Below are 72,089 nucleotides of genomic sequence, written 5' to 3' on the forward strand. Positions count from 1 at the left end.
CCCTAACCAACCCAAATCCACATCAACCACCCAAACAAAACCCAGATCTACAGTTCTAACCAAAAGACCACCCAAAAATTAAAAAAAAAAAAAACAAAAAAAAAATACAACCACAACACTACTGCCAAAAACCACCATTACAACCAACAAATTACCATTGAATTTTTTTTAAAAAAAAATCCAAAATTCGACTAAAAATTTTTTTGTAAAAAAAGAAAAAAAAATTAAAATCAGGATAACATACCTTAACACCAACTTGGATATGAAGTTCTCCTCGAATTTGGTTTCATACGGCTAAATTCGGCCATGAAACCTCTAGATCTAGGGATTTCATGGTCGAATTTAACCATATAAACCATTAATATGAACCAAAAAGACCATGAGCAAAGGAAAAAGAGGAGAGGCGTGAGAAAGAGAACTATCGGCACCGGCCTTCATTAAAGCTTTCTCGTGGCAGATTTCAGAAGAAAGAGGAGATCCATGAGAAAGAAAAGTGAGGAAAGAAGAGAGAAGAAGAAGAGAAAAGAGGGAAGAGAGAGGAGATCCGTGAGGAAAGAAGAGAAAAGAGGGAAGAGAGAGGAGATGGAAGAGGAGATGAGCGGAGCAGATCAAAAGAGAAGATGAGAGGAGAGAGAAGCAGAAGAGAGGTTGAGAAAGGAGAGAGAGTGTAATCAGTAAAATAAAAGGGGGAAGGGGCGCCGTTTTAATTAGGGTTTTGGGTGTTTTCTTTTTCTTTTTCTTTTGTTTTTTTTAACTTAAAGTTCGTCGGAAAGGATGTAAATTCCGTCGGTAGCTTCCGACGGAATTTAAATCCGTCAAAAATTTCCGACGGAAATTATATCGTCGGAAAATATAACATTTCCGACGAAAAATCCGTCGGAACTGAATAATTTTCCGACGGATATAATTTCCGTCAGAAATTTCCGACGGATTTAAATTTCGTCGGAAAATTCGTACTTTCCGACGGATTTTAGTGTCCATCGGAACCGTTCCGTCGGAAATGACCTGTTTTCTAGTAGTGCAAGATAGTATTACATGTCTCAGGACTGGAGGCATATATCCGAATCCAGTGACAGAGAAGAAAATCGGCAACTCTCTCAGCAGTTTTGTCCACAAGATGAGTACACGTGTCTTAGGACTGAGGGCACGTGACTACATAGGTGTGTCGTCGTCTCATCGCTCTTTATACAAGGGGTGGACGACACCCTAACTATCCGGTAAGCTAGTAAGCGCACTAACTACCGTATTTGCTACCAATCAAGAAGTGTCTGTTCCTGAATGGTTCGGGGTGCCTGTCAACTTATGAGCTAATGCCTAAAGTAAAGTAATTCTCTACCTTTTAGTTCCGAGAGGTAGATCTCGCAAAGCTTGGGGAAGAAGTGAAATTTTACGCAACACCTACACCATACAATTTTACGTTGTATGATACGCCTTGCATTTTTACACTGCATGATGACGCCTTCCTTTTTGTTGGGACGTGAAAAAAGAAGAAAAGTCGGACATTTATAACGTCAATACAGTAAAATGACAAACCTGTATATGGGAGCTTTTACGTAAAGCACCTTTACGGAACATCTTAAGACACTTTTGCGAAAACGTTCAAAACGTATGCTTAGGGAAGGCACAAAGCACAGTGTGCATGCAAATGATGCAAAAATTTATCAAAGAAGAAAACAAACTACAAAATTCAAAGCAATTTAAAAAGATTTTGATAATTTGTGCGCCATTACGTCTAATAACGAGCAAAAGTCATTGGAAAATAATCAAACGGATCAAAATCTGGATTTCGGTCATTTTGGTCATTAATGTTGCGCGCATCGTTCTACGTTGCGCTGGTATGTCACGCGCAATTGTTTCAGTTGCGCGCGACATTTAAGTCTGCAAAAAGAAATCGCTGAGCGCGATTTTCATTTCACTTTCTTCTTCTTCTTCCTTTGCCATTTTCGTCCCTTTCTCTCTCTAAAAAGCTCGATTCTTTGCGATTTTCAAGGCCAAAGGAAGTAGATCTCTCCTTTAATTCACATTTGCCACAATCCAATATAATGTAAGTTTTTTATTTAAAATCGTTCGTTTTTGGCGGAATTTGGGCGTTTTCGAATCATTAAACCCCAATCATTGAAATTGTTTGTTATGCTATGTTTAAGGAGTGTTTTTCAACAAATTTCATGAAAAATGACTAAGTATTGAACCTTGTATGAGCATTTCTTCGTTTGAGTACGTTTTTTGCACTTTCCTTCGAATTTGGTTTGTTTCTTGTTATTTTGCTTGCTCATTTTTTCTATACTTATTTATTATGAAGTAATTATAGTATTAGAACTAGTTATATCTTCATAAACAATGTTTTGAAAATTTTGAATCCGAAAATTGGCGCAAAGTGCCTACTTAGCTTATTTTTGCCATGTTCGAACTTCAAGATTGTCTGGTAGACGATAATTGCATTATTGTTATTATTTGCCTTGGTATAGTTGATTCTTTGAGATTTTGAAATATAATCCCTTGAATGCTTAATTGAAACTGGTATAGGATGGCTTTTTATCGGTGTTAGAAGCCCCCATTTACTGAGTTTAATTGCAGATATCGTAGCCCCCTAGCATGAGTGGCATTCGATTTTTGTGTTTTTCCCTTTTGGTAGGCGTTATGCTGCCGAAATGGGTCCAAAACATGTATATTAGCTTATTTTAGAATAAACTAATAAAGAAACTTCGTCCATTCATAGCATGGCCTCGCCTCCATTTGTTAATCATGCCGCGTGGCTTTATCATGCCGTGATCATCAAATGGTCGCGGTAAGTTTATTTCTTTTTCTTTTATCAAAGTTATTACATACTTTTGTGTATTAATCTTTGTTTGGATTTTGCAAGATGTACTGCAGCTATCTGGGAGTCGCCGAGCATCCTGACTTCCTTTGTATTTATACTCTCTCTTTTTTTGGGAAACATATGTACATATTTTTTCTTGTATATATTTTTTTGTGCATATGACACATATTTTATATGTCATTATTTTTCTTTTGTTTCCATGTTTTTTTTTGGAAAAATGGAATTTAAAAATCCAACCTTAGGCCGATATGACAATAAAAATCCAACATTCCATTAATCTCACAAAAATCCAACCTTTGCCCCCTACCTTCTTTGACAGATCCCTTACCTGTTGATGACCGTTTTTGTAAGTTACATGCCATGTGTCAGCTATTAATTGGTTAATTATTTTTTTAATTATTTAAAAAAAATTAAAAGAAAAAAAAACAGATAACCCCCATCCCCACCGTACCCTGCCACCACTAACACCTTAGAGTGGTCGGTTTTTGAAGGGGATGGGATAGGGTGGTCGGATTTTGAAGGGGAGGGGGTTAGGGTGGTCGGTTTTTGAAGGGGAGAGGGTTAGGTGGTCGGTTTTTTAAGGGGAGGGGATTAGGGTGGTCGGATTTTGAAGGGGAGGGAGTTAGGGTGGTCGGTTTTTGAAGGGGAGGGGGTTAGGTGGTCGGTTTTTGAAGGGGAGAGGATTAGGGTGGTCGGATTTTGAAGGGGAGGGGGTTAGGGTGGTCGAATTTTGAAGGGGAGGGGGTTAGGGTGGTCGGTTTTTGAAGGGGAGGGGATAGGTGGTCGGTTTTTGAAGGGGAGGGGGTTGGTTGGTCGGTTTTTGAAGGGGAGGGGGTTGGTTGGTCGGTTTTTGAAGGGGAGGGGGTTGGGTGGTCGTGGTTGGGTGGTTTTGGGTCGGTGACCGGAAAAGATGGAGGGGAAGGAAAGAGAAAGGAAGGAGGAAGAAGGAAGGAGAAAGAAAAAAAAAGGGAAAAAAAAAATTAACCAGTTTAACAAGTTCAAGGTCAAATGGATCTGTCAAAGAAGGTGGGGGGCAAAGGTTGGATTTTTGTGAGATTAATGGAAGGTTGGATTTTTATTGTCAGACCGGCCAAAGGTTGGATTTTTAGATTCCATTTTTCCTTTTTTTTTTTAAGTAAAGCAAAAAAAAATTTCCCGAGGGAGGGAAAGGGTTCACGACTTACCCCCTCGAAAAAATAACAAAAAGGAACAAAGAAAAGTGGACATGAAAGGAAAGAGAAAAAAAGAAGGGAAAAAGAAAAAAGAAAGAAGGAGAAAAGGAAAATAAGAAGAAAGTAAGAAAAATAAAATAAAATAAAGCAAAAAAAAGGACACAAGAGTTAACAAAATTTAAGCGTATGATTATTCATAAGATTTCGTCAATATTCCATTATTATGGAGTTCAAAATACGGGAATAAATCAAAACGACACATCGCGACAGACCAGGCGCGCACAACTGGATGGCTTGCGCGCGGCTGTCGCGTGCATGTGAATTGGTTGCGCGCCACCTACGGGTGAACTTTCCTTAGAGCGAAAATTGCCAAAAATTTGCCCCTCTTGGGTCTATTTAAGTGTGGTTTTGTGTAGGCTTTTGATCATCTCGCATTCATTCACTTAGTAGTGTTATAAAGAATTAAAAAGAACTAATCTCTCTAAATTCTTCCCCTCTCCCCTTTTTTTTTTACATTGAGCAATGGCAAAAACCTTTGAACAACGGTTGAAGCAATGGGTCACTTCCCTTTCAACTGAGGATAAACTATCCTTCAAAATATACCACATTGACCCTCTATTGATTTATATACAACTAGTTATAAACTTTGATTTTCTCCATACTGCTGTCAATCATTGGGACTCAAACCACCATATTTTTCTTTTTAAAGGGGATGAAATTGTCCCATTGCCCGGCGAGTTTGAGGCTCTACTAGGCTTCCCTACAAATACTCTCCCTATGACATATGCCTCTAAATTGTCAGATCCCAAACCTGTTTTTCAACGATTTTTTGGTTTGAGTGACAATGATATGTTTAACATTGGAAAAGAAGAAGGCGTGGATTTAGTTCAATTTATTGAACACTTCGTCACCCCTCGTGACAACTTGACTAAACAACGCTTTAAAATTCGTGCTTTATGTTATTGTCTTTTTGTCAATTGTTTACTTAAGACAGGTAAAGAATACGGAGATTATATTCCATGGTGTCCATAGTAGAGCGATAAAGGGATATCATTCACCCGGTACTTTAGCTTTGGCGGAAACCATTCTATGCTTGAATCGCCTTAGAGGAGACTCTAACAAGAATGGTTTCACGGGAAGTCCACTCCAATTACATTTTTTTACGTCGTAAAGCAGCGCATGTTGGGAAGTTGCGCTGGCTTGTCCAGCACAATCTTCTCCGATGCGCGAGGATGGCGCGCGCAACTAATTTTGATGCGCGCGCCACCTGCTCGTGTAATTTCGCAAATTAAATTTCCTCATTTTTTTTTTTCTGATTTGGCTCATGGAGCGTTTGTGAATCATTGAACAGCCATAAAATTTTGAGGCTCATGGAGTGAGAACATTCCCTAGACGTCGAATTCTCTACAAACACAAGAATGAAGAAGAATGAACATCGTTTTTCTGTCATGGGGTTCCCAACATACGCTTTGTGATTCCTTGGTGGAACATAAGTAGTATGGTTGGGAATAGTTTTAATTGTCCCTATATTAGGCTTTTAGGCCTATCTAGTACTACATACATTTTTCCTTGTAGGGTGATGAGATAATACGTAATGAAACAAGTTATCCCCCCTCAGGATTGTGATGTCCCTAAAGATGTAATTTTTAAACCTGAAAGGATCCCTCGTTGGATGGAATATTGGTCAAGTCTCCCTAGGTGGGTAGTACAAAGTTCTATTGCGAGAATTGTGTTATCCTCTTTCTACAAGGCTTTGATGAATGCGGTGGACAAAGGTGACTTAAAAAAGGCTCGATCACAACATCAAGCCGCCTCGGCTCGCAATCCACCCAAACCTTTGATGCATTCAGCCACCACTACTCCTCCTAGTGGCCAAAACAAAGGAGTGAGAAGAAAATTAGACTTTTCATCTCCTAATTAAGGCTCGTTCGAAGGAACCAAAGAGAAAGGCTCCTCCTAAACATGCGCAACAAGGGGTGAAGATTAAAGAACCTTCACAAAATACTCGCAAGAAGGCTCCAATTGTTAAAGGAAAAGGAAAACAGGTTGCAAAGGCCCCAATCCCTAAATTGAAGAACAATGTTTGGCTTAAAAAGAAGATTGAAGGGGAAAGCTCTAAGGTCGCTGAAACTACTGCGATGGAAACTACTCCTCCGTCGACTGCGACAATTGAGTATATAGTAAAACCTTAGAGTGTTACACAATATGTCATTAGTTTAATTTGAATAAAGTGTAATCAGTACTATGTTTTTTTTTCAATTTATTATCTAGTTCAACGATGCCTCTTGTTTTTTTTAATTTCGAATGGAATAAAACGAGCTTTATTAAATATATTTTTTTATATGTGACCGAATCATAAAGATTGCCTACGTATTTGTATTACGAAATCAGGTCTTTGCGTAGTTCTTTGCAATGTTTGTATTATGTTTTTTTCTTCAACCTCTTATGTAGAAATTAAATGAAAAAATTAATCAAACTTTATTTAATAATTTAAATAAAAGCTTAATTTTTATTTTCCGAGTATATGTTATTTTCAAGAAACGCCCTCTTTTTTATCGCAAATAAAAATCGCAATTTTATTCTCGTGAAAAAAAAATTCTGGGTTCGTAGTTCGTCATCAGGTGGCGCGCGCAACATCTAAGGTTGCGCAAGCCTATTGCGAGCAACTGATTCATTTGCGCGCGACACCTGTGCTACGAGTGTTAAAAAAAAATCGCATTATTACCCCCCCAAGTGTGAATAAATTTTTCGTGGTGTTCGAAAAATATCTAAACACTTGAATGGCATATGTTTTGTTTTTTTTTTTTAAATTATCCCCCAAAGTGTTATGAACTTTACTGTGTTATTCGGTAAAGTGTGTAACACTTAGAATCTTTTAATTCAATGCTAAAAAAATGATTTATTTAATGAATGAACGAGTTATTCAGATTTCATATGTAATATTTTTTAAGTCGATCAATGTTTATTAGTTGGCGAATTTCATCACCTCCAATATCCATTAATCTGACAGCTCCTCTAGCTGCTGATAGAATTTCAATTACGCGGTAGGGCCCTATCCAATTAGGTTTGAATTTCCCTCTTGGATCGGTTGGTGGGCCTCTAACCTCTTTTAGTACAAAGTCGCCTTCTTTGATATTTCTAGGTCGTACCCTTTTGTTAAAATGTCGCGCAATGCGTCGTTGGTAGACTTGTACCTGATGCAAAGCTCTTAATCGTCGTTCATCGAGGAATAACAACTCTTCATACCTCGCTCTTACCCATTCAGCTTTTGGTAGCTTACTTTCGAGTACGATGCGTAGGGATGGTATTTATAGTTCGACTGGTTGAACTCCGTTTATTCCAAAAACTAAGGAGTATGGAGTTACTCCTATTGATGTTTGTATGGACGTTCTATAACCCCATAGAGCGAAGTGTAGTTTATTCGGCAAGTCTTTATAATTTTCTTTCATTTTCTTAATGATGACAGTTATATTTTTATTTGTCGATTCTACAGCTCCATTCATTTGAGGTCTATATGGGGATGAATGATGTTGTTTTACTTTATAACGAGTTAAGAGGGTCTCAACTTCAGCTTTGAATTGAGATCCCTAATCACTAATTAGTTCGTGTGGAACTCCATATTTACAAAATATGTTTCTTTCAAGAAACTTTGCGACATGTTTAAAAGTGATGTTAACGTAATAAGTGACCTCAATTCACTTGGTAAGTAATTGATTGCTACTAATACGTACTCGTGCCCTCCTACTCCTGTTGGAGATATTTTTCCAATTATGTCAATTCCCCAAGTCGAAAAAGGCCAAGGGGAAGTGAGATTATATAGGTCGGATGGTGGAAGGTGTTGTAAGTTAGCGAACATTTGGCACTTTGTACATTTTTTAACATATTATATGCAATCATGTTCCATAGTGGATCAATAGTACCATTATCGTGAACTTATTTTAGCAAGCAATTTAGCATTCATGTGAGGTCCACAAACGCCCTTGTGAGTATTCTCCATAAGGCGTGTGGATTTAGGGTGATCTATACACAATAGGCTTAGACCATTAGGCCCTTTTTTGCATAATTGACCATTTAATAGACCATATTGGGCCTCAAGTGTTCTTAGGGCTCGTTGGTCTTTCGATGAAATATTTTCAGGATATGTGCCATGGATAATATATTGGAGGATATGATCATACCAAGGATTGTCTCCTTCAATGTCATTTATTTCCTCTATTGCGTTGCAATATGCTGGTTCCTCTCTTCTGTCAACGTATAATGGCACCATATTTAAATGATCTGGAATGTTGATCATTGAGGCTAATTTTGCTAGCGCATCGGCAAATTGATTATCATCCCGTGGGAGGTATTTAAAATCAATATGTTCAAAATGCTCGATGAGTTGCTCTAGGTGTGCTTGTATAATATCATTGTGGAGTTCTTTAGTTTCCATTTTTTCATGTATATGATTTATAATCAAACTAGAATCTCCATATACCTCTAATTTTTGCACACCTATGCTAGCTGCTACTTCTAATCCAATAATGCACGCTTCACATTCCGCGGCATTATTAGTAACCTCAAAGTCTAGTTTAACAGAGATTGGAGTATGTGCTCACTCTAGACTTATGTGTAACACTCCCACGCCACATCCTTTTTTATTGGATGCACCATCGAAGTAAATTACCCATTTGTCATCTTACGACGTTATGAGAATCTCTTTATTCGGAAGATGAGTTTTTTCTGCACGACTTATTTGAATAGGATGTTGGGCTAGAAAGTCGGAAATTACTTTTCCTTTTATTGATTTTTCAGGAATATATTTTAATTATAATTCGGCTAACATCACCAACCACTTGGATATTCTTCCTTGTATAGGTGGTTGTTCAAACAAATACTTTATCGGATTTTGTTGAGAAATCACATGAGTAGTGTGTGGTAACATATAATGTCGTAATTTTTTAGTTATCCACACTATGCTAAACTTGTTTTTTCCAAGGTGTTATCTTTTGTTTCGAATTGAATAAATTTTTTGCTTATGTGGTATATTGCATGCTCGACTTTCTCTACTTCTTGTGCTAGCATGGCACCTGTGGTTGTATCTGTAATTGTGATGTATAGCCTAAGAGGTAGTTTGGGTACTGGTGGTGCTAAAATTAGTGGACTTTTGAGATAATACTTGATTTTCTCAAAGGCCCTTTGGCATTGATCGTCCCATTCATGTTTTTCTTCTTTTTTCAATTTTTTGAATATTGGCTCACAAGTCATAGTCAATTTCTTGATAAACCGACTAATGTATTGTAGTTTACCAAGAAACCCCGTAATTTCTTTTTCTATTTGAGGGGGAGGCATATCAACGATTGTCTTTATTTTAGAGGGATCGATCTCAATACCACGTGTTCTTACTACGTATCCGAGTAACTTACCAGAAGTTACTCGGAAGGCGCATTTTTGTGGATTCAATCGCATTTTATATTCTTTTATGCGAGTGAAAAATTTTCGTAAAGCTTTTATGTGTCTCATTCTATCTTTGGACTTTATTTATGCATCATATCATGCAAGAGATTCGTAGCCGTTCTTTGGTACGTAGCTCTTGCATTTTTTAGACCAAATGGCATGACTGTGTAGCAATATGTACCCCAAGGGGTGATAAAGCATGTCTTTTCTTCATCTTCTTTTGCCATTAGGATTTGATTGTAACCTGCGTATCCATCCATAAAGGATAACATCGCAAGTTCAGCCGTGTTATCTACCAATATATCAATATGAGGTAGAGGAAAATCGTCTTTAGGGTTAGCCTTGTTAAGGTCCCTAAAGTCGACACATATGCGAACTCGTCCATCCTTTTTAGGGACTAGGATGATGTTCGCTACCCATTCTGGATAATTACATACGCGAATGAAACCTGCGTCTAATTGCTTTTGTACTTTTTCTTTTATTTTCAAAGCGACATGAGGTTTCATTCGTCGAAGTAATTGTTTTACTGGTTTAGAGGTAGGGTTCAAGGGAATAGTATGTTCCGCAATTTCCCTATCTATTCCAGGCATGTCCTTGTATGACCAAGAAAACACGTCTTCGAATTCTTTGAGCGTCGATATAAGAATCGATCGCTCTTACGGATTTAAAGTTAAGCCCAATTTGACTTCTCTTTTGTTTTCATTAGTCCCTATATTGACTATTTCAGTTTCTTCAATTATAGGGTTCTTTTGTTCTCGTTCATTCATTTGTTCAACCAATTTATTAATATTATCGTCTTCATTAGATTGATTATTATAGCATTCAAAAGATTTGAGAGAAGACATATACTCGGAAATAGAGCTCATATTATTGAATTCAAAAGAGAGTACATCAATAGAAGAATCCTTAGAACTAAAAAATAAAGACTTAGTAATAGCCACAAGGCTCAAATTTTCAGCTTCCTTAAAGTCTAAGCTAAACTCATCATCTGATTCTTCGAACATCTTCCCTTCTCATGTGATGATCTCCAGCTTGTAACCTTTATGGTTAGTCCACTTGAAAGATTTCCTCCATCCATGCTCGAAGGCTTCATTAGAAGGGGTGATCAACGAGGTTGGGTCAAAAGCTTCATCCTAGATGGCATTTTGATTAGTCATGGTAGCGACATGGTTTTGCGCTAGTCTAAATAGAAAGTTGAATGCTTGCCTATCATAGCACTCTAGGGTTGAGTGTTTTGATTCAACGACTTCAAGATCGTTATTCAAGAAGTAGCAATCATGAAATATTTCAAGTCCAGGCTTCTTGATTCCTCCTAGAACTAGTGGTTTTGGAAAGTCATAGCAAGGGTAATCTTCTCCCTCCCTATTGAGATGGGAGCAAAGTGATTATCCCCTTGTTATTATTGTCTCTACATGTTTTGTTTTTATCATCGTTAGACTCTAGTTCTTCCTTGGTTGGTTTGTATCCCAATCCAAAAGAGAGACTTTTCTTTGGGATAGGAAGTAAAAGATATTTCTTCATTCCTATTCCCAAAGCATCCCAAGAAAGTAACTACACTTAAACAAGATGTTGTTTACTATCCGGGTGGAGTATGGATCAAGCTCGAATGATTCTTCAAGGCTCTCTTCCATTTTGATTGTGCAGATTGGCTCGGCAGAAAATCCCCACATGTCCTCTTCATCATTATCATGGTTTATTTCTAGAAGTGATTGGTAATTTATAGCTATTTTGAGAGGAGAAGCATGTATATCCATAGGAAGCCCTTGATAGTTCAACCTAATCATTTGATGAAGTGAGGATGGTATTGCACCAAGCTCATGTATCCAAGGACGTCCAAGTAGAAGGTTGAATGTGGGTTTAATATCCATGACATAGAATTCAACCATCTTTTGAATTGGGCCAGTGGTGACTGGTAGCTTAACAGTTCCACACACCGATCTCCTTGAGTTGTCATAGGCCCTAATGCTTTGTGTTGTTGGATGATAATCTTTTTCTGGATTAAGGCCTAGATATTTAGTTGTTCGTAGTGGGCACACATTTACAGCCAACCCATTGTCTACTAAAGTGAGAGGGATATTGTACCCTTTGCACCCACAGTTAAGTATAATGCATTATTGTGGGTAGTGTCTTTTGAAGGCAAATCATCATTAGTGAAAATGATTTACTTGTCGGATTTCTCGCTAGTAAGCAAGCTAACGAGATCCTGGGGGGTTGTGTTTGTACTTATAGACAAAGTCGTTAGAGCGTTCATAAGAGAACTCCTATGTTCTTTAGAAGTACTTAGGAGTTCCCAAATGCTAACATTCGCCTTGGATTGGCAAAGTTGTTTGACCAATGGATCTTTCGCCTCAAGTGGAGGTGGTATTGGGTTTTTTACTTGACCTTGAGTTTGATTTTGTGTGGTCGAAGATCCATTTGGTGGTGCTTGGTAAACTCGCCCATAACGAGTTAGATGATCTATTTTGTTTGGATTAGTTGTAGGACTCGTAAACCAACTTTCTTCTAGAGGCTTTGAATGTGCCTCCATTTCAAGATGCTCCATGAGTTGTGCTTGATGCCATTGTTAATCCAAGCAGAGATTTGACAAGTCTTGTGACTTCCCCAAGAAATGATCCCAATCAAGCGTTCCATTTGTCTCACTTTGGAGACAAGATGGAGGTGGAACAGCGGCATACTTAAAGACATATAAGTCTTGAAAGTCGTCTTCCCATGACACACACACTTCATTAGTTGCCCCTATGAGTGTTGGGGTTAGAGGTTTCCCTATAGGTGTGATATAGTCCAAAGGATTGAACGTATCATTTCCCATATGGTCCTCATTAATGTGAAATACCCCTAGTGGGGATACATTGTTGTTAGGTTTAGGCGTGGGAATTCTCTCATCGTCTACTAGATCTTGTACTTTTTGTTTTAATACATAGCAACGTTCGGTATCGTGCCCAACGCTCCTAAGATAAGCACAATAAGCACTACCATCCCATTGAGCGTACCTTTTTTCTGGTGGAGGGGGTGGTGTTGGCCGTGTTGGTGTAAGTAGACCTTTTTCGCTCAATTTTTCTAATAATTCTTTATAGCTCACAGGAAATGGTGTAAATTTTCTTTCTTTTGTCCATCTTCTTCGTGGATCATTACTGTTATTATATTGCGTGGAAGTCGCAAATACATCAATAGAGGATGAAGTATTACCATTCCCCTTTTTGTAGTTATTCCTAGGTTGATGATGATAAGGTTTGTTTGTTTTTTCCTTAGCAAGATCATCTTCAATCCTAGTAGCCACATAATACACCTTTTGAAAAGTGTCTAAACCAAGGTAACGTAGATACTTGTTGTACTTTTCATGACAATTGCCAATAAACTTTTATAATAACTCGAGTTCAGGTCGCCTTTAGGCACGATTAGCCGCCTTTTCTCGCCATCTACCATAGAAAGCAAGGAAACCTTCATCGTCGCCTTGCTTAAGCATTTTAAGTTCACGTAGAGTCAATTTGAACTCTAGTTACTCTTATATTGGGTAATGAAAGCCAAAACTACATCTTCCTGTAATCCCCCGTATTTTTAAATATATTATAAATGGAATTATATTTTATTTATAATATTTATTTGTATTTTTCCGCAATTTAATTTCAAAAGTTTCAAATTATTTTGGGTGGAAAATTATTTTTATTACAATATGATTTTTATGAACCATCATTCTATAATTCATGTCCAAACAATCAAAGCCAATCTCACTTTACATATTTGATTGACCCATTAATTTTATGAGGCCCAATCTTACAACTTGCCCTACACCACTCTCTCTCCTATAAATACCCCATACATCCCCTAATTTTTCCCCACATAAAAAGATTAGTAAATTCTTTTCTCTTTATTTTATTTCTTTATTTTTCCTTTATTTTTCTTTTCTTTTTCCTTTTTCTTTCTTTTCTTTTTCTTTCTTTTTCTTTCTTTCTTTCCTCCTTCACTTGAGAAAGAACTCACTGCCGCCCACCAAGTGCCTGCTGCCCGCCACCACCGCCGGTCACCATTCACCGCCCACCACCGCCGGCGACCCACCAAGCGGCCCACCGTGGCTGCCCCTCTTTCCTCCTCCTTTTATTTATGTTCTACTATCTTGTTTATTATTAAATTATTTTGGTTTTTGATTTTGTAGTATAACGATTATATTTTTAGTATCAAAATCATGTTTTTGATGTTTTAAACTAATAATTTCATATTTTAATTATGTTATAAATTTTCAGATTTTATGAATTATAAACCAAGGGTTTTAATTTATTGAAATTGGAATTTTAGGGTTCTTATGATCAATTAATTTGGGGCTTTTGTTCCTATTGTATTTCTATTGATTAATTAAGCATAAAAACATGTTTTTAATGAAGTTTTAAGAACTTTTAATCAAATTTATATTGCTGGAAATTTGTTTAAGTGTTAATTTGTGATTATTGGTTGTTTTCTAGGAGGTGATTATTCCTTAGGAGACTTTTAAGTGATTAAAAGTGGCACAGAGGATTGTTTATACGAGGTACGTACATGTCACTTCATTGTAAGTAGTATCATGTTTAGGTACCAAAGAAAAGAACTTAGTTTCATGATTAGAGAACACTTGGATGGAAATTGTTTGGTTATACATTTGATTTATGCATGTGCTTATATTTATGAGACATGTTTTGGTGAATTGATTATGTTTATATGGAATTATGGATGCAAGCATGTTGAATTATATTGGATTAATTGTTTGTATGGAATGTTGATACAAGCATATTTTTATTGGATCGGTTTGTTAACCACATTTGGATTATTAAAGGATTGAAATTGAATGGTTTAAGTGGAATGAATTTATTAATTATTCCACAAGCTTGTTATTTATTTTATTACTCAATCATGAATTGTTAGTATGTTGAGTAAAGGTGGATTAAGCCGAAATGGCTAGGTGAGTTGACTATGTTCAACAATTTGGATAATTTGGAAGTTTAATGAAATTAAAAGTCAATTTGTGATGTGATCACCCTTGTCCTAAATAAGATTAAAAGTAAATTGATGTATGATTTTATGTATGGTCTATTTGATTGAGTCTGCTGTTAATTAAAATTGTAATCACGTAAAGTGAAACAAGGATGAGCAATAAAACTCTAGAAAGCGTTCACTTCTAGAGTATTGACAATTATGGGTTGGGGTACACGGTGGTAGCCCGTGGCTTTTCGAGGCTTGTTTGATCAACATGTCCTCTTTTCTTTTGGTATTTATATTTTATTTTATAATGAAAGTTAGATGGGATCCTAGACTAACTTTGTGAGAATGGAGTCGCGCCTATTCTTGCATCGCGCTAAACTTTTATTTTAAATGGTCATTTGGGACCAAAATGATTTGGTGGATTGGACAACCTCGTCTATTGCTTACTCCAAATTAAATTAATTAAATTAAATATAAAGAGTCGAGTGTTTGGAAATGGTCAGAAGTATGTTGAGTCAACTGAATTGTTTAAGTGTGGTGTCTTGATTAATTAATTTGTGTATATGTTTATTTATTTTAATTAATTGAGCATGCTAGGTTTTGTGCGTTGTAGCTTGTATGTACTCAGCTTTGCTGATTGCGTGCTTTTGTGTGTTTTCTTTTGGTCATGGCCTTCGCCTTTCAATGACCCTGTGATGATCCAATTACTATACTTGTATTATTGGGGAGCACTATTGCACAGGTTAGCTTGATGATGTGAAGTTTGGGGATTTGACATACGCATTGTCAAGGGATTGGTGTGATTGAGAGTATTCGTTCTTTGTGTTGAACTTATTTATGTTTTACTATTTTAATTATGTTTCGGGACTTTGATTATTGGTTTGGTTTTAAATAAGGGCCTTTATGGTTCCAATTTGTATGCTTTGACTTATTGGTTTTCTAAATTATATTATTTTAATATTTAAGTTGGATTTCCGCTGCAATACTTTGATAAAGCCTTAACGTTTTAACACGGTTTTTATTTGTTTTGAATTTTGGATCTAGCCCATAGTACCACTCTCTCGCGTTTGGGTCTAGAGATAAAAGGAAAGTCAAAGCATAAAGCTTAGGATCAACTCCCTTTAATGCCACGGTGCCAGTAAAACACATTAAGTGATTTTGTGGATTATTGGTCACCTTAAATATTAGCAAGTTTGTAGCTACGAACTTTTTCGATAAAGCAAATCCTGGGGGAGGAGCAAATTTTTCTGCGTCGAAGTACTTGTTCCCATGGTGGAACGAAGAACAAGCTTCTCTAACGACTTTTCTTTGACGGATAATTGTTCCATCTTTTGTTGCAAGGCTAGAGTCTCGTCATTTTTCTTTTCATCCTTTTCAAGTTTCTTAATTCTTCTTTCCTCGACCTCTTGAGCCTTTTCTTCTCTCAAGCGAGCAATTTCTTCTTGGAGTTGCTCGATATATGGTTGACATTGTTGTTGGACTAGGACTAGGACTAGTTGTTGAGGGAAGGTGGTTTGAAAGGGATGGATTGTTTGATGGTAAACGTAGAATACGAGTTCCCAGAAGTCTTCGTTCCCAAGCTTGAAAACCGGCCCTAAAAGAAGTACAAAAGGATAAGTAAATCGATACGCTTGTTTTTAGAACAAAAAAGGAGAAATAACGCAAATTATATTCGAATGGATAACATCACCTTTAAACAATTCTTCAATGAAGATATTGTTTGAACGAGCCAATTTGTTTTCGCAAAAATCAAAATGGCTCGTAACAGTTGGTGCGAGCAAGTGACTAAGCTGCGCGCGACTGGCGCGCGCATCTGAATCACTTGCGCTGGTTGTGGTCGCGCAACTCATTGAGTTGCGCGCATCACCTACTCGTAAAGTTTTTTTTTATTCGAGCATTTTTTTTTATATTTGCCATCATTATTTTTTCGATTTTTTTATGTTACCCTTCGAATATGACTCAAAATTATGAAGAGACAACTTCGTAATTGGGAACCTAAACCAAACTAAAAGAAAAGAGAGAAAGTTATCCTAACACGTCGCATATAGTCACGTAATCACATAAGCATACCATAAGCCAAGATACACATAATACCATTTTAAGGTCAAAGGCTTGGGTGTCCAAGGGTACCATATCCTAAGAAACAATGTACAAATCAATCACTCAACGTGTTGACTCATGAAATTGCTCTCTCAACATTTTGTTGACAATATGGGTGGGATGATTGTTATTGATTTCGGGATAGAAGTCAGTCAATGAGCCAATCCCCAAAGGTTAAAAGGTGCTATGATTATACATGATGCAATGTTGCTTGTTTGGTTTTTACTTTTGTGCAAAAGGAAGATATTATGCGTTCAAGTCTTGCTCTCTAACTAGAGATTATTCAAGTTAATTCCTGTTACAATCCATAGGCAACCTGGTGTTGGAAACCTTGGACCATAACTAAGAACTAATCATGTAACCTCTAAGTCCCAGCGGAATCGCCACTGTAAGGAGGGTGATCCCATCATAAAGGGGTCCTTCCTTAGATGTCCATGGCCATTTAAAAGCCTAAGATTGTAAACTTGTTAAGGTGTATTAGGATTTGAATTCCTGACTGTTTGGGAGGACCTTGAATTAGAATTGATTCTATCATCATGCTTTTTTTGTAAGAAACAAGTAGGAGTCGCCAATAAGTTTTGAGAAAACCCATAAACCTCGTTCATGCCTTTCTCCCATGTGGAGTTCATGGGATATTTAGCACAAATCATAAGTTTACCCATTCCCAAATTGGTCTACATAAACCAGAAATGAGTTCGGGAGAGAGGGTACTAAAATAGCGTTCCCTTTAAAGGGGAATCGCTATTCTAGCCCTAGTGCGGCCTCTACTAGCTCTTCCTTTTTTACAATTTCATCCCCAAACAATATTTGCAACGCGATACCTAAAACTAATTTAGTTGATTTTATTTACAAGCATTAATCACGTAGAAATTACATTGCAAAGTCGTTATTCTTTATTTGATTCCAATTCGTGAAAGGAGCAAAAATAAACAAGATTCACCTTGGCTTAGGTGATCAATCAATCAATTAATTATTCAATTCTAATCTTATTTGACACAAGATACTATGTGGAATCGATTAATTAAATGTCCTTTTAAAGTGGTCAAACAACACTATTTTATTGATTAAAGTTCTTTTAAACAAGAAAAGTAAATGTGGTTTATCTAAGTGCTTGGGAATTTACCACTTATCTTTCCTAGATCTTCGTTTAGAACACTTATGGACTCCTTTTTATCTAGGAACCTCCACGTAGTAACAAAAATTAAGAGGGATGAGTATTTATGACAAGAGGGTTTGGACGCACAAGTTCACAAGAGTTTCTGCCAGGATTTTAGGTTAATTTTTGTGTGTTTAAGCCTCGTATTAAGCCCCTATTTATAGGGAATGGGAGCAATTAGGGCTTTAAACATTCTGCCGCAGCAGGCGTCGCGCGCATCTAGATATGGTAAGATTCGATTCTATTTTTATAAAATTCTGAATCTTCCACGAGCGCATCTCTAGAAGTTGCGCTGGGTGTTGCACGCAACTAAATTAGTTGTGCGAGCCAAACAAGCGCGACTCATTGAGATGCGCGCGGATTTTTCTGCGGCAGCTTTAATTTTAACCTAGGCGCCTCTAAATCCGTCATTATTGGGTCTTAAGCACGGGACTAAGCCTAATTATGATCGGGTTTAGTTAATTGGACCTTGTTTTGTATTTGTTTTAGGTTAGGCTAGTCTTTCTGTGTTTATTGCGGTTTATCCAGTCATCCATAAGAATTCTTCACTTCAATCCAACATAAAGATGGTTTTATTTATCGTCATTGCACTTCTTGTCGGGACAGGAGGCCAAAAAGTAGATGTCTACAGTAGGAGACTTTGAAGTGGGTGATTTCTATTACTTGTGGAGATATTAAGATCGTATTCAAGGTACGTTCGTGTACTTAGCATATTTTTAATGATATAGTGGCATGCTAGATGTGATTAATTAATTACAAGTAGTATCTTGCTAGATTATGATTGGAAATTGTGATTGGTTGATATTGGTTATTGAAATATGAAGCATGATTTATTTGTGATGGATTAATTATTGGAAAAAATAGTTTGACATGTTGAATATGAACCACACTTTTATTTATGGCATGATAGAAAGCATGTTTAATTAAACTAATAAATATTTAATTTGGATCAGAATATTAAAAGGGAATTTTATTATGTTTCATATAATTTTTATTAATTCTATAATCATGGGAAATGAGCTATGTAAGTGTCTATCTAGATGAGGAATAAATTGTATGTTGGTGCCTTAGTGCACTTAAGGTGTTTTTAACACCGAGCCGAGGTAGATTTAAAACGGGTTCAACATTAAATATTATGTGGTCACTATTTATTCAAGAATTAAATTGGAGTGTTTAATTATTTGAATAATGATAATGTTTGATGTTATTATGATTTGAGAGTCATCACCAAGTTTAATAATATGTAAAGAATGTAAAGTGAAAGAGATTACGCACCAAAACTCTTGGACGTATATAGCTTGAGTATGAACATATGGGGGAGTTATGTGACTTTATATCTGACCATAACTTCTACTGGGAGTACAGGACGTTGTATTTTCCTTTTTATTATGCGCAGGAATTCTACCGCTTACGAGTGGTTCTTTTATACTGGCATGGTTAGCTCCCGTGTTAGTACCCCTTTATTGGGGCAGGTTAGGGGGGAACCTCATTCGATGCATAATCAAAACTAAATAAATTATTTAGTTATTTAATTAAGAAGTTTTGTTGTAAGTTGTGTGTTAATAGGTAAAAGCATGTTAGTGTGTTTAATTACGCTTATGTACTCAGCTTTGCTGATTGTGTGTTTATGTGTTTGTTGGCCTTGTCTTTACCTTGGCCCTATAATGACCCATTTTTAATGGAGAGTAGTGGAAACGAGTAGAGAGAAGCTTTTAAGGTGTTGAAGCATATTCATGATGAGCATGAGTGAAGAGCGAATCATGCTAGTTTCCATAAGTTTATGTTGTGTTATTGTTTTAATTATATTATGATATTATTGTTGCGAGACTAACGTAAAGGTTTTTAAATTGATTTGGTTTTCTTTAAGGGACTACAATGGTTCCAAGTTGTAGGTTTGACTTTAGTTTACTTTGGTTTGACTTTACTTTCGTGAGATAAGTTTTAAGTTGAGTCGTTTTAAATATTTTAAAGGAGAGTCTTCCGCCTATGTGTCTTTGATAGTTGCCTTAGCCGTTTTCACGGTGGCAATAATATCATAGATTTTCCTATTTAAAGTATTAAACAGGGCAAAACAAGTATTTTAAAAGAAAGAAATTACTAGGGTGTTACAACGTTATTGATATTGTTAACCTGACCTGGCTTGTCATAAAGTTTACGACGCCAATTATTCCTCTCATTGGACCTCTTTGCTTCATCTGGCAGTTTCGAGCTTGACACCATTTCTGATAGCGATATCATCTTCCAGTCGCATTTAGGCTAGGGCGAGAGTCCTGACTTCCTCGAAGGTTATGCAAGGATACTTGGTCAGCTCTTTTTATAGCTCCAAATCTAGCAATAGTCCTCTCTTAAAGGCTTCCATGGCTGTTCAGACATCATAACCTTTAATACCGATCATTTCCTTATTGAACTTGCTGAACTATGAATTTGTGGACTCGCCATTCGTCTGGACAACGCATTACAGGTCGCTCGTTTTCTTTTCAACTTTGTAACCGTTATTGAACCTGTTACACAAAGTTTGAAAGTTAGTCATGGTACCTTGTTTGATATTACACACCCTTTCAAGGGCATGCCCAGTAAGAGTATCTCAAAAAGATATTCAAAGGACTGACTCGAGCAAGTCGCGGGGGATAGAATACTGTCAGATCCTTTGTTTTTAATGATTCACATGCTCCAACGGGTAGGTGCTCCATTATAAAGCGACGTTAAAGGAGGGATATTAAGCCTTATGGCCTGGGAATGTCGGCCATTGCTATATCTTCCACGAGAGAGCGATGCAACAAAACCATCGGGCTCCTCCATCATGGTTGGAATTGGCACACCGGGAAACCTTTTTAACAGGCAAAGCAGCTTAGCATTATGGGCTTCGATCATGTTCAGCCTTTGAGTTGTTGGATTTTCCTCTTCATTATCCACCTTATCGTCGTCCTCGCCACCTGATTTCTCTTCAAAGTCCAGGCTTATCATGAAGGAGATGTTGTGCGTATTGCGGCGTCGACTTGGCGTGTTGCCGCAGACAGAATCCAAATCCTTCGTAAGGGAATCGATGTTCTTCTGACTTTCCTCAGAGAATGATGTGTTCTTTGCCTTCTGCTATGCGAGCTCTTCTTAAGTTAAACCTCCTGCATTAGCTGCTCGAAGGTGATGTATTCTCCTTAAGAACCCATGGATGTTAGATGATTGATTTTTTTAGGATTTTTCGAATGAACATCTAATTGTCGGCCCACGGTGGGCGCTAAATTGTTTATGCCAAAATCCTCCTAGGGGCGACCTTAGGCTGGGACGTTCGATGGCTAGAGTATAGTGGCTAAAAAGTGTATAAAAATAAAGTAAAACAAATATAGAATAAGATATTTTGATAACGCAGAAAACCCAAATGTGGGAAAAACTGCGAGTGGGAGCAAGACCACCGATTCACTATGAATACTTTTGAGTATAATGAGAATAGAAGCTTAGAAATGAGAGTAAGATGCGTAAGTAGATTATAGCTATTGCGTACAATTATTCTTCAATTTATAACACTAACTAGATGGGCTAAACCCTAGCTAAAGATGTCGTTGGAAGCTCTCGTCAACCTCCCTAAAAAATAGGGAAGTGGTTACTTGACTGAGTCTTACTCTTATCTCTTGGTTTCAGAATTATCTGGATATTGATTAAAATTATACAACAAAATATCTTCCTCTAAGATAGGAACAAATAATCTGCACATCTCTAGCAATCTCTTGATTCTCGCTAAATCAGTTATAGATAGTCAATCACTGCTTTGAATCGTACAACATGCATGGCGATCGTCATGTTGTAGTAGACATTTAACCATAACAGTATCTAATTATGACACTCAGCTTACAACCATACACAATTAACTTACATAACAAATAAGGTTTTCCAAACATAACATATTAAGGGGCTGTTAAACACCACCCTCAATTTGCAAATCCCGATGCTCTTAATAACAAGATTGCCACTAGAGATACATATATAATTTGGTTCTCAAGAAGAGAAACTGGTGTGCGCTCCTAACATTGTACCTGCATGCATTGCGGGGAGAAAATACAAGTTTATCTTCATTATAAACAAAATCTGTTTATATAAGTGTATAAACGTCATTTCATGCATAAGTAGGGACAATTATGTCATTTCAATTGCATTTTTTTTAACAGTAATCTTGAAAGCTTACGACGTTATTGACAAAGACAAAACTAAAGCAACAATGAAGAACATCAATGGAGAAAATTCAATGAACAAAATTAAAGCTCAATGAAGGAAATGGTCACCGCTACTCTTAATTTCACCCCTTTTTCATAAAGTTTTCATTTTAATTCACCGTCATCATTGATGGAAGGGGGGTGTTGAATTTTTTTGTGGAGGCTAGTGTCGAAAATATCTAAAACTGTGATTATTATGGTGTCGTCGATGGAAGGATGAAGAAGGAGATAACTTTAATGAAGGCTAAAGTATTTGACGAAGGACGTAACACTAGGGATGACAATATTAAATGGATATCCGCTAACTTGCTCCACTCGATTTAAATAAATAGAAGAAAATCCGAATTAAACGGATGAGAAGCGGGTGATGGATGAATCGGGTGATGGATCGGATCGGATGTGGATAATACTTTTTTCATCCGCTAACCATCCACCCACCCGTCTAACATATATTAAAATTTTAATCTAAGAATTTTAATAATAAAATATGTAATGTGCAAGAAAAAACTTGTTTTTTTTGTTGCAAATTATTTTTTCAAACAATACATTGTTATTGTTTCTTTTTTTATTGATAAAATAAAAAAATTTATTGTATAAATAACCGAGTATTAGAGTTTATATGAGTTTTTTTTCACTTTAATACTCATCCATAATTATCCGCTCCATCTGTTTCATCCGCGAATGATGGACGGACAAATATGGATGATGGTTGAAGAGGATGAAGAATGGATGTGGATGAAGCGATTAGATTAATAAATGGATGCAGGTGAAGCTCCACCTAATTCGAATCCGATCCATAACAATGATATACAAAATATGATTATCTTCATGATTAATGTAAAATATGTTATATACGCCCGGGTATACCATATACCCAACTAACCCAAGGTTAGTGTTCTTTATTTGATGATTAAATAAAAAAAAATCAATCATCAAAATAAGAACAAAATACTCATGGGTGTATGGTACACCAGAGTATATATAACATCTCTTTGATCAATAGGGCCCGCTCCAATACATGTCCCTCCGTGTTTTTTTAAGTGTTACAGTTTGAGCAGCACATAGTTTTAGGCAATTTAATTGACTTAAATAAAATAAGAGGTAAGTGGAGTATTTGGAGTATTAAAAAATTGTAAAAGAAAGATAATAGGGTTAATAGTTTATATAATAAAAAAATAATAGTGGGTTTGGGTGGAAACCATGAGAAAAGAGAAATATAATATTTTAATGTAGCTTTTTGCCAAAAAAGGAAGTGTAATACTTAAAAAAAACGTATTCGAAAACAGAAAGTATAACACTTAAAAAAACACGGAGGGAGTACTCTTTTACATTTCTTTCAAAATAAGCGTCGAACTCCCTTCCAATGCCTATATGTTGGTGCATTGTTGTGCCTGGCTAACAAGTTCATAGAGAAAGCTATGTCGGGTCTTGGGGTTGTTAGCTAAGTATATTAAGGCTCCAATTGCACTTAAGTATGATACTTCTGGACCCAAAAGATTTTCATTTTCTTCTCGGGGTCTGAATGGATCATTTTTCATATTCAGAGAACGAACAACCATTAAAAAGTTGGTTGGAGTTGCTTTGTCCATGAAGAACCTTTTCAAAACTCTTTCTGTATAGTTTGATTGATGGACAAAAATACCGTGACTCAAGTGCTCAATTTGCAGTCCAAGGCAAAATTTAGTTTTCCCAAGGTCTTCCATCTCAAATTCTTTCGTCAACAAATTCTTTCGTCAAGTATTTTGCAGTTTTCTCGAGTTCACTTGAGGTTCCAATGATATTCAAATCATCAACATAAACTGCAATGATAGCGAATCCTAATTGTGATTGCTTTATGAAAGCACAGGGACTAACTTGGTTGTTCTTGAATCCTTCTCTCATAAGGTATTCACTGAGACGGTTATACCATATCCTTCCAGATTGTTTCAATCCATAAAGTGACCTTTTTAGTTTTATGGAAAGCAATTGTCTAGGCTTGTGGTTTTCTGGTAGCTTTAGTCCTTCGAGGACTTTTAAGTAAATGTCTGTATCGAGTGATCCATACAAATACGCAGTCACTACATCCATTAATCGCATTTGCAGTTCTTTTGTGACTGTCAAACTTACCAGAAATCTTAATATAGTTGCATCAACTACTGGAGAATATGTTTCTTCATAATCAATCCCTGGAATTTGAGAAAATCCTTGGGCTACAAGTCTTGCCTTGTATCTAACTATCTCGTTTTTCTCATTACATTTCCTCACAAATACCCATTTGTATCCAACGGGTTTTACACCGGCTGGTGTAAGGGTTATTTTTCCAAACACTTCTCGTTTTTCAAGTGACTTTAACTCAGCTAGCATTACCTCCTTCCACTTTGACCAATCACTCCTGTGTCAACATTCTTCTACTGTTCTTGGTTCAACATCATTTTCATCAGATACAATGTAGATTGCGATGGAATTTGCAAATATTTCAACCATGATAACATCTTTCCTATTCCACTTAGTCTTTGTAGAGACATAATTCATTGAAATTCCATTGTTATCGATGTTTTGAACGTCTTGTTCATTCTCCGTAGGGTTCTCTTCTTGTTCGTGCCCTTTTGGATTATCATCATTTTCTTTACTTTCATCCACAATTGGTCTTTCTTGACCTTCTGACGGGGGAACATCATTAGTCTCATTTTCTATTCCATCCAATCTTTTCAATTTTCTTGGTTTAGAATCTTTTGAACCCAGTGGTCTCCCACGCTTTCTGCGTGCTTGAGATTCACTTTCTATGGCCTTATTACCAGTTGGAATCTCAATAGGTGCAGGGGCATTTTCTGCTGGTATATGTGATTTCGTCACCTTCTTTGTGTCTACAAATGCATCAGGCAATTGATTTGCAACACTTTGTAAATGAATAATTTTCTTGACTTCTTGTTCACACATGTTTGTTCGTGGGTCTAACATCAACAGTTGTGTTGCATTCCAAATAAGTTCAATTTCTTTCTTACGTGGGTACACTTTCTCTCCCCCTAAGGCTGGGAATACTGTTTCATTAACGTGACAGTCGGCAAATCTAGCCGTAAATAAGTCGCCAGTCAATGGTTCAAGGTATTTAATTATAGAGGGGGATTCAAACCCGACATAAATTCCCAGCCTTCTTTGTGGACCCATTTTTGTTCGTTGGGGTGGAGCAATGGGAACATATACAACACAACCAAAGATTTTTAGATGTGAGATACTTGGTTCTCGACCACAAACAAGTTGTAGTGGTGAGAATTTATGATAAGTTGTAGGTCTCAATCTAATTAGCGCTGCTGCATGTATTATAGCATGTCCCCAAGCAGATGATGGAAATTTTGATCTCATTAATTATGGTCTTGCAATCAATTGTAATCTTTAATTAGTGATTCAGCTAGACAATTTTGTGTATGAACATGAGCTACTGGGTGTCCAACATCAATTCCAATTGACATATAATAATCATTAAATGTTTGGGATGTGAATTCCCCGGCATTGTTAAGCCTTATTTTATGTATTGTATGATCTGGGAACTGTGCTCTTAATTTGATAATTTGGGCAAGTAATTTTGCAAATGCAACATTTCTACTTGAAAGCAGACTGACATGTGACCATCTGTAGAAGCATCAATTAAAACCATGAAATATCGAAATGGTCTGCATGCCGGATTAATTGGCCAACATATGTCTCCCTGAATTCTTTCCAAGAATTCTAGAGATTCAATAGCAATTTTGTTCATAGATGGCCTCATTATCAATTTGCCAAGTGAACATGCAGAGCATGTTAATTCATCTAATCGAGGGATTTTGGCATTTCTTATTGAATGTCCAACTGAATGTGCTATTATTCTTTGTATCATCCCAGTTGCTGGATGCCCCAAACGATCATGCCATAAAATAATCAAATTTTTGTCATCTAACTTCTGGTTAGATACCATATTGATTTCCACGGGTCGTATGTTTATACGATATAACCCCGAAGAATATGCTGGCAATTTCTCATATATATGTTTCTTGCCATGTTTTTCTGCCGTGAGGCATATATACTCCCTTTGATCTGTTGTCATTGTTTCTAGATGATAGCCATTTTGACGTACATCTTTAAAGCTTATGAGATTTCTTCGAGATTTACTCGATTATAAAGCATTATTGATTATTAATTTTGTTCCATTTGGAAGCATTATACAAGCCTTTCCAGATCCTTCAATTAATTTAGCTGACCCGGAAATAGTATTTACATTTGCTTGAAACAACTTTAGTCGTGAAAAATATTTTCTATCCTTCAAGATAGTGTGTGTTGTTCCATTGTCCAAAAGGCATTGATATTCAGAACTAACTTCATGCAGATCCAAATCTTCATAAAATAAGTTTGAGATTAGTTTAGAATAATATCATACAAACTTTTATTGATGATAGAGATTAAAAGTACATGACTAGAAATTTAAAATACAGGACATAAATAAAATACATTAAAACATTACATAAGTTACACTAGTAGATGGGAAACCTAAGCATTGTTGTTTTCTCCAAGAATGAAATCATTTCCAATTTCAGCATTATCCATGAAATAATCAGACACATCAAGGCTGGGACAAGGAGCATTTTCCTCGTTAACATAATTTTCTTCTGCATTTTTCTCTTTGCCTTTTATAGAAGCCTGGTAAAGGTCTACCAAATGTTTGACCATACGACAAGTACGTCCCTAATGTCTTGTCATGCCACATTTGTAACATGTGTCTTTTCCTTTCGAAGGTGTTTGTTTATGGATTCCAGATGACTGTCCCTTCTATTTTTCAAAATATTTGAAATTACTATTTCTTTGAAAATTGTTTCTACCACGACCACGGCCAAGTCCGCGATAATTTCCACGACCTCTTCTACGGCCATTGTAATTTCCACGTCTACCTCTTCGTGAAGCATTTGACTTGGGTGGATAAGAATTTGTTGCATTTGCCTCATGATGAGTGGCCAAAGACCTAGTTGGTCTAAGGTTATGATTTTTCAACAAAAGTTCACTATTTTGTTCCGCAACAAGCAATACACTCATTAATTCATTAAACTTTTTGAAACCTCTTTCACGATACTGTTCTTGCAACATTATGTTGCTTGCATGAAAGGTAGTGAGTGTTTTTTCAATCATTTGTCCATCCGTGACTGGATGATCACAGTATCTCAATATAGATACTATCTCATGTATAGTTGTATTATAATCAATTACAGATTTGAAATCCTAGAACCGTAAATTCGTCCAGTCAAATAATGCCTTAGGAAGGAACACCCTTTTGTGGTGTCCAAATCTTTCATTAAGGTAATCCCATAATTCTTTAGGATCTTCTACCATCATGTACTCAGTTTTAAGGCCTTCATGTAAATGATGCCTTAGCAACACTATGGCTTTTGCCTTATCTTCTTCAGTGATAGGTTTTACAACCGTCATTGCAGAAGTGGTAGCATCAACTGTTTGACCAGAGGGGCTTTTATTTTCTTTAACAGTGTGCTCCAAGCCTTGAGCTTTCAAATTCATCATTTCATCCTCCTTCCATTCCAGAAATTTCATAAGGTCTCCCATTTTGGCTACAATAAATTAAGTGATAATTAGTTTATATTAATTTTTATGTACAACACATATGTTTAGTCCCTCCATAACTATAGTTAGGTTAATAAAATAAGTAATAATTAAATTTAACAATTATAAACCATAAGTAATATAGTCTTTTTCTCCCCCTTGGTTTAGTATTGTGAGTATTTAAGCAAAAATTAATCGTGTTAGTTGTAAAAAAAAAAAAAAAAGCAAAACGACAACAATAACAATAGTAACAACAATTTTAATGATAACGGTGATATAATACAATGATGATTAATAACAACAAACCAACATAATAAAACAAAAACAAGCTTTTAATATACTAAAACGACAAAATAAATGAGTTTTACTTGTGCATAATGACAAAAATTAATATTGCTACTAATAAAATTACAAGCGCCGTAATTAGAAGGAAATATTGTTTTATCTTCATTAAATCTTCCTCAAAAGTGAAGTTGTGGGTGTTTTGGTTGTCGTCGTCGGGGAACATATCGGAGAAGAAGGGGGTGATAAAATTTTTACGTAATTTTTGGATAAAAAGTAGGAAGGGATAAGGGATTTGTGGTGAAATCGGGGGAAAAATCTACCTTTTATAGAGGTAAGTTTATCCGTTACTATTCTGTACAACTGTAAAAATATCATATAATAATCTAATATACTGACAAAAATTATGGTCCAAATATATATATTTAATTGTAAAAGGTTATCACACTGGGAATGCAAGCCATAGTGGTCCGACAGCCTTAAAATCTATAAAAGATCATGGGTTTGAAAACGGAAGGAAACACAAAAAGTATACGAAAGTAAGAAAAATAATAAGTACAAAAAGCTGCATCTTTTTGTTAATCTAGTTAATAATATGCATGCAAAGTTACTACTCCCTCCGTTTTTAAATACTTGCTCCACTTTCTTTTTGCGGCCGTTTTTAAATACTTGCTCCATTTCCTTTTTTGGAAAACTTTTACAATATTTAATTCATTTCTTACACTAAGTGGACCCAACATAATACTCTCTCTCCTCCTTTTCTTCCACTACTTTTACTTTTTAAAGTTTTTTATTCTCTCAACTACCCACTACCTCCATATTTTATTATTTTCTCCAATTTCTCCTAAAACTCCGCGCATGGAGAAATGGAACAAGTATTTAAAACGGAGGGAGTACTAAGCAATTGTAATAACTAAGATCAAATTTTACGTAAAACATGGGCATGTAATATCAACATGCATGAATCAAACAAAGAAACATCAACATGAATAAAACAAGAAACATCAACGTGACAAACAAAAGAGGATAGTAATGAATTCATAAGTAAGAGATTTTTTTTTTTCACCATTGTTTTTGAGGTATATATAATACAGTAAATATTTGAGTTTCTGGTATAGAGGATCCCAAATATGGGCAACTATAGAGCATACTCCTCAAAACATTTTAGAAGTAGATAGTATTACTTGTTATAAATTTTTAAAAGTAGGTATAAATATACCTGACTAGAAAATGGTGCTAATAACGTGTTAAATATTTACCGATAAAAAGTCTTTTAATCAGTGAAAAGGAAAGCAAATAAGGAGTAAAATGGGATCAGTATAAAATTGTAGTGTAATAATATTAGAGCACTCACAACCATGAGCAAAATATTTACTCATGGGCATATTTTGTGAGCAAAAAATATGCTCATCACCCACAATAGTGAGCAAATCCAAAAATGCAAGAAAAAGCCCATGGGCATAAATGAAAATGCCCAAAGTATGGGCATTTTAATTGATGAACAGTGCTGGAAGTGGGGCCCACATGTTGCAAATAAGCTTAAAAAAATTTGGCTGCCAGACCATCAAAACAACGCGTTTTGGGCTAGCAGCCTTAATGGTGCTGGCCAAAACGCGCCGTTTTGACGTAAAAAATAAATAAATAAATAAAACCGGCTACTGTTCGCGTCAGTAAGCCAACCAATAGGCGCGCGACACGTGGCGTACTGCAGGAGCTTGGCCAATGAAAAAATTAGCCGTTTTACAACGGTAATATTGTTTGTAATGCATTTTCTGAAAAATATTTTTGGTAAAAAAAAAAAAAAAATTACCAACGGTCATAAAATTAAATTCTCTAAAAATAGACATGCATTTTGATATATTTTGATATATTTTGGAAATCACTTAAAATCCTCCACTTTTTTATTTTCTTAAGCATTTTAAATTTGTTGAAGAGCATTTTTGTTGCAATACACCCATATTGAGGTAATTTTTTTTTATTTTTCTTATTATTTAAATTCAGTTATGTAATAAAATTAGTATATATGTGATTTTTTGAAAAAAAAAAATATTGTATGCCATGTTGTTTAATTGCATTATGTAATTGAAGAAAGTTGTTGATATGTTCTCCATACATTACTAAATTTGTAGTAAAAAAAGTGTTGCATTTATTGGTTACTTTTTTTTTTCTAATATTAAGTTATGTATTAAAATTAGTATATGTGTGTTTTTTTGAAAAAAAAAATATTATATGCCATGTTTACTTAATTGAAAAACCCAATTGAAGAAAGTTGTTGATATTTTCTCCATACATTACTAAATTTGTAGTAAAAAAAGTGTTGCATTTATTTGATATATTTGCTTTTTTTTCTAATATATAAATTTAGTTATGTATTAAAATTATTATATGTGTGTTTTTTTTGAAAAAAAAATATTGAAAACCATGTTGTTTAATTGCATTATGTAATTGAAGAAAGTTGTTGATATTTTCTCCATACATTACTAAATTTGTAGTTGAAGATGAGCGCCACAACTACACTCGAGCCGAAGTTCTGAGAGCCTTCTACGAAGAAGAGCAACAAGAATCAACACCAGCATCAACATCTACAACGCCACCGTTTGAATTCAACGTAGGCCGACCTACCAACTTTGACTTCAATGCATTTCTACAGCGAAAAGCTACCCTCCGTGACAGAGAAATTCATCTATCTCTGAAACGTGATTTAGTCGAACATATTTGGCAACGATACGGGCCACGTAATTAGGGAGAAATTAGACGACTTAAATAAAGCCAAGTACTATGGCATAGCTACTTTTCCTTACGCAGTCGAGTTATTTTTTAGTTGTTGTTAAGTTTAATTACGCATGACGTTGCAAATGTAATTGGTTTCTAGTATTGTACTGCTTTTATAATAAATAAAAACATTTAACAAATTTTGAGCTTTTTTTTACAATTTTTTTATATACCGTACTTAATTTTACGACAAATTTTAACGATAAAAAGACAAAAATAAAAAAATAAATAAAAATGTTAAATTTGGAGTAACATTGTTAAAATATAAATGAAATAAATAAATAAAGAAGTGTTGTGTAGGAGAGAGAAAGTAATGGTGGGGTATTGAAAAAGTAAGAGAGAGAGAGTGGTGGGTGGGCATTTTTTTTGCTCACCATTGGGAGAGGAAATGTGAAAAAAATTTGGCCATGAGCAAAAATAATTTGTTGAGAGAGAAAGTGGGTAGAGAGAGAGTGGGTGAGCATTTTTTTTGCTCACCATTGAGAGTGGTCTTAATGCATCGTATTTCTTGCATGACATCATATATTTAAATATAAAACTTCTATACTAAGAGTACAATTCAATCATGCTCATATATTGCCATATAAGTTCACAAGACTTTGAACTTATATGGATATTGTAAAATCAAATCAATAATTGGTGATTTGGCATTCACCTTATTTTCTAACAATAAAAAAAAATATAATAAAAAAATAGAAAAAAAGTAACCGAAAACCCATGTGCTACAAAATATGCTGAAATCTGTTCTTGATCTGCTTCAACTTTTGTTCCTCAACTCACTCTTCCTTGTCATTCACTCTATTCTTTCTTTCGCATTCTTCTCCTTCTAATCTCCCCTCAATTTCCACACCTCAATCTCTTACTCCATTCTCTTCCTTGCAATGTAATTCTATTCCTCCTGCCTTACCAATTTGATTGATTCACCGAGTTGCATTGATTGATTCTAACCAATTTGACTCGTTAATTGTGATCCAATTCAAATGGGTTCCGTACCATCTACGCCGCGTAACGCTAGTGTTGTACCGCAGGATACGGTTGAGTATGTCATCGCTACCTTTGTCGGTGAGAAATCGTTTCCTCTTACCTCTGAATTTTGGCACAAATTGCTTGAATTACCCCTTCAATTCCATTGGCCTCCTGATCGTGTTCGTCAAGCATGCGACTCTTTGGGTTAGTTAATTTTTTGTGCATTTGATTAAATTTGATTTTGAGGTTGTTTTGATATGCATTTTAACTTGATTTGTTATCACATTGTTGTAGATTGCTTTGTTATTTGATTATATGTTTGAGATTGAATTTAATTTGGGGAATATTTTGTGGGTTTTTTAATTAGCAGGGTTTTAGAGTTGAATTTGATTGATGTTGGGTTTGGGAGATTGTGTATAGCTAGTAACTTTGAAACTTGGGCTATTCAATTTACCTCAAATACTGGTATCGGATCATCAACGTTTTGACATGGGTGTGGACTCTTGGGCACATCAATTTGGGCAGAAATCATGGAAAATTTCCACGAAATAGCCAGTTTGGAGTGGTTATTGTGTATGTCAAGAATACACAAATGTTGAGTAACATAGGTTAGAAGTATTGATTTAAGGGGTGTTTCTATTTGTTTTAGATGTTGGAAATGGAATGGATTGTAATGGAAACACATTAGAATTGGAAACAGTACTGATAACCATTACATTTGAGATTGTATGAAATATATACATTTTCTTATAAAAACCAAATACTGCTGCAAATTAATGTCATTGATAATTTCATCCGTCTTATATTAAGCTACTAGTAGATATTGTGGATATGTATATTATGAATATTTTGAAATAGGTCAGCAGTTTAAAAATATGCTGGTTAAGTATGTGGGATGGAGAAAAAGGTGGTTATGTATAAGAAAAAGGTACGTAAAGTAGGAGAGAAAGATGAAAGAGATGTAAACACAAAGATAGGACCTCAATGAAAAGTGAGTAGAACAAAGAGAAATAGAGGTAGTATATTCTATTACAATAATTACTGTAATGCTGCTAAGTTAATGCAAATGGAAATTTTAGATCTATGTTTATGGAATCAAAAAGCAGCTGTTTGAACATAACATTGATAAATACAAAGAGGAATATTATCCATAAATCAAAATCAACGTTAAGGAGTGATGGTGTTATGGTTGCCATTTGCAGAGGAGAAAGAAATCTAAATCATGATAAACCAAAACAATGAAGAAAAGTGAGCTAGGGGGCTTTTATGTTTCCGTACTCGAAAGCATTTCAGAATACTTGCAATACTTTCTATTTTCGCATGAGCCCACTATTAGTTTATTGATTCTCTTTCCTACTAATCCTACTTGTAATCAATTTTTTTTTTGTTTTTGTTTGTCCTTCCAACAAACAATTAAATATACCCCCATTTACCCCACTTGCACAATATAATATCGCGTTCCATTTACTACCCACTTTTTTTTTCTTAAACCACATGCAAACATAAGCGTTGAAAGTATATAGACATGAAATGAGTGATAGCATAATATGTGACTGAAGTAAATTTTTCACCGCCAAAGATTGTAGGGTAACAGTTGAAGACAATTTGTTATCCGCTAATAACGGATTGGAATATTTCTTTTATCTAACCAGTCAAAAAGTAGCAACATTTCTTATGTCAATTTGTTTCCGAGCCTGAAAAAGGGAAATCATACACTTTTATTAGTAGTATTTTAATTCCTTTCCCTGCCTTGCAAAATGTTATGATTATGTTACATGAAATCTTCATTTCACCTCAAATACCCATGTCGGACTCTTGACACTCAGACATGGGTATGACACTTGGACACATCACTTTTGGCTCAAAACCATGGATTTTTTTTTTTCTTCACAAAATAGCCTAGTCGGACGCTTGGACACATATCCGTGTCGGACATGGGCACCCGAGTCCATGTAACATACATATGAGTAATGGTTAGGTTTAATTTTTGATCAGCTGATGAAGGCATTTTTTATGATACTTGACACCTCTGTCCTATGTTTAGGTTGTGTACTTCTGTAGGTTTCTTCCTGGTTCCATATTGGATTATCTTTGATTATGTACTTGTATATATGTTTCAGGATTTGTAGTGGTGTGTGCTTCAATGTAGTCAAGAGCTTTGTTTCTTGCTCGTTTTTGGAATCCTATGATCTTCAGATGCTTTTCATATTTCATTGTTATGCATTCATGAGTGGCTAAGTGACTGCAGTGATATAGAGGTAAAAAAAAGAGCAGATTAGAAGCCGAAAATTGGAGAATCAAGGGTGATTTTATGTATATAAGAATGGATATGAGGTCACTATCTAAATCTTGACAAAATCGCCACCTATCTAATTTAATTTTTTTTTTCCCCCTAGAATCACTATTCACTACCATAATACAGATTCCCAGTTGTCCAGTATAATCTCTGAAGGCCTTGAAAACCACCAAACATGAACAAAGATTTAGAAGACTAAACAAATTTTCTTATAGGTTGAAATTTTATAAAAGTTTTGTATTCAAGTGTGACCACACAACCAATCTAAAGTAAGGGTTTCTCTACTATCTTCGCCATTAGCTTAAGTTCCTCCCACTATACCCATGCTTAAAGCTTTAAAGGAAGAAACAATGATTCGTTTCAGTGAAATCCTTAACTTTTTTTGTGATAAGTATGCCCCAAGTATAGTAGTATACTTAAGGTTACCAACTAATCAACTATACTGCAAGAGTAAGCTTGTTGAAATTGGCACAAGTTAAGATATTAGCATTTCACGATACATTTTTTAAACTTTTCCAGTTATTGAAACAATTAGAGTGGCAATAAGGACAAATCATCTTATTTGCTGGCTTCCGCTCATTGCATTGGTACTTTGATGTACAAGAACACTAATTTGCACATAATTTATGTGCATGGAAACTCATGGATCCAGTCACAAATTTGTGGCAACTTCCTTCTGGCTCTAAAGGTTGTATACAATTCTAGAAGTTGCACAGACATCATTGACTGGATCAGTTACTCTCTGTGAGAATTTTATTTCCATTAAAAAAATTAATGTTTTGAAAAAAAAAACAAAACATCTACATCAAAACTGGATGACAATTTCTGGAGTCCCTATAAATAATTACATCACCACATCAATTATTATCAATCTGATGATAAATCCATCACTATTTGTGTGAGAACCCAAGCCCATATCCATGATCCAACTCATGTATAGGATATCTTGCTAGTCCACTGATTGGTGTTTGAAACATGGAGAAAAGTTTCTCCAAACTCCAAAAGATATACATTATTGGGGATTCTCATATAATGAGAAATTATTACTGCCAGTCATAATCAATTCTTGAACCCCTACCATTGTTTTCATAGATACTTTGTCTGAAGCTCACACTTATGTGGCCTTATATAATTGCTGTTGTTGGGGTTGCTAGGTTATTGCTTCTATGGGCCTGGCAGAAGGCACACAATTTTTTACCAAGACCCTGTTTTGTAGGTGGTTTTCAAAGTACTGATTTTAAATTTGAGGAGGTCTTTCTTTCTTTTTCCTAAATATGAAAGTATGACTTGGATGATCAATGTAAGTCTTGAATTTTGAGGAATCCGGAAACTCTGAATTACGTATTTGCAATAAAATTTAGTTTATTTGATATGTGTTTGCCAAGAGATTGATCTTGGAGATCACAAAAGGTCTATTATGATGTTTATAGGGGAATAAGGGAGTACTTGGGTCTTCTTAGGATGTTTTCAAGGTTTCACGGAGTAGATGGAAGGGAGATTGATTTTTATTTCAGAAAAAAAGGATGGCTTCAAGTGAGACTATTCTTGTTGGGTTTTATTTATTTATTTATTTATTTATATTTTTTTTATTTTTTTATTTTTAATAACTGTTAAGTTTCTAAACTGGTAGATGTGAAAGTTGGTTTCAGCAGCTATAATTATTGAGGATCTCAAAAGTCAAATAGTAGTCGAGATCACTATATCTGTAGTACCTTTTTTTAATTTTTTATTATTCTGTACACTTTTCACTGTTTTAGATACTGTTAGCTGTATGTTTTCAGTATCCTGACTACCCCACCCTTATGTATTCACACTGAGTACGTGGTATGAATTAAAATGATTGCTTACTGGCTCAGTCTTTGTTTTTTGACCTCCCTGCTCATGCAGCGCAGAACAACTATTACACAAGGCATCTTGCGAAACTCTTGATCCACTTATCATATTGTTTGCAAGATTGTATTTCATGCCCTGGTGCTCCATCCATTACCTTTACGAAGGCTCTGAATGCTGCCTACTTATCTTCAGTTTTTCTGACACATACAATAGAAAATAGCAAGACTGGAAACTTTGAGGAATTACACCTTTCCCTGGTTGATCACGAGGTACCAAGTGGTTTGCCTAAAGGTAATTATATAGTGTGCTGGGTTTGGGTACAAGATGTTTAGTGATTGGTACCTTTTGTGCATTGAATGTGTTGTGTGAAAACATCTGTGTTATTTGTCATGTGATTTCTTACTTTTTAAGTGAAATTATTACATTGGTTTTTAAGAGTGGCCTAGCATATTTATGTTTCCTCCTCTCCCTTCCCACCCCCCGAAAGAGAACTTTACTTATTATTAATTAAAGATTTAAAGTGTACTTTAATCGCAAATGATTTTTGTACTTACTACCTCTGTTCCAAATTACTCGCAACTTTGGGGTATTATTTGTGAGATATAAAATATTCCAAAGTTGCCACTAATTTGGACCGGAGGTAGTATTTGTATTGGCATATAATTGATTAAAATTTTTGTAGATGCTAGTGATATGACATAGAAAATTGCTTGTTCTTGAATGGAGGTCTTTAAATATAATGAAGTTGAATTAATATTTTTTTTCTAATATGCTATTTAAGCAAATCAGAAAGGTATTAAGACGTTCTCTACATTTACTACTTCCATGAGGATGCATAATTTGGCATTTTGCCTTTGTTATCTACTACATTTTTAAGAAAGGGTGACCACTTCTATATAATTTTAAGATTAGTACATAAATTTCATGCTCAAGTGTTACTCCGTATCATTTAATAGTTAGCTTGCTGGTGGCAGATGCTGATAATCTCCTGATAGGCTAAATTGATCGAGAGATGCTTCCTCTGTTACAAAATAATATAAGGGATTTTAATCACTTTATAAACATTTCCTAAAAAATATATAAAAAAATAAAAAAAATAAAGGGTTTTTCTACATGGTACCCTTGAGTTTTTGAGTTTTCTACCTTATACCCTCCTAAATTCAAATTTCTACAAGGTGACCTTGAGTTATTAGTTTATTTTACATTATACACTTGAGTTTTTGAATTTTTCTGTATGGTATCCTTGATTAGTAAAATAAACGACTCTAAATTAATTTGACTCAAACCAACAACATCTAAACGACTTATTTAGCACCCTCAAAGACACAACTAGTGTGTTTAATGCGAAAAAAAGGACTAACAACTTGAGTCCCCTCTAAAACATGGTCTTTTAGTTAAGTAGGACTATAGGAGCAAAAAAAAGGTCTTATCTTCCATCTCAAACAATCGTACAAAAGTTCCACTAAATAGCGAATAATGAAGATTGATGATTCCTCCATCTAATATAAATATAGAATGGTAAATAGATCATTTAGACGGTGTTGGTTTGAGTCAAATTAAATTAGAGTCATTTTTTTACAACTCAAGGGTACCACGTTGAAAAAACCCAAAAACTCAGGGACACTTTGTAGAACTTTGGATTTAAAAAGGTACAATTTAGAAAACCCAATAACTCAGGGGTACCATGTAGAAAAACCCAAAAATAAAAGTCATTAGTTAATTCAATTTTAGAATAATAATATCAACAATCTGGCAATAGTGTTTTCAAGAAATATAATGTACCATTGATATTATAGAATGGCTTATATTTTAAATAAAATAATAAAAGGCCAAAATGACTTACATTTGAAAGTGGAGGTAGTAATTTATTGTCATTAATCATTATAGAAAGAAGCTGCAACTACCTGGCTTGATATCTGTCTATTTGATCAAGTTCTAGCATAAATACGTAATGTGTAAGGTAAGAAACAAAGGCGCACACATAGGTTCTGTGGAAGCAACCTCAATTAAAAAAAAAAAAATGTTCTTTTAGCAAATTTTAAATGTAGACTTGTACACAATTGATGCCTGTAACTTTTGAAATAACTTATCAGAGTGACTGTTATTTCCCTAGTAGCTTTGTGTTATTATATCTTATGTTAGTGAATTTATGATTTTGGCTCTCCTTATAACCTTAATTTGATAGAAAAATTGCAAAAGAAAGGACTATAAATGGTGCCTGAGGCCGGCCTTTTTATCCTGAAACAGTTAGAGGCATTTTTTGAATATTTTGATTTGTTCCATTGTGCCTCAAGGGAACTTTCCCTTTTCAGTGATCCAGATGGACTCAGTAGCTTCTGTACCATTTCAATAGCTCTTTAGGAAAGCTGTTACAATTTTTGAAGTTAGTTTATATAATATTACGTCCCTGTTCTAATGCTTGAAAGTTTGGAATCAGTGCCAACACTGCTACTGAGAATATTCTGGGCTTTACATGCTGTAATTTGTTTGAATTACATCTCATTTATCTTTTCTATTTGGACTATGAAGATCTATTTTCAATTCCTTAGGCTGGCATTGGGGAACTTTCTTTATTCACCCTCTTCTCTGTTCTAGTTTATTATTGTTTTAGTTGCTTGCTTACTCTGGAGCCATCTGTGGGCCACTTGAACATTATGATGTCCCATATATGGTGAAGGAATTATGTTTAAGTTTTATTTCCTTGACGTTTTGCAATGAATGCGGATGCTACTTTTTAAATCTGATTTGTGTTGACATCACCCCACTCCCCAATAAAAATAGAGAATTGTAGGATTACTAATTTTTCTTCCTGATCTGCAGATCAAAGTGTTGAAAATATCATCATCTGCAGTGTACTTAGCTTTATTGGCACCGTTGAGGCTAGGTATGGAAGTTGAAATCAAAATTTCTTTTTTATTAGGACAAAATTTAAGCCCATGCCAGTTTTTTATTATCTACAATTTTGTATACTTGTCTCCTGTGGTCTCTTCATCTATTTAGTTTTTCTTCTTTCCTCTTCTTTTCTTTTCTTACAAATCAAGGTAGATTCTTTTAAATAATAATTTATCTGGATATGAATCTTCTTAAAGCAAAAGACAATCATTTGCTTATGTGGCACAAATAAAATTTCTTTTAATTTAATTCTATGATCTCATTTGTTATTTTTAGGTAGTTGCTTATATGTCAATTAAATAAAATTATTATTCACTAGCGTTGTATGTGGTTGTCCTAATGCTCTAACTCAAAACAAATAAAACCAAATATATAATGTATAATATGTTTTTCCCTTTCCATTCTTAGATTGTTTCTTCAAAATTTCATGAAAATTAATGAGAATCAGTGTGCTTTTGCAGTAGATTGTTCTATGATCTAACTTTTGTCATGAAAAGATTTACAAAGTTGTAAATATTGTAGAGGTAAACCAAAACAAAACTCAGAACATTTTTTTTAAGGAACTATCAAACAATACCTTTGACTACTTTAAGGAAAAAAAACCTAAATCTTCCTTCCATGGCAAAAAATATACGGAGTAATTATAATTTTTAATTTTCATACCATAAAATGTTAAAATAATGAAATCCCCTACAATATTTGGAGTTAATTTCTTATACTTCCTGTTATAAAATAATTTCAACACTTATTGATTTGGAATGTTTCAAAATTATTGCAACATTTTTTTAACTAACTGTTACAACATTTTACACATTACACCTACTTTATACATACTTGGCCCACTCTTTCTCTCTTCTTTCCTCTCTATCTTCCTTAATATATACTTCCTCCGTTTCTTTATACTTGCAACACTTTCCTAAAATGGAAATGTCACAATACTTGCAACACACTATAATTAGAAAGTTTTTTTTTTTTTTGTTAAAAGTTGAACTATTTTCCTTATTTTAAGCACATGACCCACTAAATTTAGTAAATTATACTCTAACCAGCTCTCACCCTCATTTTAAGTGTAATAAATCTTATGAGCCCCACTTTTCTTAAATATCGTGAAAAAGTGTGTTGCAAGTATAAAGAAACAGAGGAAGTACTTTTTTCTTTTCCAAAATATTACAACATGGGTGTGGACATAGATTTTTATAAGAGGAGAGAGATAGAGAGGAATAAAGATAGGGACCCATGTGATGAAGAGAGTGAATGAGAGAAAACATGTGCAAATAGAGAAATGTTGCAATATATGTGGAACTTCCTAAAATGGTAATTGTTGCAATATTTGTGGAATAATGGAAGTACCGTTTACTTTAAACTTTTTCCCCTCTATCTTGTATTAAATTATGTGTCAAACCCCCAGTGTTGCAATTTTAGTAAATAGAGGAAGTACAAAAAAATACGAAGTAATTTTATATTTTATACTTCCTCCGATTTTTTATTATTGCATCATAGGGGTTGGGTACAAATATTTTGGTAGTGGAAAAAAGTAAGAGAGAGAAAGGTAAAATTATAAAATTGCCCATGTGACATATTGATTAACTAAAAACTAAGTGTGAAAAAACAAGGGTATGTTGGGTATTTGTAATGTGAACACAAATAATTTTTTTCCTAAAGAGGAAATGGTGCATTATTTGTGAAACTTCCTAAAAAGGCAAGTGGTGCAATAATAAAAGAACGGAAGAAGTATATTAATTTATAATCCCCGGACATCATTTGTCGGGTTTAACTTATGTCACACTTGGATTTTTTTTATGTTTATAATTATATAAGTTTTATTTATTTATTTTAACTTTGTCAAATACTCTTTCCATCCTTTTTTAGTTGAAAGACTTTGACCAACACAATGTTTTAGGCATATTTTATTAAAATTTTATTTTTATTGTAGGATAGGTAGTGGATTATATATAGGCGTAGGTATTGGGATATTTTTTTCTAATAGTATGTGGATGATGGGTCTTTTTTTTTCAAATTTTTTTCACAATATTTATTTATAGTTATTTGTGCATAGTGGGTCCCTTTTTATATCATACAGTTCCTTATGATGACTCATAATTTGGAGACTAAGGGCCTGTTCATATTTACTTATTTTCAGTTCAGTTCAGCTCCAATCAGTTCAGCTCAGCTCTAATCAGTTCAGTTCAGCTCTTAATTTCCCTCTCTCATAAAATATTCATTTCATCTTAGTTCAGTTCAGTTCAGCTCCAATCAGTTTAGTTCAGCTCAGCTCCAATCACTTCAGTTCAGCTCAGCTCAGCTCAGTTCAATAAATATGAACAGGCCCTAAGGCTTTGTTGCTATTGTTGTATTATTTTATAGATAGTGCCTTAGTGGATAGTGGGTTCAAAGTGAAGTGAGAGAGAGAAAAAAATGAGTGTGTCCATGCCATTTATGGAAAGAAAGAAAAGTTTGTTAAACTGTTAAATAATTAGGGATGGATGATTATATGGAAAAAGATAAACTTTATTTTTTTTATTGATTTAGAATGTAAAAATGTCATTTCTTAGTTTTATTCTGTTTGTCGATAACAAAAGTTAAATTTTATATATTTTGATTTGATTAATTTATAGTCGCATATCCCATTTGTTGATTTTTACTTATGTGTGGCCCCTTAATTATTCAATTCTAAAGTTATATATAATCTATTTAACCATTCGTCTGATCTTAATTATTGCTTGTGAGGCACTCCAAATGTTACCATGAAATGCCTCCTTAATATTTATACATTAAATAATTGTTTCCATAAGTCCATCATTGTCCTGATACTGCTTCACTTGGAATGCTAGTCCTCGCACATACCAGCTTCACTGTGAACTGCTTAACTTCATGATGGCCGCCATGTCGACTCAGCTTCTGTCTGGCCCATCATCAGGACCAAAGGATTTCCATCCATTTCTAGATGCTATTATGTCTCAGGTGATGGGAATAGCAATTGCTTATCAGTTTTAACGTGATAGTCTAAGTCCATAGCTCTCTTACAATTTTATCATGTACTTAATATCTAAAATTTCAGGAAGCTTCTCTGGTTGCATCGGTGGTTTCTAAGCTGCTGGTAAATTATATTTCCCAATCACTGAGTGGCTTTAGCGGTGCATCTTACTCTACCTTTGAAGGGAGTCAGTCTGGTGTCTTACAAAAAGTTGGATCAGCTGCTGGTAAATATGTCTTTGATGCATATATCTCCTTTACTTATTTTTTACAATTGTATTTCTTATGACTAATTAACCCCTGCTTAGAGCATAACTAGGAAATTTTTGATTGGCAGTGATGATGTTGCTTTCTTTTTTCTTATTTGAACTCAATATAGATTGCTTTGGTTGTTTTTATTGATGTATTACAATACGTAATTAGACTAAGTGCACGTAATTGCTCATTTAAATTGCTTGTTTGTAGTGCGTGCTTGTTGAACGAAACTTCATGATTTGTCCCTTCAAGTAGACATATCAGTATGTCACTTCCTGTAATTAGATTTTTCAACAGCTTTTGCCAAGTCTCACTTCATCATTGTAAAGCTCCTAAGTATCAATTGCAGATTGGGATATGTTATATCCACTGCAACCCTGATGTCGTCGAATAGCAGTTTACCACAAATTAAATGTTATATTTGATGAAATAAACCTAATATACAAGCCATCATCTCTGATGCCAACGGCAGTACCCATGTTTATAATGCAGCAACTTTTTATCTTAGTCTTAGTAGAGTAGTGGTTGGGCTTCTGGGGGAAGAATTTTAATTGTCTGTCCACTAATATTATTCTATAAGGATAATGTAATTGATTTATTGCTGCCAATTGTATTGCTAGTTTTTATTGGTGCTGATCTCCTTTTGATTCAATTTGTTTAAGATTTGTGAAGTTGACTTAATTACATAATTTGAGTTTTTATGTTTGAAGTTGATAAAGTTGTAAGATATTGAAATTCAGGGTAGTCAATATATTTGGATAGATTTTTTAGCAAACATGTCATCAACTGTGCCACCAAAGCAAGATGCTTTAAGTTTGTGGAAGTTCCATGTGAAACTTTGTGATTGAATTATTCTGCACAAATTGAAAGTTCACTGTGACGATAGAGAGGTGGTTAAGAATCCTTTTTTTATTTTTTTTATTTTTTATTTATTTATTTATGTACTGATCTATCTGTAGTTTGGATTTTGAAACATCTGTAGATGACCTAGATGTTGTCTAAGTCCACTTACCAAAAATCATGTATGTACATTGTAACCTCTGTATACGATACTCATCAAAGATTCATGATTTAGTAAAATAGTTATAATGTAGGCCGCTTTCCAAAAATTATTTACTTTTGAACTATCATCCTGCGTTTGAAAGGTTAATTTCTCTATTCTTTACCTTCTACCCTGCTTTTGTACCATCATTTGTTGTTAAGCTGTGCTGACACTTTTGCATTGCATTTGCAGCTAATTTTGTGTTATTTCCACTCAATCTCACTGTTGGTTCAAACAATGAAGCTTCAAAAAGTCTGTTGGCACAGAGCAGTCTTCATATACTTCTTATTCTTGTACATTTTCGTAGTGCTGTTGCTGATGATTTCATTATTGGTAAAAATGATGGTAATGGTGCTTCAGATGCTTTGCATAAAGAAAAGACATATTTTTGTGAAAATCCTTTTTGCAAGGCTTTAGAAAACGCAAGGGATGTTGAATGTAAGTGCTTCGGTTTATATTCTTCCTTCCATTTTTTTTGGGGGGTTTGAATAGTCATCTTTTTACAGTTGATCGGCTTGATGTTGAGGGGAATGCTCACAGTGGCCCACTTGCAAGGGTACCCTTTGCCTCTCTTTATGATACTTTAGGAATGTGAGTGTCTTTTTTCTACTAATAATTCATAATAATGATATCTATTTCACTTGATATGTTCATTACGCATTTTTTTTTTTCTGTCAAACTCTACTTTACTTTAGGAATTTGAGTGTCCGACTCCTTTTTGGCTTCCCCGTAGCTCTAACCTCGTCCCCCACATTTTGCAGATCTATTCATTGTCTTTTTTATTTTTATTTTTATTTTTTATTTTTTATGTTGCAGACAGTTGTGTGGAAGAATTCCTGAAATTCTTTTGATATTATAGATTGCTAGTTATAACTTATAAGGATAGAAAAATGGGATGAGGGAATGTATGACTTTTTATTTGGCTGGGTTGGAGATATACTTTTAAAGGTATAATACATTTTCCTTAAATTGGGGTTAATAGCTACCCAGCCCCCTCTGCTGGAGTAACTTTCCCCCCTTAACAATTGCTTTCATGTCTTTGGAGTCTGTCATCTAACTTTGCAACTCAGTTCTTTAACCATTTCAGCTCCATCTATCTCCCCTGTATTTCTGACTTTCTTTGACCTCCCTAGGCTCAATTTCAATCTCCATCCCCTTTCCTTAATTAACAGCCTCACAAAACCATTAACCACCTGCATTCCCTTTCACTTCTACCTTGTTCCTTCCCTTCCCTAAGTGCATCTTATGAACACCACCTCATCTCAATTTCCAATGAGATTTTCCACGGCCTTGAGGGCATAGTCAATTCTCATAGCTGGTAAAAGGCACTGAATTTTATGTGATCTTTCTTTTTCTACCTTCCAACCTCTCAAATCAGATAATTAATATTAAATCTTCCTTTATGATGATTTTTAAGGAAAATATGCCAAAAACCTCCTTTAAAATCATTTTTTTTCCTATTCCTGTAAGAAACCGCCTTATAATTTTATTTTATTTTTTTATTTTTTTTGTAAGAACACACCTTAATTTAATTTTTAGTTGGAATAACACCCCTTGCATTCTGGTGTTGACTTGGTCATATGAGGGTCATTTAATCTCTTAAAACCATCCTCCTTTATTTTCCCCCCTTTCCAGTTTTCCCTAACCAACACAATTGACATGCTAAATTCGTATTACCTATTGAAAATTACATCTTACAATTCTTTAACTAAAACAGATAGAGAAGTAGGGTCGATTGCCAGGAAAACAATGTTTTTTTCTCCTAATTAATTATAAAATTATACTGTAACAATAATTAAAATAAGGAGAAATTCAATGATAAAAAACCTAAGACATAGGTTCACCAATGAACAATATATTAGGGATAAAGCACAGCCATCAACAGCTTATGATAATATGATGCAAATTAATCAGAGTAACATGCTCTCTCAAATTGATATTAGTCATAGAAACCAGTGTTTGAAAAAGTGCGCCTAAGGCGCGCCTAGGCGCTGAAGCGCAAGGCGATAGGGGGTAAGAGCTTTTTTGGGTCTGGGCAAGGCGTTTTCAATTAGGCACACCTATGGCGCCCGAGGCGCTCCAAAAGCGCACGAGGTGCACCTAAGGCACTTTTGAAGCAATTTTCTGCCAATTTTTTGGCGCGCCTTAGGCACCCCTAGGCGCTGCAAAACCCTTATCGCCTTAGTGTGCCTTGAGCTTTTTTTATACATTGATAGAAGCAGAATTAAAAGGCTCTCTCAATTTATTAATTACATGCTACCTTTTGAAACTAGCTTCAATATCAAGTTTATATCTTTCGATTGTTAACCTAATATTACGTCACTATAACAATTAAACCTGCGTAAGTCTAATTGCTTATAATCAAAATATCGATAGGAAATTAATATGCAATCATTAAAATTCAAAATGAACAAATTTATCCCTTAATATAAAGTCACGGATCCCCAAACAATTAAATTACTCATGCATAATTAAATCTATCCTAATCAAGGCGTATAAATTAAACATCAGCAAATAAAAACAATGAATTAAAGAAAGTTAAAAGGGGAAAGATTATACCAAACTATGAAATCAGAACTTGGATTGAAAATAAGAACTAAAAGTATCAAAGTATGGAAGAAATTAAAGCACTCAAAGCTTAGAACTAAAATCTAGAAATTAAGTTAAAAAAAATGTGTCTTGATCATACTAACCAAAGGTGTATATCTAAACCCTTAAAATAATATGGGATTTCATAAACGTGCGCCTGATCGGGCACAAGGCTGCCTGATTGGGTGCGCCTTTTTATTTGCTCATTGACGCCGCGCATTCTCTCGAACTGCCAGTACACACTCGATCGGGCCCGGTGACATCTAGCTTGTCTTGGAGCTTCTTTGGATCTGAGCTCTTTAGATTTTGGGCCCAAAAGCCTTCTTTGGTCTGTGGCACTTTCTTAGAGCTTTGCACATCTTCACAAATCAAAACCTTAATCACCAAACCAATTCATTTAGCTCAGCCTTGGGCTTCAAATTTCTCGGTCATAAAATGCGATCCAACTCCAATGGTTCGTAGTGGCTTGATAAGCTCGAGAATCATCGTAAATTTGCAAATTCCTACAAAATAATACCAACTCTACAAAAACTATTAAACATTTACAAATGCATAGTTGTAATAAAATAGCTCTGAAAACATGATCACGGGACGAGGGATAAAATCTATATAATGTGGACTTATCAAACTTCCCCAAGCCTAACCGTTGCTTGTCCCTAAGCAAAGACATCATCAACGAACATATAAATCGATACTTCACCCCATATATATTTCAAACAAGTACTACGAATCAAGGTAAATCCGTCAAATAAGCATCAAACCCAGCCTACTGCACATCTTCCTTAACAATTGTAAAGAACCGACTAGATTGTACTTATCTTAACATGAATTTTTTATTTTTTATTTTCCAAAGTTGTCAAAGCCAGCCAGCTTTTTTCTTTGTAAATATAAAACCTTGGGCTGGCAAGAGAATCTGTAGATTATTTGGTTTTTGTTTATTAATGATGGAAATAGTTAATACATGTCTTGAAAGTTCCTCTTTACTTCTATATATTTTTTCCTGAATGAAAAGCATTCATTTCTGCAAATCAATCTTTGAAGGGGCATATTAGAGATTGTGTTTTAAATTCCTTAATTTGAGAGGGAGAAAGGAATTTCGACTAACATCCCAAAACAGTAAATAATGACTTTTAAATTAATTTGGGGAAGGAGGGATACCATACTTTAATGAGAACAGGAGTGCCGCAATCAGTACAACTAGTATATGGTTAATACCTTAAAATTACTTTTCCTGTCAGTAAAATGACAAGTCTTCCCTGCTAATTTTGAAACAGAGCCTGAAGATTTCCAGCTCTACTGACAAGTAGCTGTTGATCTGCAGCAAAATAAACCTTCAATACCAATGTACATTTTTACTAGATATTGTGTGTATCAAAGGATGATACGATTTCCCTGCTGTCTACTTTGGGTCTTTGCAATCCCTGTTGAAAACTTTCTCAGTTTGATTTGAACATGTGTCTCATTTTTAAAGCAGTAGCAAATAGTGTGAAAGTTTTAAACTCTATTGATCATCTGCTGACTAATGTTAATCTGCTGTGCTCCCATTACAGGTGCTTAGCTGATGAAGCTGCTATCCTGCTTCTCTATTCTTTGGTGCATGGGAATGCAGATTTTCTTGAATATGTGTTAGTGCGGACTGATCTCGATACTCTGGTATGATGTAAAATTTGGGTTATTCCTTTGTTTTTTCCTTAACTTTTTTATTTTTTTAATTTTTTTATAATTATTGGTGCTTAAGGGCTTAAACATTTGTTGCTTCAATGTTCTGCTTGATGGATCATGTGATACCATTGACCTGTAACCGTGACTGAGCAAGCTTATATATGTAGTAAATTGCTGAATACTGTATGACGCGAGGGATAAATGCTTCCATGCAGACTAACCTAATTTGCCATTGCTATTGTCTTTATCCAGTTAATGCCTATCTTGGAAATTTTGTATAATGCTCCACAGAGGACATCAAATCAGATCTACATGCTGTTGATTATTCTGCTTATCCTTAGTCAGGATTCTACTTTCAATGCTAGTGTTCACAAGCTGGTAAGATCCGCCGTCTTGGCTTTGTTTGCTGTCTCCAAGTTTATAGCTTAGCATTATCAAGTTCATAACTAATGTGTATCCTCTTGCTTTTCCCTCTCCCGTCTTCTGTATTTCTTGGAGCAGATGCTACCAAATGTGCCTTGGTATAAGGAACGACGACTGAACTATACATCTATTGGATCATTGATGGTCATAATACTTATAAGAACTGTGAAATACAACTTATGTAGGCTACAGGTACAATCAACAGTCCATTTTCATCATAGTTGTTTATAAAAGTATATGCACTATCTTATGAACAATATTTATGCCCTTGCCGGCAAATGCTTGTATTTATATATATATACACTACCTCAGTTTCATAATATTTGCAATGATTTGACAAAAGTAGAGGGTAAACATGTCTAATCGTTGTAGTATATATATATATATATATATATATATATATATATATATATATATATATATATATATATATATATATTTGTGGGTATTAGTAGGGTTAGCTAGAAACATGTGTCCATGTATTATACTCTCTCAATTTGTATATTGCTACACTAAATTAGGCATTAAGAAAATGTGGAGTGGGGCAATGGAGTGGAATTTTATTATATAATATGTAGTGGAGTTAGTAGAGCAATATAATAATAAGTTTAGCGATTAATATGAAATTTAGGGCTAATTTTGTTGAGCTTATGAGTACCATGAATCAACAAAAAAGTACTCATAGTCATCTAAATGTCATGAATGCTAATGTGCTATCATTTGAATTCTAATGGTGTTTTTTTTAAAAAAATAAAAATAAAAAACTTAATTTCATGAAAACGAAAGTAGTAATAGGGTTAATTTTCTAATACTTTAATAATCTAATTATTATTAAAATTTGAATGTGAAATATATTATTGTAATTCCACTCATTAACTAAACATCATGATGGAGTTTGGATTTTGAATTCCTACTTCTTCCCAAACCATATAATTGGAATTTAATAGTAGGATTTCAAATTGAAGAATTGAATTTAAGCATTTGAAATCAAATTCGGCTTTTTAAACATTACCTAAGCCCATTTTTGTGCATTTGTCTAGATCACCTTGCCTGAATTTGAAATTTAGAACAAACAAATACGTGTATATTTGAAGATTACATCATAGTGGTAGCCATAACATCAAAATGAAATAGACCAGTCTAGGAGGAGGGGTAATATAGGTGGTTGGGATTAGCTTGGAGAGGAAGCAAGTGACTTAATTATAGTTGTGGGAGGTAAGAAATACAGAAAGTGCCTTTATATAGAGGAGATCAGTGAGAAGGAAAACAAGCAGAAGTTTTTTATTAAAATTTATTTTACTTTGTATTGCTTTTACTGGGTATCCAGCCTGTTGAAAGTCTGGGATTGTTTATCCCATTTGATGGTAATTGGTCTGAAGTCCCTTGTTTACCCACTGATCTCTGGTGGAGAAAAGGAGAGAAGTTTTTGGCAGTGTTTTGTTTATATTTATATATATAATAAAACTAGGCAGACTTCCTAATTCATTGGTTTTGAAATACAGTGATTTTAAGACAGAGATAGAAATCAAAGAGTATAGTGAAACTACCCCCTATCCTCAAAGTACCCTAGAATTATTTCCACCAATATTAGGTGAGTAGACCACAAATTCTGACGACTTATTGAGTGGTAATTGATTGACGCTGTATCCTCACATTGGTTATTTGACTATTGTGATTGCGTGTTTTGTAATTCTTGGTGCTTTGGTTGCTGGGGAATGATTGTTTTTCATTTTTCTAGAGTGGAGATGTTATGGGATGGGTGTTGTGGTTGTAGGCCTTTTAGTTATAAAGTCTTTGCTCCAATACTTAAGCAACATATTTATTGTAGAAAAGTCTTGCCTGATTGTCATGCTTTCATTTGATAATATAGAGGTTACATGTGCACCCAGTCTATGGTCTTGTTAATTCTCACTTTTCATTTTCAATATAGAGAACACTATTGTGAACTTTTATGTCTGTAGATACCTTGATCTTTTTTGTGTTTTTATTTGTTTGGAGGCTTTTTCCGTGCAGGATGTTTATCTCCACACTAACTGTCTGGCAGCTTTGACGAATATGGCTCCTCATGTTCATCGTTTGGATGCATATGCATCACAAAGATTAGTCAGCCTATTCCATATGCTTTCTCGAAAGTATATGTTCTTCCTTTATTTCATCTCTTCTTTGATCTTATTAGTGAACTGGCTGTAGTGATGAACTTTTAAATTAGGTGAGTGTATAATAAATATTGTACATCAGGTGTAAAGTTGTACTAAAATAATCTTAAGTTCTATCTATTATCGATAAAATGCTCTCCAATATTTTACCATATAAATATTATTCCTAATGTATAAAGGTAACTATATTAACCTTTATAAAACATTTCCCTCAAAATCACCTCTTATTGTACACTAAAGATTATAACAAGTTAGAAGTTATTCTGAAAAAAGGTTAAAAGTTTCCCCAAAACTGCTAAAAGGTTGCCCAAATGGCCAGTCTACTGTGAAATTACTGTACACTGGATGTACCTATAAGTTTTTGTGATTTGTATACTTGTTAACATATAAAATGCAACCAGGTACACCAAGTTAGCAGAGCTGCAAAATGATAAGATGCAAATAAATAAAGTAAACTCCACAGAAGGCGACAACATGTTGGAGGATGTGGTAATTGTTCAATTTGTTTGTGACATGGCTCTGTAAATACTTAATATAGCTTGTGCCCGTGATATGTATGGTACGGTATGGTATGTTGTTAAAAGGGTAAATTTGTCACAGTCCATGGAGCTGCATATTTATACTGATTTCTTGCGGATAGTTCTGGAAATAATAAATGCAATTCTGACGTATGCTCTGCCTCGGAATCCTGAGGTACAGTATACTAGATTGTTAAATCCGTGATGAGCAATAATAGTGACTTTACATCTCCTTACAGTTGCAAATTATATGTATCTGTTCAGGTTGTTTATGCGGTGATGCACAGACAGGAGATATTTGAGCCCTTCAGGAATCATCCCAGATTCAATGAACTGCTTGAAAATATATTTACTGTAAGTTTGACGAGTTCGCAAAATACTTACTTCAGATTTAATTTCAGCTCTTCAGGTGATGGTGCAGTTTCCTATGTGATGCAATGTGATATTCTTTTCAATATCTAGGTTTTAGATTTCTTCAACACTCGACTGGATGCTCAAGAGTTAGATGGTGAGTGGTCTGTGGAAAAGGTGCTTCAGGTTATAACCAACAATTGTAAATCCTGGCATGGGGAAGGAATGAAGGTCCAATTACAAACATTTTTGTGTTCTTTTTCATTTATCTTCAGAAAACATGTTGAGTACAAGTTTTCTGTCAACCCTCACATTTATTTTGTTTCACCAGAGGTTCACTCAATTGCGTTTCACTTATGAACAAGAAAGCCACCCTGAAGAGTTCTTCATTCCATATGTGTGGCAGCTTGCTGTAGCTAAATGGTATCCTCTGTCTTTCTAGGATATACTCCTGTTTCTTTTGTTAGTCCTTTTTTGGAATTTTATAGATTCAATGCAAATAGAATCTGATACTTTATCTACAAATATATTTAAGGAAAAACATGCTTATGGAATTGAAAAACTTTTGTATACACCTGGTTTACACTAAAATCAGTGTACATCGAGCAGTATAAGGGTAATTTTTAGCTAATTTTAGGGTAACTTTTTGCCCTTTTTTGGGTAACTTTAAACATAATACGATTTTTATATAAATAGACAACAAGAAAAGTTTTATAAAGGTAATTTAATTACGTTCAATCACTAATAATTGATTTTTATTCTTTTTAAATGTGATTCTTTACTAATAAAGCGTAGATAATTTTTATTTGTATTGGGTTACTTTAATGCATATTAGGGTAACTTTTATATATTTTAGGGGTAACTTTTGCTCATTTTAGGGGGTAACTTTTGCTCATTTTAGGGTAACTTAATGACGGATGTACAATGTTTTATTGTACCTTTGATTTTTTTAAAAGTTTGTACATAGGATGTTTGATTTTTCTCAATGTGTAGTTTCATAATATCAACTTATTTTAGGAAAATTTTACGTAAGCAGTTCCAAGTATGGCAATGCTGGCAGTCCTAACTTTAGGGGGGATACAATCCTTAACAAAATTTTAACTTGTTTGACCTGTTAATAGTGCCTCGTGTTTTATTTTCGTTAGGCTTCATAAGGTAAAATAAAAAATAAAAATCATTCTTCACCACCCTAAACACCTACCCCCTCCCATATGGCTGTGTTTTTTTCACCTTAAAAGAAGTATTATTTAGTAATGGACCACTAAAATTCAACACATAGCAATTTTCAACTGGTTTACCCAGCCATAATAAGATAAAGACTGGTTTAAGGACCCCCAGATGGGAATGCCATGAGTTCATATTAAGGCCATTTAAAGAAGAATGTCTAAGTTAGGACTGGTAGCGTCAATTTCTCCATTAAGTTATTTATTTTATTTTTTTAATAATTTGTTTTTGCATGTTTATGCTTAGATGTGCGCATTGTAATCTATGCATAAAGTGGAATTGGGCCAACTAAAAGAAACAAGAGAGCCTTTTGGACAAGTATTCTATATCTTAATATCTGAATCGACTGAAATTAGTGATTCTGAATTTAAAATACTTATTATGGATAGCAAGATCTAACAGCTCCATATGTAGGTGATTTTGTTAAATAGTTGAGCAGGCCTTTTAATAAAAAACCTAAAGATATTAAAAAATTGTCTATAAGAATGCCTTTGATTGAAAATTAAAGAACGAAAAGTAAACACAAATTATTTGATTAAGTACAACTATTAATTTAGCATCATGTACATAATTCTAGTGTTTGTGTCATCTTAAAATCTTAGCATGTTAACTGCAAGTCTGAGTTTTTCATTTTCTTTTGTGAAAACTTACAGAAAAGGTGATCCAGGTACTCAAACATTAATTTTTGCTGTCAAGTATTTGCTATGTATTATCATACTAACTTGGCAATATGTCCTGCAGTGGATTTGCTTTCAGTCCCAGCAAAATAAACTTGTTTTTAGTTGATTTGTCTAGAGAGGTAAACTTTCTGTAAAATGTGAGCAAAAAAAGAAGAAAATATAAAATTCTTTCAATTTCACCTGTCATGTGAGATATTTAACACAATTTTCTTGGTGCAGACTGCTTATAGGGGTGAAGGAGATCATAAAAATCATGATGGAGAGTTGAGTGCGCAGGAAGTTGAGCTTGACCCTTAGCGGATGAAGACTAGGGGTTTACATTTTGAAGTGATATTATACGAATGTAAATATAGATCTATTAGCAGAGAATGTGTAATTCTTCTTATTCTTTCTGTCCATATGTTGGAGTAATGTAAAGGGCCTTCCTATAGTATGGCATATGTGAATGATGCTATGTAATATTTCTTAAAGAATAAATGCTCTCAAATATATTGATTCAACTCCCTTATAAGCGTAACTAATTTTTGGTTCAATAAGTGTTCGGGAGCTGTATTTTATCATTCTATATCAAGGCCTTGTTTTACAATTGAATGTTGGGTAGTTCAATTTGCTAAAATAAAAAAATATGCCGCCATTTCATAGTAGCTGAAAAGTACGAAAATGGATGCATATTGCATACACTGCTTGACCCTAAAATTTTTCTTTGCCAATCCTATACCTTTTATAATCAGAGGATGGTGCAGTCAAATTACAAAGCTCAACATTTGTGTACAAAGAAAATACATAGCAAAGCTAATTTATAGTCCAAATTCAGCTATTGAGTTGCATCATAGAATAGGGGTATCAGCAAACTTGTAAGTCAACTTTGCCAGGACCTCCGGATCTCGTTCTCGACTGACCTCATTAACTGGAATTGCTTCTGAAATTCTTTTCAGATCATCTGTACTTAGCTTTGCTTCTGAGTTTGGTAGTTCCTGAAAGAAATCAATGTATAAATTCACCGTTTCATTTACCATGTCCATAAAATTTTTGCAAATAATTAAAGGTTTCATGAGCGGATTTCTCTACACGTCTTATAGAATTATAGAGCAACTTTTGTCATGTTTGTGGTTATGCAAAGTTGGTATCTGATGAACTCGTTAAACACCTGTCTCTAATTTATGTTATACTACAACAGAGTAAGCCAATGTACCTGGGATTGGCACTAGGTCATCTCCCTGATGAAATAACCAAGCTAAAGCTAGCTGTGCAGGGCAACATGAATGCTTGTTGATAAAGTAGCAAGGCGGTTATACAGTAATTCATTCTTTTCTAGATTCTCACAAATGAACCTCGGGTTTGCATTCTATGTTCAACATATATCATTATTAGTCAGTACTACAGCATCAGTATAAAAATCTGACAGCATAGAAATCCTTATATCAATAGTCAGTACTACAGCATGAGTATAAAAATTTGTCAGCATAGAAATCCTTAATGAAGTACTTTATAGTAAAAGAAATTATTCTTACCACAGACATAAAATTTTGTATAATAACTTAAAATGTATAGTTTTGGATAGAAAGACGGATTACCTATCAGTTATTTTGTCAAGTTCATTTGCACCGCAAAGAAAGTTTAACATACACCCAATTAGGTTATATCTTATATGAGTAGTTAGGTTCCTCAATCCTCATATCTTATATCTTCGAGGATAAAGTTAATATATTTTGTATAATTTAAAAAGCCTTGGATTTACATACCAAAAAGCTTTCTGAATGTAAACTCTCGACTACGGCCTTTCCTGCGAAAAATCCACGTCCAAGAGGGCTATATATGTAACTACACTAATTCCAAGCTCCCTGGATTTCAAGATAAGTGATGCATTATTGTAAATCCTCTACTCTACTACCAACCTAGATAGGATTATTCTACTGATGTGTCAAATTATGAATGGTCAATTTTTGATCCATTTTTAAAAGCCTAAATGTATTATATATGTATTTTTTTTTAACAATACGTAATTTGTTATGAAATATATGTGGATGTCTATATATTCTGTACTCTCCGGAACATTCTAGGGTTTATTATTCTCAAAACAAAACCCTAGCATTGTATCTGTATATATATATGTATATCCCTACTCTATAGAATAGACACACAGATTAATTCTCTCTAATCTCTTATGTTTTTCCTTATTTCACAACACGTTATCAGCACCAGCTCTAACCAAATCAACCATAATTACTGAGGAGACGAACAAAGGAGTTAAATAGTAACTGCACGAGTATTCCTAAATATACACCTCCCCTCAATCAAATTGTAATCCTTATCATACATTCATTCAGGTATCCCTATATCTTTTTCACCTTACTTTTATTGATTTTATCATATTGTTATTATCCTACTTGAATTAAATTAATCAGAGGTGTTATACCTTTTGGAAATTCGGAATCGCATTATATCTAAACAGAATGTTGGAATTTTGCAATTATATTTAGAGTGGGCTTGAAATATAATTGGGTGTATTGACCTGGATGAGTTTGAGACCTTAATTATAATTTGTTGTTCCATGTGAAAAGTCCTACGAGTAGGAACTGGAGTATAGGCAAGCCTTGATAAGTGTTAAATAATTAACTTAAATGAAATAGTCCACCAGTTAATTTTAATTTTTATTTTTATTTTTTAATCCATGGATAACTAGTGTATGTAGATGATTTTGTGTTCAAGTTAGCATGAATCAATCTTATTTTCATGACTACCTATGAATTTCATGAAATACTCCATATTGATTTATCCAATTGATTACGCTTAATTTATTAAATCAGCATAATCTTTAAACATGTGATTATCTATATTGAACTGATTATTTGTGCGAGATCCGATTTTATTATCTAACATTTTACTTTTAGCTAAGTCGGATGTGAACACCTATTTTCTCTCTCTAAGTTGAGAGCATCTCTCACTAAAAGTGAGTTCTTCCTAGCCCAGCTAGAGTTCTTTAGCTAAGTAGTGTTCCTGCTTAATTTTATTTTTCAATCTTCCCTCTAAGATTTCTGTTTGAATATTTTCTTCTTGATTTTGCTGGGGATTATATCCGTTTCTTTTTTTTTTTATAAGAAAAGACCTTCAACTTTGTCTTCTTTGTGTTTTTTTGATTCCCAAGCCAGGTTTCAACTCCCAACAAAAGTTTTGTCTTGGTTTAGTATATTCTCCTCGGCTTCCAGAAAAGGGTCATACCTTTAATTAGCATCCTCTTCTCTTAGTTTTCTGAGCGCAGCCTTTAGTACATGCAGCCAATACATGAACAACTGATAGTGTTCTTGGCATTCATTGGTGCAGTTTCTAGCTAGAGGCGGCTAAGGGGTAGGATATTAAATTGGGACAGGTCTTGTTTCCCATGCTTGCTCTGCTACATTTTTCAAGCACTCTAGTCCTGCTATAAAAGTGAAGGCATTTTCAGATTTATTCCCATCACAAATTCTCTTAACATTCTTTCTCTTTGTCTTCTTCTCTGCTCTATAATCACTTTTGAAATCTCCTCTGTCCTTACTGCCTTCTTCTTCTTTTAATGAATAACAACAGAAATACCACAAATGCTCATAATGAGCGTGATAATCTAGATCTATGGGGGAGACCCCTTATACCTCCCCCACCAGATTTTGATCTGGATGATTGCATTATCAATTTCAATTCGTGTGTTATAGGGGTCTTCATAGGACCTCACCCTCCTCCTGAGGAATTCGTACAACACATAGTCAATTCAAGGTGGATTCGGAATGGGGAAATTCGAGTGCATAAGTCGGGAAGCTACTTCTTGTTTGAATGTCGAAGTGAGCTTGATCTTGCTAGCTTGAATCAAACCAACACAGCAGTTATTGACGGAAGAATTATAAATTTCAGGAGGTACCAAAGGGACTTTGTTCCCCAACAAATGATCTTTACGCTCACAAGGCTATGGGTGAGAGTACATGGGCTTCCTCTTGCTTATATCACTATGGGATGGGCGAGACAAATATTGAGGCATGTTGGCTATATTGAAGTAATCGATCAGACAGAGGCTCTTTTGCCGATTAATGCAGAGCTTAGAGCCTGCGTTTTAGTGGTTCTTGCCTATTTTTGTTGAATCACTAAACCTGAAGTGTAGATTGTAAGATCGGTTCCAATATATGTGATATGTATATGGCAAGATAGTGCAGCTGATATAAAACCATAATATATGAAATACCGTAGATAGAAGTGGTATATATAGATATCTGAGAATTATAATAGATGACCTATGATATGAAAAAAAAAAGTTTTAATGGTACCAATTCAATTGGAGATGTATTCAGATATCATAGTAGATTAGCATGCAAACTTTTATCTTACTGAATTTTATAATACCGGTATACTGTGGAACCGATAAATAATATGCATATGCATTATAGAATGGACCAGTGAATAAGAGATCTGAAATACATATGTCCATTTTAATATCGACATAATGATAATAATTAAAAGTTTATCATGGACCAGAAGTCCAATGAAATATGGATTTTAAAATCCACACTGACAGATTATTCATTGTATATTTTGTTTAATGTCTTATCATGATTCCTATATCTCATATTGCATGCATTAGCTAGTTTCTATATAATGTTCGTGGTATATGTAATTGTTCATTATATACATAGAATACATATTTACAACTTTAATGGAAAATTAAAAAAGACAAATTTATATTCCAATGGGATTATAATTATGATGAAATTTTATATGACATTGATCTAATATTATTTATGAATCATGTAAGAAAAGTTCCCGAAGAACTTATATACAACATATTTATAGCCCTACAAATTTTATATGTGAACATTGCAATTATTATCAAACTCATGACAAGGCAATATGACTATATCATCGATATCTCAACCTGAAGTTTGAGTATGTGAGATTCAACAAGTCTTTGTATTCATTGGCGAAATCTCATGTAAAACATGAAATGTCTAATTAAAGAATAAAGTTGAAATACTATTAAGAATAATATTCTTGTGGTCCAGAAGAGCCATGAGCAAAATATGTAATTAGTTTAATTTCTTAATTCAAATGATACTGGAAAATGAAATATATATGATGATATCAAGTGAATCCATGATATTATGTTTGGATAATGTGATCAATTATTGATCATTATTTTGTAGTATATATGACATTCAGAAGAAGGCATACATCTAATTGTTATGATAATTCAAAACAAAACTATCGAATGAAATAGTGGTAAACACATGTATTATTTTCACAAGTATGAAGAAATGAAGACGTCTCAATAAATCCATGTGAAGATTTGAAGATTAAAGTTCAATTTGAAAGGATCAATCATAAAAAAATGGTGTTCTACTACATGGAATAAGTTACCCAACCATATCACGTCGGATTTATTGCACTTGAACATTTCACGTTAGTACGTTATGTATTCATCAGGGGGAGAAAATACACGTTGCACTCTTTTTCCCTTAACCATGATTTTATCTTACAATGGGTTTTCCTGGTAAGGTTTTTAACGAGGCATCATTTTAAGTGTATTACAAAGAATGTTGTACTCTTTTTCCTTCATTAGGTTTTTATTACACAGGGTTTTTCCTAATGAAGTTCTAATGAGGCACAATCTTCGATAATAGATATCCAAGGGGGAGTGTTATACAATATATGTGGATGTCTATATACTTTGTACTCTCCGGAACATTCTAAATCTAGGGTTTATTATTCTAAAACAAACCCTAGCATTGTATCTATATATATATATATATATATATATATGTATATCCCTACTCTATAGAATAAACACACAGATTAATTCTCTCTTAATCTCTCATGTTTCTCCTTAACATAATTATAATTTTTCAATTAAATTTTTATCTTTTTAAGATCATTTTCAAAAAATTAAATTATAATTAAAGTTTAGAAAATAAAAATTCATCATTCTTCAATAATGTTCTTCATTCATGTTCAACAATATTTTTCATTCATGTCATATATTAACAACCCATTTCCAAAATCATTGTTATTTGTGAAAGTATACTCAAATCCGGCCTAAAATCCTCATTAAAATTCATAAATGAATTGTTTTATAGAGTTTTGCTTTTTTTTATTTTTAGTTTTGATGTTTAGGTTTTGCGCATTAAAAAATCTCAACAACAATCTCATTTTTAAGTATTTGTTAAAGAAGAATTATATGCATAGGTGTTTTGCAATATCATAGTGGTCGGCGACATAGTGATATAGGTTGAATGATTGGCGTTCTTCCAACTGCATAATTGGAGAAGACTACTATTTTCTTTTTGTTTTCGAGTCCCATCGATCGACACAAATTAATTAATTTTTTGCAAACTTGTTTGTGGATTAGGTAGTGACCTAAACTACTTTTGGTCATTACATATAAGAATTATATGCTTTGTTTATATTTAAGGCATTTACCTATTTATACTTTGTGCGTGACCTCATAATTATTTACAAAACCGTAGCATAGATGGCTACTAATCAACAATCAGGGGGTGAAAGGCATAAAGTAGGAAAGAATATCTACAGTCAACTAATTTACAATTATACAACTCATAGGCTATAAACTAGGAAGGAAAATAATACACCAAATTAATTCACATTTACAAAGATATATAAAATATATTTAGCATACAATATATTTAACACATCCAAACATAAATCATAATGGTTTATTGACGGAAGGTATATCAATTATTATAATTACCGAAATTTATCCTATTATTAAATATTAGTTATAATCTTATATTTTTATTTTATAATAACCAAAATTATCCTTATTTAATATATTAGTTGTTTTCCATTCAAAAAAAATATATTAATTATTACCCTATAATTAGGTTAATATTGTAATTAACAAAATTTATCCTATTTAAATTATGTTTCATATTTTTGAGAACGAATAAAAATAGAATGTTTAATTTATGATGAAATTTATATTGTGATATAATTGTATCGATAAAAAAGATAATAATAATAATACTAATAATAATAATATAATAATAATAATATAATAATAATAATAATAATAATAATATAATAATAATATAATAATAGTAATAATAATAATAATAGTAATAATAATAATATCACTATTCTAACTAAATAGGAGAAACAAATTAATACTAGACTATAGTCATTACCTAATATAATAATTTTTATTTCATTTTCTTACTTTATATAAGGTGGTTGAATATTTGTTTTAAAAATGAAAAGAAAATTATGTAGCTTACTTACATTGTATAACACGCTTCCATATTTATATATTTGTACTCCAGGTAATTAATGACCTAAACATTTATAAGTCATAACATTTTTATTTAATGTTATTTAATTAGTGTATCCTCTTTCTTAAAGTATCATTTGAAAGTCTAATAGATGTTAGTTTATCAATTTATAAATGAAAATGTTATCATCTTAAATTCATAGTTGTAACACTTTCCTAAAATAGAAATATCACAATAGTTAAAACACACTATAAAAGGAATGTTTGGGGGATTTTTCTATGTGACTTGCCACAACGTGTGGCTAAGTTTACTCGAGTTACTCGGTCATGGGTGACTCGAGTTAGTCCTGACCGAGTAACCCTTCAAGTAACCCCTAACCGAGTAACCCTTACCAAACCCCTCAAGTAACCCCTGACCGAATATTCCCTCGAGTAACCCCTAATCGAGTAACCCCTCAGGTAACCTATGACCAAGTAACTCATGACCAACCTCTCAAGTAACCCTTGATTGAGTAACCCCTAATCGAACCCCTCAAGTAACCCTTGATTGAGTAACCCCAAACTAAACCCCTCAAGTAACTTATGACCGAGTAACTCGAGTAACCCCTAACCGAGTAACTTGAGTAACACTGGCCACATGGTGTGGCTAGCCACATATAAAAATTTATGTTCAAATTAAAGAATGTATACTATTTAAGGTAAATATTACCCTAAATACGTGGTCTAATCCCATGGTGACACATGGCCCAATCAAGAGGCGACATGTGTCACTATAGGAAGATGACACGTATAAAGAGCATAAGAGCACCTGAAAAATAAAGAGAGTAAAGGCCTCCTTACACAAGGAGGCCCAACTATCCTTGAAAGTCACAAAATGGGACCCTAGAGGGACACGTGCCCTGATTACGCAACCAATTAGAGCACATATTCCTAGGTCACTTACCCTAAGGGGCACAAATTCACACCCCTATAAATACCCCAATCATTGATGATGGGAGGGGTGGATTGTGACATAACATTAAATAGAGCACTAAATTACTCCAACTTCTCTCTACTTTCTCACTCTAGTCTTACTCCGTTTTTCGATCACTAACTTGATCGTTGGAGGCGAATCGGAGTTCCACGGTTTTGCAGATGTCAGAGTCTCATTGCCAGCGAAGCGTGACCGTATCCCAAGTGATTTCAAAAAACCCCGAAACATATACGATTAATTCCAAATATAAATTATTGTAGGCAATTATATTATCTTAGTGTCATGAAAGGAAATTAACAAGATTTCTTTTATGATAATTTTTCAAAACATCAACTTTTGTAAAATTTTACTTATACGTAGCCAAAGTTATTAATAATGGTAAAAAATGTTCATTGGAGACCATACAAATGTAAAGTGAATTGAAATGTTTAGGAATAGAGGGAGTACATCAATTCTCAAAATCTTAAGAACATAATACATTCAATGCATCTAGTCCTTTTCCCAACCATTATAGTAACATTCAATGTAACTAGTTCTTTTCTCAACCATTATAGTAACATTCAATGCAGCTAGTCCTTTTCCTAACCATTATAGTAGTAGTAGTAGCAGCAATAACATCAACTAAAAGGTAAGACCTATATTGTGTTATCCCATTACCTGAATTTGTTGTCTAAAATAATTTTTTACTCTAATAAAACTTATTAATAATTGTCTTTCATGACACTAAGATAAAAAAATTGCCTACTACGATTTATATTTGGAAGTAATCGTAAACATTCTTTAACTTGAATTGTTTATCATTATTATACTTTGCAAATAACATGTACATGATTGTTCTATTTATGTGATCATATATATTTTTTAAAAGAAAAAATTGCATACATCCTCCATTTCTTTATAGTTATAATATAAACTTTATCACAGTAGTTAAAAAAAGTGGACCTCACATGTTATAATACATCTAAAGTTAGATTAAAAGGTTGTTAAAAGTATAATCAAGTGGGTCATGAGTTTTAGATACATGTAATAATACAATTTTCACCATAAAAACCTTCCTATTATAGTGTATTGCAACTATTGTGATAAATCTATTTTATGTAAGTGTTGCAACTATAAATTAGAGATAGTAACATTTTCATTTATAAAATGTAAACTAATACTCCCTCCGTTTCATAATGTTAGTCCCATATAAACTAATACTCCCTCCCTTTACATTAGAGATAGTAACATTTTCATTTATAAAATGTAAACTAATACTCCCTCCATTTCATAATGTTAGTCCCATATACTATTTTGGGCGTTTAAAAAAGATATACCCATATTGAATATATTTCATTTATAACTTGATTTTTTTTGGAATTAATAAGTTGTGGATTGATGACATGGCTCTAAGTAAGGAAATCTTTACCTTAAATTATGCAATTATGACTTATGTTTTCCTAATAAAAATTAAAATAGTTAAACTTATTATGAATTATGTTGTACTTTAATGTTAAATTCCTAATATATTTCTTTTCTTATTTTACGTGATTGATTTCATTTGGGACTAACATTATGAAACGAAGGGGGTACCTATTAGACCATTAAACATTCAATTCATACTTTAAAAAGGGAATGCACTAACTAAATAACATCAAATAAAAATGATATGACTTATAAAATTTTAGTTTATTACTTGAAATACTTATAGATAAATAAAGAAGTGGGTTGTATAATGTAAGTAAGCTACATATATTTTTTTTTATGTTTAAAACAAATATTCAACCTCGTTCTATAAATTAAGAAAAATACATATATTTTGTTATATTATTAGGTTATGTCTAGTATTATTTGTTTCTCAAATTTAAATTAAATAGTGTCCGTATTATCATATTTATCAACACAATTATGTTGCAATATAGATTTAATAATGAATCAAACATTCTATTTTTCACTCTCAGAAGTATGAAACATAATTTAAAATAGGATAAATTTTGTTTATTAAAATATTAAACAAATTTTAGGATAATAACTTATATAAAATATATTTTTATAATTTTGGTAATTATAGTATTTAAAATAAATTGTAAGATAATAATTGATGTTTTTAGTAGGATAAATTTCGGTAATTATAATAATAAATAAATTCTTAGGATAATCTTTTCAAAAAATAAAAAATAATTCTTAAGATAATAATGGATATACTTTCCGTTAAAAAAACTCACTATGATTTATGTATGAAATTTTTAAATATATTGCATGTTATATATTGTATATATCTTTGTAAATAAAAATTAGTTTTATTGATTCATGATTATATGCAAATCTGTAGCTTAACTAAAAGCTACAATCAAGGGGATCAAAGCTATAAACTAGTAAAGCACATCTACTACCATCTAATTTACAATTATACAAATCAAAAGCTATAAACTAGGAAGGAAAATAATATTAACTAACTTACATTTACAAAGATATATATAATATATCGAAATGGATCTAAATGGAAATAACTAAAACTACAATCTTAAGACTCCATACATAACGTATAAATAATTGTGGATTGATTGTGCTTTTATGTCATATATACATTCTTTTAAAAAATCTACAAATTATTTATATAATTACGTCATAATATATTTTCAGGTAATGCCCAAAGTAAACATAGGTAAATTCCTTAAATACAGACAGAATTTATAATACCCTCTTTTCCTATGTAATGACCTAAAGTAATTTGGGTCATTAACTAATCCACAAACAAGTTGACGAAAAATTTATTAATTTTTACGAATCAAACTAATGGGATTCGAAAAGGAAAAAAATGGGTCGTCTTCTTCGATTACACAGTTGGAAGAACACTAATCATTCAACCTAAATCGCTACGCCGCCGACCATCTATTGTGATATTGCAAAACATATATGTGGGTAATTCTTCCTTATCAAATACTAAAAAATTAGATTATTGTTAAGATTTTTTATAAACAAAAATCTAAATTCAAAACTGAAAAAACGAAACTGTACACAACAATTCATTTACTGAAAAAAATGAAACATAACAACACAATTTATTTACAAATTGATAATTAACAATGATTGGGAATGGGTGCAGTGGCTAATCTATGACATGAATGAAGAGCATTGATGAACAATGAAGAACAATGATGAGCAATTTTAATTTTTTGATTTTTAATTATAAGTATAATTTCGAAAACTAATTAGTTTTTTAAAAATAGATTTCGAATTTATAATTATGAAAATCTACAAAAATATATGTATTAAAAAGAATAAATAATATAAATACAATTTTAAAAACATTATGAACATTAAAATAATTAAAAAAAGGAAATCAAAATACTAAATACGGGCCAATCAAATTTTGCCATGTAAGCAAATTGTGGTGCTTTTTAAAAGAATGACATTGTAGAATTTTTAACCTAGACACCTAGTAATAAACAATAATTTTTGCAGCAATATAATACAGAGTAAAATGTTAAAACGAGTCAAATTATATGTATGGAAAAAGTATATGATTTTGTATAAATTGTTTTAGGTATTTTTACCCATGCCACGTGGGCCAATCATGTCGTAACACGTGTCATACTTTGATTGGTCCAAAGTGGACCAATCTCCATTTGACACGTGTCACTCCTAGAACTTGGGAGAAAAAGGCGGCCCTCAAGGGCCTAAATCTCGAGAAAGACACAATTCGAGCAGCCTAGCAATATTAGGTCAAAATGACCTAATCTAGGGCACATTTCTCGATGACCCAATAAATAGGGAGATTTCCCCCATTTTGGGGCACCTACAATTTATGACAGCATACCCTACATTCTCTTACATCAGAGAAACACTTGATCTAAGAATCAGAGAAGATCTCACCTAAATTTCCGCACCTTTTTCTTACTTTCGTTCAAGTACTAACTTGACCGTCGGAGGCGGAGCTCCAACCACCTGGAGTCTCTGTTGTTTTGCTGGTATCGGCCGTGCGCAACCAGTCTTCAAGCAGTAACTCTCCCGAGAGACAAAACACCCAAAAAATTTGGCGCCGTCTGTGGGGAGAGTACCTCAAAGATGGTTCAAGAGTCTGTTCGCCTCCTGACCCCAATAGCCATCAGCCGGAGGTCTTCACATTCCAGGAGGATGATGACCCTCAGGTTGAAACATATGTGGCCAAATATGGGTCACTCATTACTAGACACCTACATCCCTGGAATAACCTGGAACGAGGTGAAAGCCAGGCAAATCCTAGCAGGCCCCCTAGGCAGGGGGAAACCTAGTTGGCAAGAGGTCAGGCTCCAGTCACCAGAGACGAGCTAATAAATTCATGACAAGTTTCAAGGGTGAGATCAAGGACCTGATCGAAAAGAGGATAGATGGATCTAGCTAGGGTCAGTCGGCCAAAAAATCTCCTCAAACTGCGAGGAAGAAGCCAGTCAGGGACATGCAGCCTACTCCGCATCCCAAGGATAAGACTATTCCTGCAATTGACTGGACAAAGATCCTTCTTCCCCAGACGGGCACAAAGAAGGTTATTCGTGATGTTCATCCAGATGACAGCAAGAAGAATTACACCGACGCTCGACATGTCACCGAGCAGAATCATAATCAGCAGCTGTATGAGTCAGCCTCTACATCGAGGTTTTTAGACATCTTCAAAAATACAATTGCGAGGAATATTCAATCCTTGCATGACAACCATAAAGGTGGTAATACCGTCCACTCTGGCCTTCAGATGATTGGGAATGCCCCGTACGCACCTCCTATGGTGTACGACCAGTATTCCCCTCATTTCATGCAGCCGACCCTCTTTGGAGGCCGGCGACATATAATGTCCAACCTCTGGACTGACAGCTCCATCTGCTCAAACTTACTGAACAAACTTCTGCGTTCACCAAGGAGATAATAGAGACATCACAGCTGGCCAAGGTTAAAAATATGTTGGTGGATGCCTATGACGGTACCACCAATCCAGAGGACCACCTTATGGCCTACTCCAACCTCATGAACATGTAGGGGCTGGAGGACGCTATGTGGTGTTGGTGCTTCTCGGCTATGTTGAAGGGCATTGCCCAACAATAGTTAGGAAACCTGCAAGCTAGATGCATTGACAGCTTCAGGAAGCTTGCCTTTCTATTTGCCTCCAACTTCTCAATGAACATCCCTTCCAACAAAACAAATCTTGACTTAAGCACTATAAGGCAAGGAGAGAGAGAAAAGGACTACGTTTCTTTGTCAGGCGGTTCAACCTGGTGAGAATCCAAATCTAGGGGCTGTTTGACGAGGTAGCCTATACACACTTCTTCAATGGTCTGAAGGACGGGTGGACCTTTAAGTTTGACCTTGTCCGAAAGAGGGTTTTCACCCTTCAAGAGGCGGAGAGCTTTATTCAGGCTGCCGACCTCTGCTCGTCCAGCCATCAGTCGGAATCCAAGAAGTTCGACAAGCAAAAGGAGAGCCAGTCAGCTCAGCCGGCTCAAAAATCTGAAGAGATCAAAAAGATATAAGAATTTTGGGCGGTTGAGGAGCCTGATCAGCAGTCCAAAAAGAAGAAAGAGTTCAAATCGTATGTCTCACGGTATGAATTCAATAAAGACTGTTACACCATCTTCACAGAGGTGAAGGACCGACTGACTATTGAGAAGCCAAATCCTATGAAGAGTTTCGTTCAGTCGCGGAACAATAATAAATTATGTCACTTCCATGAGCAAGTGGGCCACGACACTAACGACTACTATATCCTTAAGCGGACGTTAGACCGTCTGGCTGACAAGGGCTTGCTGAAGTCCTATGTCTTGAAGTCCAAAGTGGCTTCTAAGACAAATCTAGGGCAGTCGTCAAAGACTGTCCAGCCTAATAGTAGCTCGGATACCGACAAGGATCTGGTCTACACCATAGCAGGCGGATTCGCATGCGGTGGCCCGACCATCCAGGGCACCAAGGATCATCTCAAGAAGATGATCCATTCAGTTGATGACGAACATGCATCCTCCAGTGGGACATTCCCAGACGTCCTCATCACTGAGAAGGATCAGGGTAAAGTGCGCCGACCGCATGACGACTAAGTCGTCATTAAATGCAAGGTCACCAACCAATTAGTTGGCCGGATCCTGATAGACATAGGTAGCTTATCTGATATCATCAGCTATAAGTGTCTGTCCAAGCTTAATTACAAGCTGGAAAATTTGCGTGACGTCTCCTATCCATTAGTTGGTTTTGGGGGAGGGGTCGTGCACCCAGTCGGACAAATTAACCTACCTATCCGGCTGGGGGAGAAGGGAAAAGGCGGCACATGGTCGTCCTGTTCTTTGTGGTTAAAGAGCTAACTGCCTACAATATTATTCTTGGCCGACCCACTTTGAATGAGCTCAAGGCCGTCATCATCCCAACTCTCATGCTTCTCAAGTATGAAAAGGATGATGGCTCTATTGGCTCCCTTAACAGGGATCAAAAGACGGCAAGAGAGCGTTACCTCTCAGACGTCAAGCCGACTGCTGCTACAGCCGATCAGCCGAAGGAGCCAATAAATGTTGACGATGTCAAGGACCCTGATTCACCCCCTTCAGCATCCACAAAGAAAAGATCAAGAGAGGACGACCTTCGTCACTGATCAGGGGCTATTATGTTATACGGTGATGCCGTTTGGCTTGAAAAATGCGCTGGCTACTTTCCAACACATGATTAATACAATCTTCATTAATTAGATTGGGAGGAATGTAGAGGCGTACATTGATGACGTGATAGTCAAATCCTAGCTAAAGAAGGATCACATTGCTGATCTCCGAGAAACCTTCACCACACTCAGGCGGCATAGTGTCATGTTTGTAGGGAATATTTCAAGCATTACCCTAAACTTGAACCCCACTGTGATCATACACTTAAGCATGGTGGCGTCCAAAGGGAAGGAAGCTAGAGAAAAAGAGTCGCCAACAAGTTTTAGGAACTTGTAAACCGTTCACAGGGTGAAGGTTACACCCCTTCACGATTTAGGAGATCGTTAACTCCAATAGGTCTGTAACCAAGACTGGAAGTTTAGGGACGAAGGTACAAATCCAATCTAAAAGAGAAAGAACCTGACCTAATAATAAGCCTCTACTTTATTCTTCTCGTATTCATGTGCGTGATGAGTGTCATTTATGACACTCATAGGGTAGTCTTTTAGGGTTATTTCTTTCCCTTTTTCATGCTTTCTTCTCTTATTTTTGGTCCTTTTTCCTTTAGTTTCTCTTTCTCTTCTTTTCTTTATGGTTCTCGTGATTTTTCTCGTGTTTTCCTTTTATTTGGCTCTTTTCCCTTTTATTTCCTTTCTTTGTTTGCTTGTGTAGGTACTTGGAGAATCACCTTTGCAAAGGAATCAAGTTGGGACCTTAATGACCAAGCAAGGAAGAAGCATTTGGCTAGAGAGAGCTTAGAGAGGCCTTGGAGAGGCCTCGAAGAGGTCTCCAAGGTATTTCCAGCAGGCCGCGGGCGCGGGCTCAAGAAGCACAAATTACCAGATTTTGGCAGGAGCTACCCGCGGTTGCCCCGCAGGCTCTCCGCGGGCGAGGGAAACTTGGAGAGGGCGCTCCGTCTCAGAGAGACCGCGACCCCCTGATTGAGTTTTGGGAGCAGGGGATTAGCCACGGGCACGACATCTTTGGCCGCGGGCGCGGGTGTTGCCTTGATAGCCCGCGGAGGGTTCCGTACCCATTTCTTTACCACCGCGGATTCATCGGGAGAGGGCGCGGGATTTGTTGGTTTCTTCTTTACTTATAAATAGAATTGTAATTCCTTAAAAAAACCAACTTTTTGATAATATTTCATTAGCTTAGTTTTAGAGAGAGAATTTAGAGAGAAGTTCTTGGTTTTTGATTTGTAACTCAACATTTGATCAATCAAGTTTGGATTTCTTCATTTTCAATCATCAATATTAGTGAGAATCTCTTCCTTCTTTCATCTCTTACTTATTTGCTATTTGATTTATGCTTGTTGCTTGTTTTTCTTTGGATTTGAATTTGATATTGTTGAATGTTTTGATTTCTCTTAGATTTTGATATAGAATGATGATCAATGCAATTTCTAGTTATTTTTTCTTGAATTTCACCATGATTAGTGAGTAGATTAGTTGCTAGGGAACGGGGGAAGCATGTTTGATTAATGAGATTTCTAGTTGATGCTCTTTGATTGATTGTTTTGTTGCAATTAAATTGGTTGACATAGTTTTGCATGTGATTGATTAGACTAGGAGTGATCAACCTATAAGATTAATCTAGATTGCATTGCAACTCTTAATGACATGAACAATTGATTTGAGAGTTGCTCTAATTGATTGGGTTTGCTTGTAATTCTTCTTGATTTTCCTTTCATAGTGACTCCTAGATTGGCCTATAGGAGATAGCATTTGAACTCTCTTGATTGCTACTATTGTTTGTCCATTGAAATACTTGAATTAATTGATTGAGCTCTAAACTAGCATTATCATTGAACTTGCATGTGGAACCCATATCCCTAGTGTTTAGACCTTTGATTTACTTGATTAGACTTGTTTTAGTTTTCATAGTGCCAACCATAATCTCAACTCCATCTTCGAGGTAGCTTGACTTAGACTCTAGTTTTCATCATTGCATTCCCTAGGGATGGACCCTTAACTTGCCCTATATTCATATAAGGTTGGTTAGGTGTTTACAAATTTAGTTTGACTTGGGGGAAGGGTAGATAACGACATACATTTTCCTCTTGTCAAAATGGCGCCGTTGCCGGGGAATACTATTGGTGCTTAGCTTTTGTTGTTGAGTCTACTTCATTTTAATTGAAAAATACAAAAAGATTTTGTTTCTTTAGGCTACACTTGTAGCCGTGCTACTAATATTTTCTTTGAGTTTTGCATGCATAAAGCTCGTGATCGATCCATTGTGCCTTTTGACCCGGAAATCGAAAGGACTCTCTCAAGGAGAAGAATAGCTAATCGATCCTTGGGGTATAGTTCTTCAAGTGAAGAAGGGATTGAATAAGAGCAAGGCATGGGAGAAAATCCGAGAGTGGCCTTGAAGGAGCTAGGAATAACCGGTGCTTATAGGTTTGAGAGCGGTATAGCTCCGCCTACAACACCGGCAAATGATTTCGAAATTCGACTGGCCATGATCACCTTAATTGAGAGGAGGCAATATAGTGGCGCTAAGAATGAGAGCCCGCTGAACCATCTTAAAGAATTTGAGAAATATTGCAACACCATCAAAGGCAACGGAGTTTCTCAAGAGTTTATCCGCCTCAAGTTGTTCCCCTTCTCTCTCATAGGAAGATCCTTAGAGTGACTAGATAAAGAGGTGAAGCCCAATTCCTTGAGAACATGGGAAGATGTTACAAAGGCCTTCTTGTCCCGCTTCTACCCTCAAAAGAAGACGACAGAGGCAAGAGCCTTGATTCAAGGGTTCAAGAAAAGGCCAAATGAAAGCCTTTACGAAGCATGGGAGAGATACAAAGAGTATCAAAGGAAGTGCCCTCACAACAGAATCCCAGCATACCAAGTGGTCCAAATCTTCTATGGCGGTTTAAGTCCCCAAGGCAAGTCATGCCTTGATGGGGGGGCCGGGGGTCCTATCATGAACAAAACAAAAGAAGAAGTGGTGGACATTATTGAGGACATGGTGACGTACTATAGAGATTGGCAAGATGGGGAGAGGGACTCTTCAAGCAAGCAATCTTCATTGTACTCGGTGGACCATCTAAATGCGATCAACAACCTTTCCTCCCAAATGACAAACTTGGGAAAGGAGGTGACCGCAATCAAAGCCAAGTTGGAGAGCGCTTCTTCTTCTTCTCAAGCTTCGAATCTTCCCTCCCAATTTAAGGGGAGAGGTACTCTTTTTAACTCTCAACCCCCTCCCTCTTCACATAATATGCCTATGGGTTGTTTGTTTTGTGATGCATGTGGATCGTATGATCATGACTCTAGTAATTGTCCTAATGAATGTGTTGATGAGTTTGATAACAATGAGAGTGAGCATGTGAATTATGTGTCAAATAGTAATGTCCAAAGGTTTGATAATCAAAGAGGTCAATGGAATAGGAATTACAAAAACCAAGGCAATTTTGACAACTATAACCAAGGTGGTGGTTATAGAAACCAAGGGAACCAAGGTTCTCGTGGTAGCTATAATAACCAAGGTTATAGTGGCCAAAATCAAAGCCAAAATTATGGTAATCAAAACCAAAATTATGGTAATCAAAACTGAGGTTATGGAAATCATAACCAAGGTAGTGGTAATCATAATCAAGGTGGTGGTAACCATAATCAAGGTTATGGTCAAAATTAAAATAGGGGTACTTGGAACAATCAAGGGAGGGGCAATTTTCAAAATAATGCTCAAAGAGGTCCCCCACCCGGATTTGTTCCAAGGACTCAAGGTGAAAATTCCTATTCACAACCTTCTTCACCTAGGACCAATTTGGAAGAAATAATTGAGAATCAAACCAAGTTGTTGAACACATACATGGCCGTTAGTGATAAAAAGTTCAATGAAATGATGACCCACAATAAAATGCTTGAAAACCAAATTTATCAACTTGCTAATGCTTTGAAAGATTATGCAAGCCCTTCTTCTTTACCTTCCCAAGGTCTTGATCCCAAGAAACCCGTGAATGCTATTGTTACAAGGAGGGGTAAGGTTCTTGAGGAGAGATTGCCTAGGAAGGGTGAAGATAATGAGATTCCTAAGGAAGCCTTGGTTGAGAATGAGGGGGATAGGGCATCATTGGATGAGGTTGTGGTTGAGACACCTAGAGAGGTTAGAGTAGAGAAAGAAATTGTGAAACCCAAGCTCCCTTACCCACAAAAATTCATGAGACACAAATTGGATGAACAATTTGGGAGATTCATTGATATGCTAAAACAACTTCATCTTTCTCTACCTTTTACCGATGTGATCAACCAAATGCCAAATTATGCCAAATTACTCAAGGATATTTTGAGTGGGAAAAGAACTTGTGAGGTTGTGGAGACTATCAATTTGACCAAAAATTGTAGTGCTATCATCATGAACAAAATGCCACCCAAATTGAAAGACCCCGGAAACTTCTCCATCCCTTGTGCCATTAACAAGATGCAAATTGATAATGCCTTATGTGACTTGGGAGCTAGTGTGAGTATAATGCCATATTTGGTTTATCAAAGACTTGAACTAGGGGAACTCTTACCTTCTAACATTACCTTGCAATTAGCCGATAGGTCAATCAAGTTTCCAAAAGGTAAGGTAGAAGATGTTCCATTGAGGGTTGGGAAGTTTGTGTTCCCGGTGGATTTTATTGTGTTTGAAATTGATGAAGATGCTACCATTCAAATCATTTTAGGTAGACCCTTTCTTGCTACCTCGGGTGCTATGATTGATGTGAGGAGTGCAAAGATTTCCCTTAAGGTAGGAGATGAGGTCATTGAATTTTATTTGAATGAAAGCATTAAGTATCCATGTTCTTCTCTAGAAAATTGCATGATGATTGATTCACTCGATCATGTTGTGTCTTCCATGTATGAGCACTTGCTCACCTCTAACGATGCTCTTGAGAATGTTTTGTTGAACAAGGACAAAGTAGGTACATCATGCAAGGAAGTGGCATTCTATGAGGA

The 72,089-nt window shown here is 34.7% G+C and overlaps 1 protein-coding gene across 2 annotated transcripts; it reads left to right on the top strand.

Annotated features, from left to right (window-relative positions):
• Positions 1–30,977: 30,977 nt before the first annotated feature.
• Positions 30,978–52,866, top strand: LOC110707490 (dymeclin-like). 2 transcript variants are annotated; one of them, XM_021885499.1, is made up of 19 exons: positions 30,978–31,611; positions 35,591–35,827; positions 38,357–38,420; positions 41,260–41,389; positions 41,487–41,628; positions 42,891–42,950; positions 43,059–43,136; positions 43,205–43,289; positions 46,838–46,940; positions 47,202–47,327; positions 47,451–47,564; positions 49,386–49,504; positions 49,930–50,017; positions 50,129–50,221; positions 50,311–50,400; positions 50,509–50,628; positions 50,729–50,820; positions 52,363–52,420; positions 52,521–52,866. In XM_021885499.1, exons 1-19 carry the CDS (start codon positions 31,422–31,424, stop codon positions 52,596–52,598), a joined length of 2,067 nt encoding a protein of 688 aa, XP_021741191.1. In that variant the 5' UTR covers positions 30,978–31,421; the 3' UTR covers positions 52,599–52,866. The 2 variants fall into 2 exon arrangements, with proteins under 2 accessions (XP_021741191.1, XP_021741190.1); XM_021885498.1 differs by having other exon boundaries at positions 42,891–43,136.
• Positions 52,867–72,089: the final 19,223 nt, after the last annotated feature.

This window comes from Chenopodium quinoa, unplaced genomic scaffold, assembly GCF_001683475.1.
Source record: "Chenopodium quinoa cultivar QQ74 unplaced genomic scaffold, ASM168347v1, whole genome shotgun sequence".
Lineage (NCBI taxonomy): Eukaryota > Viridiplantae > Streptophyta > Magnoliopsida > Caryophyllales > Amaranthaceae > Chenopodium > Chenopodium quinoa.

Bases quoted from the DNA above. Each gene is read 5' to 3' on its own strand.
- LOC110707490 (XM_021885498.1), top strand. From the start codon at position 31,422: ATGGGTTCCGTACCATCTACGCCGCGTAACGCTAGTGTTGTACCGCAG. The intron at 47,328-47,450 runs GTAAGATCCGCC...TTCTTGGAGCAG, and splicing joins ATGCTAGTGTTCACAAGCTG to ATGCTACCAAATGTGCCTTG. The intron at 50,629-50,728 runs GTCCAATTACAA...TTGTTTCACCAG, and splicing joins GGCATGGGGAAGGAATGAAG to AGGTTCACTCAATTGCGTTT.